This window comes from Sturnus vulgaris, chromosome 2 (genome assembly GCF_052056855.1).
Source record: "Sturnus vulgaris isolate bStuVul1 chromosome 2, bStuVul1.hap1, whole genome shotgun sequence".
Lineage (NCBI taxonomy): Eukaryota > Metazoa > Chordata > Aves > Passeriformes > Sturnidae > Sturnus > Sturnus vulgaris.
The window spans coordinates 58903191-58959822 of record NC_142244.1 but is presented as its reverse complement, the minus strand read 5'-3'; the positions used below and the strand labels follow the sequence as shown (position 1 = coordinate 58959822).

Below are 56632 nucleotides of genomic sequence, written 5' to 3'. Positions count from 1 at the left end.
AGCTCCAATTAATGAGGCACATTGTAGACTTGTTTATATTCAGCTGACTCTGTTCAAGCACCAAATTATCTGTATGTGATTATGAGGCCAAATTCACCCTGTAATTTTTCATTTAGCATTATTTTACTGCCTGGCCTGTTCTGCTGAGCTGAGATACTCATGGAGCAAAACCTCCCTGCCCTCACTCCCAAGCTTCAGGGGACTTTACAGGTGTTGCACAATATCACAGCCTCCTGTAAATAGCCACCATTTGGTAGTATCATCTTCCAGGCTCAGAGTTAGCAGGCAGAGGCTTGGGTCACCCTTCCAGCTTGATTTGCTTCTCTCTGGACTCCATAACCAGGAACTAAGAAGTGAGGATATTCTGGAGTCAGCTTGGATTGGTAAAATTAATTTTACCAATGAACCAGCTCCAGGCAGAATCTGGGCTTTGACAATTGGAGGGAAAGGGCCTGATTTGCTTTATGACCTGCCCCATGGCATTCATGATGCAGCACATTCCTGGTATGCCCAGGCCATCCAGGTGCCAGTGCTGTAAGTGAAACCACACCATGGAAAGAAGCAGAGGTTACATTTCACTCCTAACCTGGCAGTTTTGCTCCCAGCAACGAGTAGTGTTCCTAGTAAGAGAGACACAGGCAAATTTTTGTGTGCCCTTTGTGCAGCCACATGGGAGGAGCTCTGGGCAGAAGCTTGTCCAGTCTTGAGTATTTTGGGGCAATTCAGGCCTTGTGATGATGTTTCACTGCACTTTTTAGAACAGGCCATGTCACAGCCACTCATTGCCATGGGCACACCGGGATTTCTGTGCAAGCCATGATGAAGCCACATGCAAGCAAGGATGAAGAGAGACAGAATAGACCTGTATTGCAATTTCAAAGTAGGACAAATGTCTCCTGCCATTATATAGTGTCTTCACTTGTGCCACACAAGCAGCAGCAACCTCAAAGCATCAAGCTTCTCTTTTCCCTCCTCTAAGCTGCTGGAAGGCAGAGCCCAGCAGCAAAGCCATGCTCCATGAGAACACCAGCACCCAGTGCACACCACAGGACCCAAGCACAGGGACCCCTCACTTCCACAGTTACACCTGCACAGGCTGCATATTAACAGCCTCCCACAAATGCTCTGAAGAGGAAAAGATCACATAAAAGTGCCAACCACAGGCTGCACTGTGATTCCACTTGTTCATCCATGTGATTCCACTTGTTGCTCGGACACCTTTTATTTTTGGTGCCTGTCCTAGCAAGCAATCTTCCCCTATCCTATTTCTACCCCAACCCTTCAGGCACAAACTGTGAGGACAGAGTCAGGCCATCAGTACAAACAAGCCTGTACTTATAATCTGAGATGTGAGTGAGGCCAGGTCACTGGAGCAGGCTACACTTTCTGGAAAAACTGAAAGCTCCCTGGGACACTCAGGAATTGCCAGCACAGTCCTGCGGGGCTGGGTCTGCAGGTTTGCACCTCACAGAAGGGCTGGATGGGGAGACACATGGCCCCACTGCCACTGGGCACCCCTGTCCCCCTCCTCAGGCCAGCCTGGGCCTCTCAGCAGGGCTCAGCAGGGGACAGGCAACACTGAATTCAGGTCAGATCTCGAGCCTTTGCTGTTTTGTCTGGTTTGATTTTAGTAGAAATACCCCCATTTTGTTATACTGGTAAAATCATGTCAGATAACATTCATCATTGTTCCTTCCACAGGATTAAAGTATGGGTACTTTTTGTTGAAGATTTTTCCCTATATTACAATTTGAATAGTTTATCCATTTCTCTTCAGCAATAAAGTAAAACACAGGCAGACATTAGCAAGACATACTAGGAGCAAACTTACTCAGGAGCATTTCTGCAAGCAAAGCACACCCAAATGCCTCTTTTGTTCTTAAGTAAATGTATCTTAGAGACATTTTAATGTGTGGGAAAAATTCCACCTCTTAACCTCTTAGGTTCCACAGGTTCTGTCCATTTCTCACTTGGAGCCATAATCCTTTCCAGTGGCAACTAGCTGGGATGTTACAAATAAAGGATTATACCTTCAGGTGAGGAAGAGCTTCTTATGAGCTTACTGCTTGGCTATTATAGATCCTGTTCTCATGCAGAAATTACATGCACATAAGGACGTGTGCATTATTTAAGATGGAGCAGCAAGATTGCAGACGGATGGGTCTTCTAGCTCAGGAAATTCTAATTATTGTTCCTCCCATGTAGCCATCCAGTGCTGAGGTGGGGGAAATGATGCATAGGGCATTAGGTGGTCTCACAGACACGCTTCTAAAACACACTATTCAGCAGGGAAGCAGAAGTTATTATCAGGATATGTTTCTCATAGTCAAGTGACCAATTCTGGATTTAGGTTGATGTTTTGACAGGTTGCAGTTGTTAACCCCACAGTCAGGTTATTCCATTTGGATATTTCTGGCATGTTGCAAAATTTCAAGAAGAAAGTGCACTTACATTTTTAATGTGCATCCTGCTGACACACCACCTTCCCTGTGGGAGAAGCAGTGCTTGAGGAGGGAAGACTAAGAAAGAAGATAAGTAATTCCTCTCAGTTGGATAACTCATTGATTTCATGTGCACAAGGTTAAAAAAAATTGAAGTCACTGTTGTAATGTGTTTATTATTTCAGTGAGTAGCAAAATGTCATTCTAAAAATAATATCAATTTACCATGAGAAGCCACATCATTTTTATCACGATAATTGATAAATCAGACCTCTATCTAATGCTTCTCCTCACAGAAAACTACAGCCTTGGAGAAGGACATTTATTACAGAGAAAGAGTGTGCACTGAAGAGCTAACAGCCCAGGCTGGAGACAGAGATCAGTTTTCATGGACAAAACAATGTTTAACCAGCACTAAACTGATATGGACTGCATGAAAATCAAAGTAACAACATCTACAGGGCTCAATCTGCCCTACAACCCAAAGAGTTACAAGTTCTTGCCCTTTCACCACACTTAGCATTAAACATGTAGTATATATAAAAACACAAACTCAGAGAAAGTCGCCAATAATGCCTTGTTTTCCATCCTCTCTCCCCTGGATCAGAAGGATCTGTCACTCTGACACCAGACGAAGCCACTCCTGGCTCTTGTTTTCTTGCATCACCTGGGCAGAGCCACTGCGGCTGCTCTGCAACCGCTTCCGACGGCCGCGGCCACCGCTCCTGTTTTCCATTTCCTCCCTCCAAAAGGGAACACAGGCAGCTGTCTGGGGAGCCTTGAAAAAAAACTTGTGCAAGAATTTAAAAAGGAGATGGTGTGAGAGTGTGTGTGTGCATCCAGGTGCTGGCCTACCTCCAGCTGGCTGATGGTATGGGGCTGCCTTTCTTCTTTGTTTCCAAGATGCAACAATAACCATAAAAACCCCAAAACCTAAATAGTGCATTAATGGCTTGATTAATTTAACTTCTGTTCTTGTATTCCAGTACGTGTGCAGCCCCAGAGAGGTTTCACCGTGTAACTCTAGATAAAGGAGCTCTGTAACTGTGGAAGAGGACAGAAGCCTTGAGTGTGTTCACAAGAGCAAATAACACTCTGCTCTACACCTACAGCTTGAAAAAAAAAAAGGAAAAGAAAGAAAGAAAGAAAGAAAGAAAGAAAGAAAGAAAGAAAGAAAGAAAGAAAGAAAGAAAGAAAGAAAGAAAGAAAGAAAGAAAGAAAGAAAGAAAGAAAGAAAGAAAGAAAGAAAGAAAGAAAGAAAGAAAGAAAGAAAGAAAGAAAGAAAGAAAGAAAGAAAGAAAGAAAGAAAGAAAGAAAGAAAGAAAGAAAGAAAGAAAGAAAGAAAGAAAGAAAGAAAGAAAGAAAGAAAGAAAGAAAGAAAGAAAGAAAGAAAGAAAGAAAGAAAGAAAGAAAGAAAGAAAGAAAGAAAGAAAGAAAGATGGATGTCATTTCAGGGAGAATTAAGTGTTCTCTGAATTTTTTTCCTGAGTGCCTAAGAGCAAAATAAAATGCAAACAGGCTTTTCCAGGAATACCTGAGAAAATGTGCATCTGTTGACTTGGATTCCCAAGTACAATCATGTTTCTTCACGGCCCTGGATGCTGCACAGTAGAAGAAGAGATGGATTTGTACTGCTCCTTTTGATCGTAGGATGGTCATTCTGAAGGCCAGACAGCTTTTGAGAAACTATTTTCTTAAGAAAGCAAGTCCCAAGTAAGGCAGTAGGGAGTAGTTTTTGTTTTGCTCCATTGCTTAGCTGAATTCTGGTTAATATTTAAAAAGATCAATCCAGAATCACTCAAAATTAATGTCTCTGTTCAGCTCTTCATAAGGCAGCATGAATGTTGCATCTTGTCCTTGACCTGCTGCTTTGTAAATGCCCCATAAATTTACAAAACTAAACTAAATTTAATTCAGCTGAGGTCTTAGCTGTATGGCCAGCAGAACACATACAAGCATGCACACAGCATTTTCAGTCACACAAGAAGCCACTACCACGACTGTGAAAGGCATCACAGGCAAATATCTTTCAATGATGCTTTCATTTCTTCTGCTTGCAAATGATCGTTTCTCATGGTGCATTCCCCAAATCTTACTCATATCCTGTCACCAAGCTGCAAGAAGTCATCTGTCTTCTTTCAGAAGAACTCTGCAAAGAAAGACAGACAACCTAAATCCTGACTCTGGTCCTCCCACAGAGAGTGACTGTGTTAAAGAAGCGTGGTTTGACATAGCCTACCATCCAGCTGTATTTGGTGTTTTGCTGGCTTTATTGGTAGAGAAATGTCCGTGCAAAGCTAAAACACCCTCCCAAGCACATTATTAGCCTTGCTGTGACATTTTTATTCTGCAGAAGACCAAATGTAGAGCAATGCTAGATAAGCTACTCAGTCTTTCTCAAGGCATATTCCTAGGACTTTCAGAGTCCACAAGAGCAGGATGATGCCCTTGCTTTTTAATTAGCTAAAGCCAGAGGGAGCAAAGATCTGAGTTCTGGGGCTATACCAGAGAGAATGAGAGCTGAAGAGCTGAGGCAGTGCTGCTGCCACCTGCCATAGTCTCCCCCCACCCACAACACACACACCATCAAGTCCCCATCAGTGTGAAAATCAATGTGTTTGCTTCCCATCAGTGTGTGAAATCAGAACTCTCATGCAGTTTCTATCAACAACTACTTGATCATCCTATTTTTGTGCAGGTCTGATGATTGTAGTGCTGTCAGGGGACAGGTGAGAGGCTGGAAGGGATAAACCTCCTGCATAAAGAGAGAGTGCAACAGCTAGAAGATCTGCATTTTTGCAGAGCTTTTTTATTCACAGACTAAAATTGTTTCACATTAAACAAGCTAGGCTAATAGATGTGGCAAATTAAATGCTAAGTCAAGCCTGCCTTGACCCGCCACTGCAGCTGTGAATCTGATTTTTGCAGCCACCAGCTTGCTGGGCAGTAAGAACACAGTTTGCTGGATGCTCTCATGGCTGGTGGTGCAATGTAAGCACAACACTTGGAATACAATTCACCAGTGTCTCCACGCCAGATCCTAAAACCTACTTCCTAGGCCTGCTGCCAGTGTTGTGCTATGAGTCACGAAGAGAAACAAACACAAGGAATGTCAAATTAAATAGGACGCAATGCTTTCGCAGGATTTAAAAGCGGAGCAGTTGTGCTGTGGAGTACAAACCTCCCTGGACTCCTCTTGGACTGCTTCTCATCTTGGTAATAAGAAACATCCCTTTAATTAGTTCCACCTAATGAAATTCATAAGTCAGGGAGTGGGAGTTTTGCTCCTGGGTAGAAACCGAAAACTTCTCTTCTCTTGATCTGCCCATTTTCTGCAGCAGTCATTAGCAAATTTTATCAAATCTCTGCATTAAACAGTAACAACTATTGTTCACTAAGAACACAAGTCCATTTATGAGCTGCAATATGACACATCTTGGAAACCCCAGACTGAAAGGCACTTCTGAAAAAAGAAAATAGATTAGGACTGGCAAGAAAAAGTAGTTTCAAATTGTCAAGAAACAATAGAGAAACTTCTACCTGATCTTTCTGGCTGCTGAGATCAGAGAACTTCCTTTACCTTTCTGGGTTTGGGTAAAATATTTTACAAAATTTATTTGTCTTTCCTTACAATTAAGGGGTACCCATTACCTCTCCAGCTGAACCTCTGGGTGCTTAATTCTCCTTGCATTAAAGACAAGTAAAATGATACCAGGAAGTCTCAAGCTGTGCATTTGCTCCTATGGAAATATTGACCCACAAACATCTGTTTAAATTCATTTTGGTTATGTGTCTCTCAAGACAAAGCAATATCCATGGCAACAAACAATTTCACTGCAGAAGAGGGAGCATATCCACAGGGAGCATGTAATAGCTCTGTTTATTGATGACTAAAAGTCTAAAAGCACAAACTTTGGGATCTCAGGCACAACTCCAGTAATCTGCAGCAGACCCAGGCCTTTATCAGGACACTTTTGCAAATATCTGTCATAAAGGACAGAGAGGGACACTGAAGCCTTGCCTGCTGTTTTATTTTCCAGTCTTTTTTGCAAAAAAACATGGCTCATTGTGCAGTTGTTGCAATTGCACTTTGAGAAGTTTTACAGAGGAGATTGGGACAGAGGGAGATGATGGTCTCCTACATTTGGAGACAGCAAAAGTACAAATCACCACTAAGACAAATTGTTAGGACAGTCTGGATTTTGGTACAAACTGTTTACAGCACCTACGGGGGCCCCTTGGTGTATCTGCATGTTTCCCTCCGTGTTACTGCTGACCAATACATTCATCCTGTTACTCCACACTGGGCCCCGTAATTACAGAGCTGATTTGCAGGGCTGGTTATAGCTGCTATTATGGGAAGGTACAATGCTGGACACAACTGCAGTGCTGATGGGGGAAGGAAGGAAGAAGGTGGCACGTGGCAGCTCTTGCATGAGTGCTTGCTGCACTGGAAAGTGTAGGCAGAGGAAAAGGAGGAGGAAGCCACAGCCCTCTTAGGGTCCTCCCAAGAATCCTCCCCACTTATAAAGATATCTTTGATTTGGGTTGCATGGAGTAGTTTTCTAGTTTAACACTCAGGGGCAATAGCTTGAACCACTTCTGCTCTCAGGGCCCCCTAGAGAAAGGTGTTGGTGCAGAGTGCACCTTGCTGTGGCCCTGCAGGAGCTAAAGGACTCATTTGCAGGCTCAGTGCATTCTGAGCCAGGAGTGTCTTTTGCTGCCCTGAATCCCTTCCCCTCCAAACCTGGCTGCCTGATAGCATTTGCTCTGTTCTCCAGTCTCCAGTACCTTGAGACAAAAACTCCCACCAGCATTGATCAAGGCCTTCACGACAATTTCCTTAGCTTTTGGGATCCTGCTATCTGCAAGCCAGACCCAGCACCCAGTTTTAGCCTTAAACATCTGTGGAAGGTGATATGAGCTTGCCTGACACACTGCTGTGGAGGCACCCAGAAAGAGACCCAAGGATAGATTTTTCAGGCAATGTCTCAGTGCCATAACCAACGTAAACACTACACAGCCACTTGCAAATTATGTGATTGATTACAAATTACATCAACACCATCCCATCAGATCTTCTTGCCTACAGTGGTGCTGACAGAGCACTCACTAGCTTAATCTCTGAGGACATTTAAATGCAAGAGCTCTAAGGTCATTACACTCACAGGCAAAAGAAGGAACTCTTGTTTTGAGAGCCAAAGTAGCTCTTAGGAATTCAAGGTCAAGGTACTCAAAGGGGCACACACTGTCCCCTGAAGGTGTGTCCGAGTTGAGCATACCTCCTGCAGAAAACACAAAGTGTGACACTTGCTTTGTCATGGAGAAAGGAGCAGGCTAATGGACCAGGTTTCTTTCAGGGTGTTGGCTTCCTACACTGGGGTTTCCTGTCCCAAAGAGAAACAGATCCTACTTCTGGAGACCAAACCTCATCCATTGAGGGCAGCAAATTATTTGAAGCACAATACTGAATATAGTGTCTCCAGCTGAGATCAGGGATGATTTTAAGGATTAGCTTCACCTGAGTGAAAAAAATCAGAGGCACTGCCTCCCCCACCCATGCACTTACAAATACCTACAACTAACCCTCCCACATCATCCACCTTCCCCCACCACCATCACTGGGAGAGACCCTGTTACTGCAGGGGTTTCCATTTCAGCTGCAATAGAGGGTGGCCTCTCTCTGCAGCAGTGGTGATGTATTACCCACCCAGGAACTGACCAGGCTCCACACACCAGCTCATCTGCCAAGGTCGGCTTCCATGACCCTTTGTCCCTGCTCACCTGCTGAATTTATGCTCCTCCTCTGATGTACTGCTACATGTAGCTGAAGCAATGATGAAGGAGGTGCAGCATAAAACCACGGAGAAAAAAGCAAAACTGTCTCACTTTACCAAGATCAGGTGGGATGCAACCTTACTCTTTTTTGGAATGCAGCAAATATCAGTTGATCAAAATGGCTTCAGGTACAGCATTTTAAACACAAATTTGAAAAAGCTACAAAGAAGCATCCACACTGTCTCGAGAGGATGCTGGCTTGAATTTAAAGAGACCTCCAAGTGAAATGAACTCAACTACATAAGCCAGAGTGAAAATCTCTCCTTCAGTGACTCTCAGTGGAAACGTACAGTGCCAAGCTAGGGTTTTATTACAATTAACCCTTTTGATCCTTACTGCTGGAGTTATGGATTCAGATGCATATTTAGATGCTGCTGGTGTAAACAGCATCTTCTTGAGTTCAGAAACTGGTGGCTGGTCACACAACTGTCTCTCGGGTCTTTTCTCCCAAGATGTAATGAGTATTTATAAATCATTGCTTTCTCATTCACTTGACCTTAATAGGGCAACACATTCCCAAAGCCATCTATCAGAGCTGGGCTGGCTCTGAAGACTCTGCCATCTCCTTATCTTCCCTCCCCTCCTCTTCCACATCATGCTTCTCTTAGTGATGGCCAAGATGCTGCTGAAGGTGACCGAATTTCAGACTAGTCAGCAATCCCAGCTCCCAGGCGAGCACGAGACACAGGCTGGAGAAGCCTTTTCTGTCATTGCTCCCTGGAGCTGTTAACAGCCAAGGAGTGTTTCTGCTGGATCTCAGCTCCTCTCCAGTTACATCTCCACCACCCGTGACCCTAAGCAGAAATCCCAGGCTTATAAAATTAAACAGGCCTTTCCCATGAGTCACCCTGGGACTCCGTACTTGGATGGGATCAGGGAAAAAAGCAGAGACACGTCTGCTCTGGGAGCAGTGCAGAAAAAGCAGTGTACAAATACAGGCTCCAAGACTCCCTAGTCCCGGTTTTTCTCATAGCTGCAAGTCAAACCAGACACAGATATAGCACAGTAACCTATTGAACCAGATCTTATTAGCTAACTACAGAGAAGTCTAGCAGACCATTAAAATTAAACTAAATATAGACCCACATCAAAAAAAAACGGTGACTCTAAAGCTCTGTGTCTAATTCATCAGGGAGCAGAAAATCCCAACACATGGGATGTTCTTCAGACAGTGCAACTGCAGCTCTAGTGAGACAGGAAGCTTTAGCCAGATCTCCCCAGAAGCACAGGGAGGATGCTGTGCCTCTGCTTTGCTGCCAAGAGGACCCAGCTTCCTGCGTGCCTGGTTATTTTCCACACTCAGACATGTGCAAGTTCACACAGCATCCTAGGGATGTGCTACCCTTTCCAGCCTGTGGAGGCTCTTTCCTGCTTTCATGGCTGGCTTGGTAGCCCAAAGGACAGAAGAGTTCATTTCCCTTGAGACCAGGAGTGTTGGTGGCAGTCAGTGACGAGCAAGACAGGCAGCTGTGAAGAGCTGATGGCATGAGGACAGCCTCCTGGTCTAACCCTGTGAAACCACTGATGGCACTCCTCCTTTTGGCTCTCACTGAGGCTGTAAGGACACCTGGCTTACAGTGGAAAGAAGGCATCTTTTAACTGAGAAAGTGTTGTGCAGTGGTCTAAGCACAGGGCCTGGCAGCAAGATCTGTCCCCACCTACACCCTTCGGCTTTTATCAGGCTCTCGTGGGGGCAGAATGAAGGAAGGAGACTGAGGAGAGACTCTGCCAGAAATAAAACAGGACCTTCACAGCGGTCCCACGAGTTTAAATTAGTTTGTGTGTAGACTTTGGAATCACAAGTAATCTCCTGGTTCAAATCCCCAACATTATGTGAGATGCAATGCTTTGACAAGGGCTGAATTACTCCAGGAAACTTCAAAGCCATCAAAGAACTTGTGCTCGGTGACGTTTGTGTGCAGTGCTTTGGGGGAATTTTCTCTGCTTTCCCCAGTCACCCTGCAACAGTCAATTAAAAGTGCTGCTCTCTTTGTAGCCTTCACTGCAGCACCAGGTTTATTGTCCTATTTATCACCATTGAACTGCCTCGGGCTGAATTATTTATAGCACTGGAGAAGATGAATTAAGTGGTAAATTCAAAGTGGGTCAGAGGGATGTTGACTTGGCCTTGAGACACAGATGGGTCAGCGGGCTGATGTCTTGTCTTGCTTTGCTTAATGGCATGGAGCACTGTCATCTGCACTCCCACCAAAACATTGAGCTGCCTGCATGCAGCCAATGCTCCCAGCCCCTTGAACCAGAGGGGCAGGAGGCAGGTACCAGTAACCTGCATTTTCCTCCACAGGTGACTTGCTCCCACTTTTTTTATCTGTGCATGCTGTGGTACTTCAATTAAGAACACCATTGCAGCACCCTCATCAAGAAACTCCAATACAGAGCTGCATTTTTAGCACTTGATGTGGCACGTCACACTGCCATTGACATGTCATTGACCTGATGCAGGGTGAGCCAAAACACCCCAAAAACTCAGAAAGGAGCCCACTAGCCCAAGGTTTTTAGTTTTTAGTGTAGTAACAAAACAGCTACTCAAGCACAGGGCTTTTTAAAGGAAATTCTGCATGTATTTCCATTCCTAAATCCCAACAGAATCTTGTAATCCTCCACCAAGAACAGCCTGTGCTCCACATTGCCTCCAACTTTAATGATGACAATGAATCAGTTGTTTCCCAAAGAGGAGACTCACCTTTCACATTACTGATGTTTTTATGTCACATCCGACTGCATAGCAGAAGCTCCAGCAAGTTGCTTATGCCAGGGTTCCCCCAATATTTTCCATGATGGAAAGTGAGGGATAGTCCCACAGGCAAAGGGGGTGGGAGTTCCTGCCTGGCATGGCCCTGGAACCACCAATATGAGGATATTAATCCCACAATATTGCAAATTTACATTATTTTACCAATATCTATGTTCAAATACAATTCCCAAACACTATTTATAACCACTTTAAAATATAAATACATACAGGAAGCGAAATGCTGCTCCCTCCACTCACCCTTGTTCTTGGAGAGCACCAGATGTTGGTTCTGGTCATCTTGGTGTTTTCTCAGGGGGTGTCACAGAAGCTCAGACATCAGCTCTGAGCTCCTATGTGTGGATGGAAGTCACAGGCTCACAGACACCAGGTTCTCTGAAAAGGCCATCTGAAAATGAGATGGAAATTGTGCTCCTGGCCATGAAACCAAAGGGCAATATAGGAAGACTCTTTTTCCCTTATTGTTATTTTCTCTCCATGGTGCAAGGCCAGATTTCATTCTCTCTTGTGAGAAAATATCTATCAACAGTACCACCTAAAAACAAAATACCAGACAGGCACCAAAATTCAGAATTAATTTTAGAAGGGTGAGAAGAGCTCTACTTTTGGAAATCTGCAATAACATTTTGCTGCTATATGATGCAATCAGCTTCCCTCCAATGTTGCCTGGTACAATACTGACATCTTGCCCTTGAAAGTCAAAATTTCTTTGCTAAGGGACCAAAAGAAAATAAAGAGGGTTTAGATTTAAGCACAGCAGAATTAAGAGTTTTACAAACTGCAAACTTGCTGAGGAATGTGGTTTTAAGTAATCCCACTGCTATTTTCCCATTCAGGTTGGGTTTACTTAGTAGCTCCAGAAAATGAGAGAGAGCATGGACTACATTCTCCGTCCCTGGCAGAGGAGGAGCAGGAGGAGGAGGAGGTGAAGAAAGCAGGCAGACACCTTTGATTAACAAGAAAATTAACAAAAGTGCTTGCTTGGGAGAGGCCATCCCAATGACATGAAGCCTCCATGTGTCCCTGACCAGAAATACTCCAAGCACCACCTTGCCTCTCTCCAGCATCCTCTGGCTTTGTTTTTTTTAAATTCCAGCTTGCAGAGGTCTAGCCTCCTAGGTGAGAGATGCAGCCCCTCAACAAAGCAGCCTGGTTCTCTCTCCATCAGGGGACAAATATTCTGGGCCAAGTGGAGCCACGGAGAGGCTGGAGATGGGACCAGCCAGACCTGCGTGCTCCAAGGGGGCAGCTCCAAGCAGCCTTGTCTTGGGAGCCCGGGAGTGGGGAGTCACCTTCTTCCATGCTGAGGAGGATCTGCTCTGGTTTCCTCATTTCTGTTTTAACAGAAACGAAATACTTTTGTCCCAAGTGAAATGAAAGGTTTCGCAAAACTAAAACCAATGTTCCACAAATGTTATACTCCGGACAAACATAAGAAAGTAATCTCTTCTGAAATCATTACAAACAGGTGTACTTTGGCATGTTTCAGGCCGTTTCTGGATCTGAAAAAATGTCCTTTTTGCCCAGATTCATCCATAAGTCAATCCAGTGGGAAATGTAGTTATTTCATCCCATTTGCCGAGGAAACCGAGTTCAAAAGGCCCCCAGCTCTGAACAGATATTCACTAGTCAAGAGAGCATGGATCAATATAGACAAATATTGGTGCAGTTTTCCTTCAGCTTCCCTAAAGCCAATGATATACTTCCACCATTCAAACACATCAGCACATGTTCAGAAAGAAAGATGGTGAGACTAGAGCGGGGGAAGCAGGTTTAACAACTAAGTATGTGGTTTGCTGTGACAAATAGAAAACAAATTTGTTCTTTTCCTTCACTACTCATTGCACTTGTTCCAATTTCTTGTTTCTTTTTCCCCAACAAGTGTTTCCCCAACATATCAGTGTTTTCATTAAGACTTTAGCCAACCTGAAAGAAAATGAAATCCACACTGGATTTCCCCTCACCCAAAACAACTGCTTCTATGACCGCTTAGGGGTTTCTTTGTGTCAGATACTCCTCAGCACAAGTTTTATTTTATTGAGCTGGTATTGCTTTCATGCAAGAGCCCATGCTCATACACAGTCTATACAGCTTCCTTTATGTATACAAAAAAAGATGGAAAAATTATGCCCTGCCAAGAAAGCTGTCTTGCCAAACAAGAGCCACCCCCTGAAGAGTATATTTAGAAATCAGAGGACAATTTAGGAGGAGAGTCACACAACATAAGCCAGAAGAGTAATGAAAAGTAGGGAGAGTGGGAGTTTCTTTCAGGTATTGAGCACTCCCAGACTGTGCCAGTGAATACCCAGACCAACACGACTCTCTTTCACCTCACCAAGTAACAGCAAAACCCAACACTTACACAGCATTTTTCATTCATCCATCTCAAATTGCACTGCAAGGAGAGTTAAAGTGTTGGATTTAGCCTTCCTCTCTGGAAATTGATGCGCAGAGCTGAAGTTCAAGGTTGTGCAAGGGCAAACACTAGGGACAAATGTAGGCCATGGAGTCGTGTCCGCTGTCGTGAGCGCTGAGTTTGGACCTTCTCTTCAATACTAGACACAGTACATCAGCCTTGTGCAGGCAGGGCAGCCCGTGGGGTCTGTCTGCTCTGTCATTTCATTAGGGACAGTGCCTCCACAGCAAGTGTTTTGCACCAACAGGCAAATCTGAGCAGCACCTCCACTTCAGCCTGCAGAATGCCGGTGCAGCTGAGGCAGGTGAGCACCTCTGGAGATCATCCCTCCCAGCTCTCATTCACAGCAGCCTGCTCAGGGCTGTATTCTGTCAGGTTTTGAATGCCCAAGGATGGACATGCCACAACATCTCTGGGAAATCTGTGTCAATGTTTCACCTCTCTCACAGCAAAAATGTTTGTTCTGATATTTAAAAGAAATTACCTGCATTTCCATTAGGGGTGCTTTTCTCAAGTCTTGTCCATAGGCACTACTGAGGAAATCCTGGCTACACCTTTGCTTCCCCCATCAGGTGTCTATCCACATGGATAAAAGCCCCCTGAACCTTCTTTTCTCCAGTCACTCTCAGCTTCTCCCCATAAGGAAGATGCTCCATCACCTTTGTGGCCCTGCACTGGATTTGCAGTGTGCCCATGTCTCTCCTACACTGGGCAGCCCAGCACTGGACCTTGCACTCCAGATGGACATCACCAGTGCTGAACAGAGAGAAAGGATCACTTCTTTCAATCTGCTGCTGACTGATCACAACCCTTTGAGCCTGGCACTTCAGCAAGTGCTCAATCTACCTCATCACCCACCTACCCAGCCCATCCTTCACCAATAAAGATTTTATAGAACACAGCATCTAAAGCCTTGCCAAATCTACAATGAGCAATATCCACTGCCCTTTCCTCAGCCAATCAAGCAAGCAATTTCTCTTTAAAAGACTAGCCAATTGAGAAAGCATTCCTCCTCCATAAAACACTACTAACTAAACCCAAATGCGTGTATATATTCTTGTATATTAGATATTAGAAATTCTTTACTGTGAGGGTGGTGTGAAATAGAATCATTTACACAGAAGAGCTGTGGATGCTTCATCCTTGGAAATGCTCAAGGCCAGTTTGGATGGTGCTTTGAGAAACCTGGTCTAGTAGAAGGTGTCCCTGCCCATGGCAGGGGGTTGGAACCAGATAATCTTTAAGGCCCCTTCCAACCCAAACCATTCTGTGGTTCTATTACTGTCTTTTACTACGTCTGGACATAGTTGCTAGGCTCGTCTGTTCACATTCTGTGAGATCGAGCTGAAGCTGATGAGCCTGTAGGGCCTGAGATCCTCCTGAACTGGCACTGTTTTCTTTTCAGTTGTCCAGTTGCCCTCATAAACTTTCTCCAATTGTCTTGTGCTTTCACAGATAGTCAGAACGATGCAGTATGCTGGATAGACAGCTTGGGGAATGCAGCATTCCAGCGCAGACTTCTGCCTTTGGCAGAACAACCAGCCCAAAGAGCCTGTATTTATTCCTCAACATTTTTCAAACATATAAGATCTGCTAGGACTGCAGGACTGTCATTCTGAATAATGACTGCACCACATGACTTGGATTAGCAGTCACAGGAACAAGGGGAAACACGAGGGACACCCAGTTGTGACACAGAGGACCAGAGTGTTGGCAGCAGGGACAGCATCTCCCTTTGGTGCAGGGCTAATCAAACCACCCCCTCTCCTGTGCTTTCCGTGCAAGGACTGCAACATCCACGTGTAAAATCAGTTGCAAAAGCCCTCACTGACCAAGGGGTCACACAGATTAGAAATGCATACTACTTGTTTCCCTTACCTCCCAGGAGCAGCTGCGCTGTAGCACAAATGATTTTGTTCACAGACAAACCTGAATTGCCTAAGCTGCACCTCCACAAATAAGTAGTCTTGATTTTTTTCTTCCCTCTCTCAACTCTTCTAGCTCAGTAGGTGAGATGAGTTTAAAACAAACAAAAAACCAGCAAAGCCCAAGGGAACTGAATTTAAACTAGACGCCTACAACTACATTTTCAGCAGCTAAGTTATAAAAGAAGAAAGATAAAAAATAAAATTTCAGAAGTGTGAAGGTTGTCGCTGGAATATTTTTATCTAAAATGAGTCACAAAGACTGAGCAGTAGGATTCTTTTTTCTTAATAACACTGCAAAAAAAAGAAAATTTAAAAAAATTACCACCCCAAATCAAGACAATGAGAAAAAAAAGCTACACAAAGCTTACTAAAGGCACAGGCTCCAGCAGCATGCCAGAAACAACAGGCTCTTCTTACAGACACAGAGAGGTATTTTATTCCAGTGAACAAACCCACCTCTGCTAACCCAGAGCAGATAAACTGCAGGAACCAGAAAAGCCTGCAGGCACATTTGACAGTACCAGAGGTCATTATGGCACCTTTCCTATACAAAGGCTGAATCCAAAGTACTAAGAAAGCACATCCTTGATGAGCAGAAAGGGGTATGTGAAGTCTGAACTTGGTCTGGAAGAATAAGAAAAGTAGGCGAGAGGGACAGAGACCTCCTACCATTGACCAAGACTGCTATTCAGGGTTTGACATCACTGCAGTGTCTGGCTCCAAATGGCTGCTATATGAGTTAGCAGAAATGGCTTGTTATGAGCAAAATAGCAGTTCTGCATGTATGCAACAAATCCTAGGTTAAAACTTCTGGTTTATGTCATGTACAGCTCTCCCTATAAAGAAACCTACTTCTTTCTATCTATATAAAACAGACTTTTAAAAATAATTTTTTTTCTGACAAAGTTTTTGGTTTTGTGTGAAAGTTTAATATTCTTAAGTCATAATGACAACAGTATAAAGAATTAATGGTAAAGGTTCTGTCTTTTTAAACACAAGGTCAAAGAGTAGTCAAAGAAAGCTCTACCATCACCTTGACAGGACACAGGGTTGTTTAAAGTGCAATTTAATAACAAATTTAAGACATCCATTTCTTTTCCTGCAGCTGTTACTTATGCTTTCAACAGCACTGGTACCACTCCACTCTGAAACCAGGTTCTGCTGGAGTGCCAGATCTCCTTGGCTGAGTGCTCTTCATCGGTATTTTCATTGCAGTAAAACTGTAAGAGCCAGAGGCAAGTCAGTGAGATTGAGATGGCTCGTGAGATCATCATGGGAAGAATGAATCATCTGCCTTGGAAGTATAAATGTTTATGATCACTGCTTCTATTCTGCACATATATCCTTGAGACACACAACTTTTACAAGGGTGCTCGTATTTATATAATTCCATAAATTTAGACAGTGCATTACAAACACAATATGCAGTTGTAGTTATAAATAGCAGAGCAGCAGGACAGAATATTCAACTACTTCTTGCTTCCTATACTCCACAAATGAGATGTGTGGCAAAAGCTGAGGAACTAAAGAAAAGAAAATACAGCTATTAGGCAAGCAAAAAACCCCCATGTGAGTCTCCCTACTTCAGATGGTGGAATGGAAGGCCAGACTTTCTACCAAAGAAAAAGAAAATAAAGTCAGTCCCTGAGAGTTAACTGCAACATTTAACCATGACTACAAGACAAAGAGCAGATCCTGAAGCGGAGGTTTTGAGAATAGATTATTTTTGTGGCATGTTTTCAGTGTCAATGTGACAAACTAACACCTGCCCTTGACAAGAAGCATTCTGGCAAACAAATGCACAATATAACCGAAAGACTAGATTTGTTTCTAAACCTTGGCAGATGCTTCTTTTTTAGTGCTCACAAAACTATGGATGTACACATAAACCTATGAAAAAAAAACAACTGCTAGGTGCTGTAGGATACCAAGGCATTCTTCCAGAAGGCCAACTAATAAATTCCCAAAGTATATGCAAAAGGTAACTAGTAACTCTTGGTAGGCTTTCTAAACTTTGATAATGATACTGAGGGTTTGGATCAGGAGTTAATTTGTCAGGCAATAACTGTAACAGCAGTTAAAGCTCAAAATTGGGTACCTGAGGTCAATAAGCAACCCAGCACTGATGCAAGCAGTTATTGTATATTTATTTATTTATTTGTTAAATAAATAAAACTTGCACCCTCGTTTCCATTTCTCTGCTCAGTTAACAACTTAATTCAGGGTGGAAGAGGCTCCTGGTACAAGCAGTACTTTTTGAACCAGGTCAGTTATATCTTCCATATTTTACAGTGGACATACTATATTTATATTGGATATACCTTATAACAGCTGAAGTAAAAAAATGTGTGCTCTGAATTGCCATTTTGAAACTAGATTTAAATACTTCTGGACGCTCAAGATACTCCACACGCACACTGGACCATGACTCCACATAAGGAAGATCTATCCTACTTGACTCTGGGGATGGACTCCCACATGTTTCACAAGAAGGTAAGACGCTCAGAGCTCTGAAGCTCTAGAGCAGGGATCTGCACCTACTGCAGGTAAGGTCATACTCTGTTCCACTGCTGCCTTTGTGCCACGTGTAAATGGAATTACTCAACATGTTTTCCAAGGAAATGGCCACCTAGGGCAGAACAGATCAGCAAAGTGGTTTTAACAGCTCTCAGTATGCACTTTAATGATTTTTTTGTTACACTGATGTCTTTCAAAAAGCATCAGTTGGGTAGAAAATGTGAGCCTTTGCTTTACTGTCCATAACAGACATCCTCTATGGTGCTCCTTCACACTGAATTGATGGGGTTTCCCATGTGTCCTCATCTGCCAACTGAGCCATCTGTGAAGTCTGATCCACAGGTTCTTTCTCACCCTGGGCTATTAATAATGCATCTTCTTGTCCTCCTTCTAACTGAAGGTCAGAGCTACAAGAACAATTAGATTCATCGGGTTTGTCCATAGAAGGCTCTGCTGTAGGGGTAGAGGACTGTTCAGTTTCTGCTTCAGCCTGTGGTTCTGTTTTAAGATGAAGTCCAAACATGTTATTTCTGATGAGGTATCGAACACACTGCAAGATCACATTCCTTTCGTGTCGGATGTCCTGGGCCAGTAACTGGAAATTAAAAAAAAGAGAAGATGATGCACATTTCCCTCTATTGCTCTGTAGCTGATACTAGCATAGCAAGATATACTGATCTACTCAGTAATTTCCAGCATCTTTCGAGTTAAACAGTTGGCTCTGTCACACAGGTCCTGGACACATGGGGCTGGAGACTGCCATACCAGAGACAATGATGTTCTCATATCATGGACTGTAATACCAGGCCATGCATTCCAGTACCTCAGGGTAGCAGGTCCATTATAATTTTTCACACTTTCTGAGTTATACTGTATCTGCAATTTAATATCTCATGCATTTTTAATTTAAACCCCTTATGAGTAAAAGATAAATACAAGGAAAGGACATCTTTCATCAGGTACCACACCATGGGTATAAACAGCCCTAACTGGTTTGGGCTATAATACATACACCAACCTAATTCTAGTAGCTTAATCAAAGTGCTAGAGGCCTTCCTCATCCACTTTAATCTCACTGAAGTTCACTTTGGTAGTAGGAAAAAGAAAGGTATCAGCCAGAGAGCTGAATGAACCTTTTTCATTGCGAGTGTCAGCAGAACTAGCAGGATGAACAAACACAAAATCTGGGCCAAGTGGCTAAATCTGTAACTACCTGATCATTTGCAGGAGAGCTGTATTACACACTGCAGGAGATTTGGCTAAGTCTGGCTTGCAATGTCACTGATAAGCTTTTTTTCTTGTTACAAGTTTCAACGGTAGTTTAACCATCCACTTTTAAGTCTGAATATTTCTACTTAGATCAGTTGCTAAGAGGTGTTACAAGCAGCTGACATCTAAAATGAACCTTCAAGAACCTTCCATCTGAACAGATGTACTTCAGGGCAGACAAGAGACAGCACAGTGATGTTCTCTTTGTTTGACTGGGAGAAACTGGTGAATTCTCAAATAGCCAAATTACAGCCCAGTTGCACTGCAGCAGTCACCCTATCAGGAACTATATCTATTTAATTTTTTAATGCAGGGATGGGTATCAGTGAAGTGACAGTACACAAGCTTTTGATTTTGTCAGCATAGAGAATGACTAAATGCACATTAGTGTTTGCATGTCTACAATAAACATGTTTTAGTAGTGCCTGAGCTCACTGCTGAACGACTGCTGAGAGATACCTGCAGCTATTCTCCTTCCTCCCTGTCTTTTTTTAAAGAGCATCATTTCATTGATACCTTTTTTTAGCATTCTAATCCACTTTCTGGATCCATTTTGTAAAATTTCAACCTTGCTCCCTCTCAAGGTTTTCACACACTGACCATTTCTAATGACAGTGGAAATCTACCTGTAAACTCAAGCCCTCCTCTGTGATTCACGGCCACAGCACACATTCTTTAAAAACAACTCTTAGCAATTTGAAAAGGTGAAAACAACTCACTGAAATCCAATTTTAAAATGGACTACACTGGCAAGCTTCAACCCAGGTTTCCTATGTACTGCCAGCTTCTCTCAGCATGTGGGACTTCATCTGACTTTCTTCCAGAGTCGTCACTGCTTTGATCACCAACAACTTTGAAGAGCAAGTGATAAAGAGCATGCTTAGGGAGCTACACAAAGGACAAACACTCCCTTTTCAGTCACTAGAAACTTAAATTCTTGGCAGAAATGGTAGTATGTGCTAAAAAGACTGCTGAGGGATTTCTCCCACATCTGCAGTTTGAGATGTACCTTATCAGGTATCTCTTGCTGAAACATCCTGTGCTATTTCAAAGCTCTGATGTCAGTGGCACCCTGCTTTCTCCTGTGTTTTGCACACTGCAAGTTTTCCCTTGATGGAGAAGCTTTATGCTATTTATAGAATCACAAGGGTAATACTGCTTTTGAGTAACAAATCTAATAAAAGCTCCCAGGTTTTGTCGGAGCTTTCTAAAGGAAGCCAAATGGGCTGCTTTGCACTGCTACTGGGAAAACCTTGGACTCACCCTTACAAACCTCCTTCTACCTTTCTGAGACACCAACCTGCTGCTCTTCAAGGTGCTGTCCCTTCCTCAGACTGATCTAAATATGCCTACAGAAGAAACTTTTCTGCAAGCAGGTTGCAGCTCAACACCACTCTGTAGTTTAAGTCACCAACCCACTTCTCAACAAGATCTATTTGCATGTGTAAAAAGAACTGTGTGGTCCTCCAGCAGAGGAAGGTGGCTGAATAGCAAAGCTGGGAGCAAAAAGATCAGATCATGGCTGCTGGGATTACACACAAACAAAACCTACTGCATACTGCCACCGGGAAGACAGAGGAACAAAGGGTTTGTTCCTTGTGCAGCTCATTTCAGACACATGATTCAGTTGTCATCTCTTGCTTATGAAAGTCAGTCATTACCTGAATGCATGCCAGGGTATTTCCATTTGTCTATTAAAGCATCTTCACCTTCTCCAAGTGAAACGCTCACTTTACTGTTCTTAAGCCAGGTCCTGTGCTAACAGACTGCTCTAACTTCGCTCAGGGAAGAGGAGAAACACACACAAACAGTTCTACTCTTGCACAGGAGGCATTATTTTAGCCTCTTACCATTTCCAGCAGAGTTGGACGGCGCTTGGGAAGGCGAGGTAATGTTTTCCTGCCCCGCTTATCAGGCCTTCTGGGGGGATGTGCATTTGAATTCGAGCTCCTTAACGTCGTGCCTGCACATTCTGGGCGGTTTGGATTTGGTTTCTGACTCTGAGGAGCAGGAGTAGTTTGAGGCGTATTTCTGAGCACAGCCTGGTTTTTCTCAGCTTTTGTTGCAGTCTTGACAGGGAATTCTTAAAGAAAAAGAACACACTTTCATCTCAAACTTAAAAGCCTCTTCAACATGCTCATATCCCCATGCAATGGCAGTTCGTTAGTACTATTCTTGCTCAAACAACATGGTGTGAAGATGTTCAGGGTTTACTTGGAGGAAGGGAGGGGTCTCTTTTTAAATACAAAGAATAATCTCTAAACATTCACAGAAAGGAAAACAAGGTATTTCAATTCTACAGCACAAAAAGAAAAATAAAAGGAATAAGATCTGATTGAGATTTTCAAATCTCTGCCTTCTTATCACTTAAGAAGTACACTGCTTCACATTATAGCTTGCTGCAAATTTGGCTGCTGAGAAAATCATACAGTTAGGGCAGAGGATGCCCAAGTTCAATTCACTGTCTGCTAGATGCTAACTTTGGGTAGGCCACCCAGGGCAAGTAAGGCAGAGAAAATATTTGCAGCAATTCCTCACCACACACTGATGCAGACACTCAGAAAAACATAAAATCCAAGTAACAGAGAGTTCAAGTCCCACTGCAACACCCAGCAGCCTCCTATGGAAAAAGCCCTTAAGGATGTGGAAATTAGTTCACAATAACAGCTTTTTCCTGGCACTATTTGAACGTGATTAGAATCAAGACTGAAAACTGGTTCCTTATTTTCCCCCAACGAGGGGAGAAAAGGTTTGGGAAATTTGATGAAACACAACCTAATCAAAGACATTTTATGCCTCCTCTCTCAACCCAGGACATGCTGCTGAGAAAAGAACAGCAAAAAAAGCCACAGTCCTGCTTGCAGCCCCATCACTGCAGTGTGACACAGGGTAGAAGGGGAGAGGAGCAGAGCAGAGGTTGTTTCTACACACCTTCGGGCTCGCTGTCAGATGCACTGCCATAGTTGACCGACAGCGCGCTAAGGGCAGAGGTCACCTGCCTGGGGACAACTGTCATTCCCAGTCTCCCGTCTTCCTCAGCTGCCTCATCCTTGTCAGATTCTGCAGGGAAAGAAAAGGCAAGAGGGATTTTTCCCAACAATCCTGGCAATAGCCAGCCTTGCTGCTAAATGCCTGTTTCAGCACCACACACACCTGATGTCGGGCACCATTGCTCAGTGCTGTGGACTGACAGAAAGCCCTCCACACTTGTGTACCCTCTACAGATCACTGGTGGCAAACTGGTGCCTTCATTGCTTCATAATCCTGCCAGCAAAGCTGCTGAAACAAAAAGTGTCCTGAACACAAGCCTGAGCCTTCTGCTTCCTTCTTTGCATACCAAGTATAATTATAGGTTTTGTTATCAAGTGTAGGTAAAGAGAGAGAGAGGATTTCATAATATGTTTTGAAGTCTTGCTGGATTTAGTTCTGATATGGAAGAGAAGGCTTTAGAAGCCAATCAGGGGGAATTTAAAAAAAAGGAGAATCAAAAAGATGTGCCTATACAGTAAAATCATGGATTTGGGCTGTAATTTTTAAATTCTACCTAGTTGTATTGTGTTAATTATTATTTGTTCTGGCTATATTTCTCAATTGTATAAAAAGTTGCAACTAGCTTTAATAATGTGTAATAAGCAAGTACCACATTCCTTTTCTACCTACTGTAACAGAAGTCACTAGCTGCACTTTGGCATAATTAACCTTTTATCATTAAGTAAAATACAGATGCTGCAGGGAAATACAGATAATACTTAAGTTTCCCAACATACAAAGATTAATGGAATAAACAAATTGCATAGGGATGCTGAGTTCTTGTTCTCACTAATTGAAGATTATGTTTTCGAGAGGAAAAACTCAGCATCAGACATCTTTCCAGGGAATGCATTCTACCCTTGCTGCTAAAAATAGCTAGAGTATAAGTCAGCTTACATGCCATATTCTAGGAGTACTGCATCACTGCTGAATATATTATAAATAGTTAGATCTAAAGAATTTATATTGCTGCCAGCATGAGGAAACAAGACATGCTCACAAAAAAAAAAAAAACAAACAAAAAACCAAACCCAAAAAAACTTAAGCAGCAATACTTCAGAGAACGCACACATATGGAGAATATCAAGAGTAATAATATAGCAAAGAACCGAATTAAAAGTAAAATACTGACATTTTAACTAATTCACTTAACTCATACAAGGAAATCCATTTGTTTTCACTTTCTAAATACTGTTGTTTTCAAAACCACAAAGGGATATTTAACAGTCTTTGAAAATAATGTGGCTGTTAAAGTACTTCATTGTTCTTCCGGTTTTTTAAATATTTTATCTCACATGTTAATTTAGCAACCTAAGTTGGCGCTGCATGGCCTTTAGACTACTGTACAATATTTTCATCAGAACATGTAACTCTGCACACAGACGTAATGCAGACTTTCAAAAGGGTGACTAGGAAGCACAAAGTCTCAGCATCTAAACTTAAAACAACTATTTAAAATAATACTTCTCCAAGTTCATTCATCTTACCAACATCACCATTTGCCAGAAGACCAAGAGGGTCCACGTCTTTCTCATATGCTTGGTCTCCCAAAGCATTTTGCTTATCATGCTCCTTTTCACATGTGCTGTTTTCTGGTCCATTGGTTTCATTTTGAGTTATAGGTTCATGAAAATTGCTGCCATTTTTCCTAAATTTCTTCCAGAATGGGCGCCATTGTCTTTTTCTGTGTCTTCGTTGATGCCCAAGAGCCTCTCCATTTTCTGGAGGTTTCCACATCCCCTTCATTTTGCTGGAGAATAGAAACAGAAAGCTCATACAGATGATAAGCTATGAGAATAAAAACAACTGATGTAACCAAATGGCTCAGGCCCTTGTTTAAGGTTCAGCAACACAGAACGATGCCAGGACTTACACCAGCTCAGCTAACACGAGGTGACAGGCCATAAAATCAGTCACACCTCATCTCAGGCAGGGCAATGGGACAAAGCTGGAAACTGAATGAACAGTTTGAAGTTCATTACTTTTAGTTTTCAGTTTTCAACAAGGCCAAGGGCAGATGGGCTACGAAAGTTCCCTGATACAGCGTGCGGACATTTTCATTTCAAATAACAAAGTCAACAAATACCCTCTTCACTTAAGCATTAAAGTCATTCAAAACAGTAGCAACATGAAGTTAAAAGGAAAGCATCTACTGTAAACATTCTTTCACTGCTCAAGTCTCTTTTTTCTAGTTACAGCTCTGAGAAATATCTTGCACCAAATCCATTCAGCCATCTGACACCATCAGCTGCAATAACTACCCACTCCTTTCTCCAACTAACATGCTATTCATCTTTTTCATTCCAAGGAAAAGGAATAAAAGTAATGTCCATCAGGATAGTAAATTTTTTAAAACCTGAAACAAAACAGCAAGTCCTGAAATACAGGAAGAGCACAGTATGCTGGTTCCACTTATCTTTCATGGTTCCATTATCTTCCAGGTTATCCTATAAACACATGTTAATAGGAAGATACCTGGAAAGCTTAACAAAATCTAGTCGAATTCTATAGATACAAGAATAAATGCGAGCAAGAGAGAAAAGCAAATACAAAAGGGACAACCAAAGCTTCCTGAAAATATTTATTTCCAAGCAACATAAACTGAATTCAGCAAAACAAGACTGTAACTAACCATCACTGCATTACAAGAGCAAAAACTACACAAGATCTCCTGTCCTGAATGAGCCCCATTGTGGGTTCTGATCAGTCCTCCCTGCCTCAGCCTCACCTACAGCATAGCTGAGGTCCTATTATCCCTAGGCAACCACATGCCTCATCATGTGGGATGCTGTGCTCATGTGTGGCATCCTTCAAATCTTGCAGCAAGGAGTTAATATTTTTGATAAAGGACTTCTTTTTTGTTTGTCTTCATTCTGAGGTCTAAACAAACCATTTAGTACCCCATCCTTCTTGAGTTACAAGAAACAGTGTATATTCATTTTATTCACCTCTTCTACCTATGCCATTTTTCTAGGCCTCAATCATACAGCCTTTTCAAGCCACCTACTACTTCGCTTTTTCAGAAATGCTCCCATTACTAGCATTCCTCTCTTCCATGTTTTTCTGGCCTTACCAAGTCCTTCTTGAGAAGAGAACAAGGCCTGTCATAGCACTCAAAATGACTTTATATCACAACAAAACCTATTTAATTTCATTCTTCAGTCATTTCACTACAGTGTCTAATACTGATTGCTCATCCCTGATGGCATCACCCACCACACTGCTCTTGTGGCACAAGTGGCAAACCACTGCCTTCCTGTACATCAGTCCCTAACCCACAAAAGAAGGCTAATACTATCTCCTATGATTCAACTCCAACAAGTGGAAACTGGTTAAAAAGGTTAAAAACAACTTTCTAAATTCTCTGGGTCCTCAAACACCCCGAAAGCAACCTCAAGGTCAAAAACATGTCCCTGCAAACATCAGCCTGGCATCTGCCTTCCGCCATTCCCTCGTGGATGACATCCTGCTCTTCACTCTCCATTTAGAGGTCATGGAGAGCTGTGCACTATTACTTAGATATCCTGAGACACCAGACAAGCTTCCAAAGTGGTCCTTCTGCATCTCTGATCTCACACGCAGGGATACTGAGACTTACAACTTGCAAAGCATTTCAGAGAACCACAAATGGAAAGCACTGTGGAAGTGTTAAGCATCTAATCCTTTCTAAATCTCACTGAGCTATTTGCTTTAATAGTACAGCTTGCAAGGAACAAGCTGTATCCTATTTTTTCCTCACACATCAGTAAATTTGCCAGATAAGCACCAATTCCAGAATCCTTACTGCTGATATACAAAGCAGAAATGACAGCTTATGGACACTTCACTCACTTCTAGAGTGCTACTAGCTCAGGGGAGGGAGAGGAGAAAAAGAAGAGATTTGTAGAATCAACGAGAATAAAAAGTTGCTATGCAGAAGTAAACAACCTGCAATTTTGAGGGCTTTCTTTTTCCAGACAGTTTTCCAGATATAAAGCTACTAACAAATGTAACAGCATGGAATTGCTGATGGACATTTAAAATTACTTGATGCATCTGACTCGTGGCCACAAAAGTTAGCAAATAAAACCTGTAGACATCAAACAGTTTATTAATGTGACAAAAAAAATCCACCTTTGCTCCTAACAATCTCCAAACATAATATCATATATGTTTGCAGCTTTAGTTTCAATGCCCAGGTTTGGTTCCTGGGGAACAAAGCACTCCTGCAACTTTATATCCTTTGAAGGAACCTTTACTTCAGTCTTCTATAAACTTTTCATTTCAGTCATGAAAGGCAACTGGTTGGATGGGGGCAGGTAAGTCCTGGGTCTTCTGAAGCACATGCTGCAACTAGGTAATTTGCACTGTCCACATTTAATAAATTACACTAATTTCTTATTCTGCACTAGCTCAACCATTTTACCACAGTGCAAGTTTTGTTTTGTTTGCTGTCATCCCCTATACAAAAAGCTAGGCAAACCCCAGCTTCACTTCCATGTAGCAGAAAATGGCATTTAACAAGAGTCCCTTAGGACTGAGTCTGCTCCTGTCTTCCAGCTCAGTCATTCTAGTTTAAACAAGTGGTATTTTAGGAGTGTGGCTCATTATAACATTTTTAAAAAAAACAATCTTCCCACAGGTCCTAAAGCAGAGCCAATGAAGTTAGCAGGTTCCACCTAACAATGAAACTGAGAGAGAAGAACAAAACCATGCTGGAAAATAATTTATAAGGCAGAGAAGAGATAAAAATCCAAGATGTGTAAGTACTAGCTCAGTGCAATGGTAGCAGATAGAAGCAGCACTACTTAAGTTATAATGAAAACTATATAAAAATAAAGTTAAATCTTTCTCCTACCCTCCATCACCTTTATTTTTTTCCCCGTCTTCACTGGACTATTGATTCATCATCAGAAAGGAGAGAGAGTAAGAATAAAATCTCTGTTGGCCATTTTCAGGCAATAAAGGCTTAATCCATGTGGAATCATTATGTTGCATGACTTCTGTCCCTGTTACTACTTTTTCAGAGACCAAGGTTATGCTGATCTAACGAATGGTCACCAGAAAGTGGGTTTCTCAAACAAGTCAGAATACCATATTTTTAATGTAGTTACTGTTTCATTTAACTGAAATGGACTTTGGAGCAATATGAAGTAAACAAAAGAATATTACATCAGCAGTTTGTCAAATGGCCTGTCTTCCCTTAAAGGACAGCCAGATTCTGTATACAGTAGGAACAGTAAGTGCTGGGAGACAACAGTAAAAGAGCATACTTTTGAACTCAGTGGGAGGAAAGCAACAAGTTTGGTTCAAAACACTTACCCAAACTGCTGGGTAGTCAGCACTTCTCCCCTTTCCTCCTTCTGCGTCTGGATTTCCTTCTTCTTTTCAATGTTTGCCAACGTAGGAAAATTTCTAGAAGAAAAAAAATAGTTTCACTGGCTCTTAAAGGATTCACTGTAGTTTCTCAATTATCCCTTTATTAAGCCAGCTTCCTCTATAAACATTACAGATTTTTTTAAAATTTCAAGGAAGTTTAACACTGTTTCTTTCTTAAAAAGGCATTAGTGAGAAAAAGAAACCTGAGTGCATTTATGCTTACATATCCAGACACAACGAACAAGAACAAACAAAAAAAACCCCAAAAACAAAACAAAACAAAAAAAACAAAAAAAAACCAAAAAACCCAACAAAACAAAAAACAAACCAACAAAAAAATCTATCACATTAGCATTCTTAGATTTACCAAACCATCAAGCAAGGTACAGACAAACAGTTTGGTTATAGTCATGGACCCTCTCCTTGCTCCAACATATAACAGTATGATTTAGTCCTCCTATTTTATTCCTATGGAGCTTCAGCTGGATTATTTGAATGACATGCCTTTAGCAAGCTAACTGCTGAGCTCTTGTAAACTTTAAAAAAAAAAGTCATGTGAACAGCTTCTGGGTGCACAAGATTCCTTTAATGTGACAGGGAAAAGCATACAAGTTCCTTCTCAAGCAATATTCAGCATTGTGCCTGCACACTGACCTCAAGTTCACCAGAATTACTGCCCCATTTTAATTCTAGGTTCAAGAAAAATTGCCAAATCATGCAAATGAAAAGAAATCTACTGTTACAACCATCTCCCAAACCACCCTGTCTCTTCCATTCCCCAGCTGCCTTAACATCCATCCTTCCCTCCAGACAAATGCCTCGCTGGTTCTAACACGCAGAGCCTGGGCAGCAGGCTTTTTACCATCAAAGCCCAAAAACAGCTACACTACTTGCTCTGCAAACATTAGTTAGCTAAATGCCAGTGCTTTGAGATAAAGGTGGTAAATGAGAAACACATGCACACGCTTCCCCAGCTTCTGCATAGAAACACAAATTATAAATATTTGATGTCTATTAAAACGGAGTAAAGAGAAACGTAGAACAGCTTCTCACTAAAAATAGCTATCAAAAAAGACATGTATCTTTCTTTAAATATTTAATCTTATCATATGCATTTCCCCCTTATTACAGCATGAATGCCAAGTGTCACATTGATTCAAGACAGCTTCAACCATATACCAAGGGAAAAAGAGAAGCATTTTCTACAAGACAAACCTAAACACACTACAGAACTTGTCTCCTTTAAGAGGATTTGAACATGAGCTGTCAACATCTATTTTCTTTGGATTTCTCCCAGAAATCTGCCATACAGCTCCAGAGAGCACAGGGATGTGATGTTTTACCTCCACTCTTCCCTGTTAGTTAGATTCGTTCATCCATGTTACAACACTCCCAGCACACTGCAAATGTGCAGTGAACTCTTTAATCACAAAAGCTTCGCACTGACAAAGACCCCTGCGCTCCACAGTTTTAGGAGAAGGTGCTTTCCTTCAAACACAAAGGCTCCCAGGAGGATAGCAAGCTATCAAACAAGTAGTTATGCTCAAAAAATCCCCAAGCTTATTGTAGAGATTGCGGGGGGTGTGGGGTGTGTTTTAAATATAAAGGAAGACCCTAAATACTAGAGCAAAGGAGTCTTCAAATGCTCCGGCACTTATGCTGATTAAAGACATATTCAGACATGCTCTCACAATACGATTTGAGACATGAATGCCTCCCACTTTCATTCCTGTGAGTTACCACTCCCTCCACGAGCCACCGTAATGGACTGCACCAACGCTTCCAGTTCCATTTACTGCCAAGACTGACAGATTTCTCCTAAACCAGAGTTCCAGCTGACACAGGCAGTAACTGACAGCTGGCGAGAGCTCAAGTCACAAGTCCCAGTATGCCTGCAGAAGCACATCTGAAGGCATCTGTAGTGGCTGTGTTTATTTTCTCCACCTCTTCTCAAATGTTAAATGGCATTTTACTCATTGCCTTTACCTCATGCCTTTACTGACTGAGTCTCTCCACATAAAAGCCCATATGCTTAAATCTCAAGAGCTGACTTGGGTTTGCACCCTGCCAAGCCCTCCTCCTCTCCTAAGAAAATGATGTTCCTAAAATGTTACCTACAAACACAACTGGAAGTAGAAGTACCCCAGCACTTAGGCCTTGCAAACAACTTGACAGAGCTTGAATACAAACAGCTTCATCAGTCCTCACAGGGCTTTACAAACCTAAGCAATTTATTGTAAAAGGGAGTTAAACCAGGATGTGATGGTCTGGCACAGCAGATTTCATAAAGCCAGTACAGCCTGAGAAGGCAGCCCTCTTTCATAGCAGCTGCAGTTCCCAACTGTACACACTTCTACAACCCAAAGTTTTTCAAAATAAATTGCTAATACCAGGAAATAGCTTTTCAGGCTAAGAGGAGTATATTAAATATATCCCAACAAAGTGAGACATGCAGGTAAAGGACACCGTAAAGCCTCAAGAGACAGGGAGCTGTGACACTGAGCTTAATCAACAACACGTGTGTCTTACCAAATAGATTTTTTTCCAATAAATGAGCACACAAGCCAGAGCCATGCATTTTTTTTATAGGCCAGTATACTTTATCTTGCTCTCATAAATATTGAAGTAAAGCAGCTCTTAGTGAGCAGTGAAGAAACAGAGCTTTGCCAACATCTAACAGAAAAAAGACCTGTTTCTATAGCAGTTTACACAATGAATTCCTGAGTCAAGAGCTATACAAGTTCATAATTTTTATAGGAACAGCACTGTGAGCAAAATGCCTCAATAATTTCTTGAGCTGGTCTTAATTGCATATGCACAGCCAACAGCAAAGGAGACATGGACGGCCCAAAGGGAACAAAAATGACCCAAGAGAGCTGCTAAAATATTGGCTTAACTTTCCCACATCTGATTTAACCATATGTTAGATGAGGCAGTTTTATTGCTAATCTATCCCAGCAGATCAGAGTAAACTTCATTGTATCTATGTTTACCTTGATCTACTGACACATCCCTTCTACTTTGCTTTGTCTTCTCTACTTTCACCAAGTTATAAAAAATTATCTTCCATATTACACACTTCACTACTATGAACGCAACACCAGGGAGGATTCCAAACTACTCTAGGATTATCATTATGCAACTAAAAAACCACCAATTAATTAAAAGTGATGTGGTTAACAGTACTAGACTTCAAGCACTAAGCACATGCTCAGTCTGTGAGATACATTGCAAGGAAATACAACAGACAATTCCTATCTGAACAAACCAATGCCAAGAGATTAAAGAAAGCAGGGCAGAAAGGGGAGAATTTACAAGTAACACACAAGCTCAAGAAAATTCCCCAGTGTTATATTAGGAGCTAAGCAAAAGTAAGTTTAACGATTCACTTTAACACTAGAGTGGCCCTGCCACATTCTTACTAATAACCATTGCTCAAGAAATGTTGGTGAGAAACAGATGGGCTGGCAGGACCCAGATCTCACTTGTGGAGTAGGGAAGACAGCAATACCTCATTCTGACACATTAAGGAAATGCATTGCAGATAATTCTCTTTAAGATCATGTTAAAGAAAAAATATGCTGAAGACAGCACATTTCTCAACACTTGGAAGGGACAGGACAAATCAAAACAAGGAAAGTTGATGTCAGACTTCACAACCATCTGTCTGCAAAACACAGGGAAACCCTGAGATCCCACGGAACTTCATCTCTATTGCTCTTTGCTTAATTAGATTTCTTGGCTCAGCAGGTTCAACAGGAAAACAGCATTCCGACCCAGCATGCTTCATCCAGAGATACTCTTTATCAGCTCTCCTCCTCCTCTTTCCTCTCTGAGAGTGAGGCTGTACTTTAAACACAAGCTCTTTCTTGAAGATTTTAAGCAGGATACACAATTGAGCAACACAGCAGCTAATTAAGAAGAAAAATCTCAACTCTGCAAGTAATTATTTATAACGGCTGAAGGAACAAGCAAGACAGGATGCAGCATGGAAACACATATATTAAATCACTGCAACCTAATTAGAAACAAACTATTAATGACCTAAAAAGATTCATTCTCAGCTTTGACTGGAGCTTCTAGAAAGAAAAAGGTTTTTTCCTGTCACCATAAACCAAAACTGCTTAATAGCTCAGACTCCCTCTGGTGTCCCTTTTTTCTGTACAATGCAATGTGTACTGTGAGTCAACAACAGAACTTCAGTACTAAACTGATGCTTTGCTGGTGACCCAATTAATGCTGCACAAAAGTTCCAGCTGGCTTTCTCTCCCTGCCTGCTTCCCACCCCCTCTACTTTTTTTTTTTGTAATTAAAAAAAGAAGGATGCTCATAGAGCTTCCTTGCTGTACAAAGAGTAACAAAAGCCACCCAGGTAGTCATTCTACACCCGTCCATCACGGCTAAATAGGATGCCCACAGAAGGCCTGAAGCACCAAGATGAGGCACTACTCCATCTAGTGGCCTTGGCTCAGACAGTCCTAATCCCATTTTGCCTTTTCTGCTTGGTGGCCGTGACCATGAGACTTTATTTCCTTTGATTTTACTGTGCTGCAGCGAGCTTTCAGCAATGCTGTATCACAACCAAATTATATTCATCTGTAAAACCAACATGAGATCCTTCAAAAGCTCAGCAAAACCATCTCAGGCAGATCATCACCCTTACAACTAAGTGTAGTTAAAGTCTGCTGTGATTTGCAGCACCCACTCCCCACACAAACAATATCTTATCCATAATACTACATTCAATTCCCACTACCCTAATATTCTAGTAGAGCACATCCTGACATATACACCTTAAACATCACTTCAACCCTTAAACCTCAGCATCAGCTGCTAGACAGGAACTCTCCTGAACACTTCCCAAAACAGAGAAATATATGAAAAGTTGAAAATGAATAGCAAAGCCTCTCAGAGACTGCATACGAGTATGGGTCATCTTCCTTGGAGCTACCTAATTTTAGAAAATCAAGTCACCAAAAAAACACAACAGCAATATGTAGACTGAAAACAAATAAAAACCAAGCCCTCAAGCACCTCTTGAATAAAAGGAAACCTTGGAAGGAAAACTAACCTAGCACCAAAACTTGCCTAATCTAACAACAAACTTACATTTGCACAGATCACAACCAATTTTTGTCTAGTTAACGATGGTATTTAAAAAATGGGAGAAAATCATCTCTTGTTTCTGTATCAAAAAAGCTTTTTTTTTTTAAGAACCTATGGATTATTTTAATTTGTAAAAAATGAACAGCAGGTGCAACAGTTGACTGCTGTGATGTGCTGACATAGTGGTAAGACTTCCCTTTGCCTTTCTGAAATTTGCAGAAAAAGCTGAAACCATGTCAAAATAAAAATTAAAACCTCCAAGAATGAAATTATATGGGGAGAAATTTTCCTTCTCCATACAGGAAAAAATGGATGGGAGGCAATTAAAAAATTCTACAATGAATTCCATCCATTTTTCTTTTTCAACAAAAACAGTGCAAAAACATATTAAAGGAAGTGAAGTCCAAAGCAAGAACACAAACATTGCCTTTTGACATGGATGCAAGGTGGATACATCAGTAAGATTCCATCAGACCACTGGGTTTATTTTCACAAAAAAAAACCCCATGTGACTGCCCTAACGTATCATCACTGATCTCAAAATTAAATTTATATCATTCCCCATTCTGCATATAGGACTTCTTCTTGCTCATGGAAACAAAACTCATGATTTAATCACTTGCAAGACTATATTCTAAATTATGAATAGATGTGAGGAAAGCCTGCAGCATCTTTCTCCTGCTAGGAAAGTCTAAATTTTAATCCATTGAATTCTGAAGGAAAAAAATAAATTTGGGAGATAAATACTTCAACCCCGTCAACATAAAAAACTTACACCCTGTTACATTACAGGATAAGAAACAGTGAAAAATACTTCTTATTGGAGAATTTTACCTTGCACCCTGCATACAATGTAAGTTAGACTGCCTGAGAACGTATCATTCATGGTTTCTGTTCTCTTTCACTAGAAGAGCATCACGGAAAAGCAACACAGAAAGCTCTTAAGAAATTAAGAAAACTCCCTGGTGTGGTCTACTGGGACAACTTAAACTAGGGAAATCTGCACATAGTATTACAATTATAGTCAGTAAAATAGTTCCAGGTTTTTTAAGCTATTAAAAACCACCACACAAACACCTCTGACCTAAAATGTGATCAGGCTAAAAAGAATGAGATGTTCACCTAACCTGGGGTACCACATCAAGCACCTGGGAAAGCTGTTCCCTTTCTCAGCTGATACTTTGCCTGCTATTACAATCTTCTAAATTATTATAGTCTCTGCAGCTCACATTCTCCTGGCTCAGTGACCTGACAGAAATTACTGCTGCAGGAGTTTTGCAGCATCAATGGAAGAGCAGAAACAAGTCAAGTGCTGCTCCTGACCTTCAGCTAATGCCATCTAACGCTCCCAACAGGAAAAATACAGTAAAACATATCCATAGGCCACAAGTCTTACCTTTTTCTTTCTTCTCTCCATCTAGCAATCTCTTCTGGACTATCTAATTTTATTCTTTTAGCACCAGGTGCATGTGCCTAAGGAAAAAGTATTTCACAGGTGTTTAAAAGAGGAAGGAAAAAACCCACTAGTTAAAAAAAGACAACATCATTATGTCAGGTATTGTGGTATCACACTCTTTTCATCTCCAAAACTGGTGAGACAGCACACAGAGATGATAAAATGAATCCATTAAGAAAACTCCATAGTATTTAACGTATTTTCATCCACAATATTGTCTTGATACATTTTCTTTCCAGGTGAATGAAAGGAAACCACTGAAGAATGAGAAAAGGGGCTATTGTAAAGACATCACAGACTCTTATTTTGGGCCCAGGGGGTTACCTACATTCTTCCAGTGTATCTGAACGATCTTCTCATGGGCACTGAAATTGCAACCTTCTTCTGAGCACTGCAAGAGAAGAGGGTAAATTTAAAACATACCAATTTACACAATTATACAAGCTTCTGAGCACACTTCAAATAAACTCAGTGCCAGTTGCCTGTACAGTTTGTTGCTCAGACTGCATAAGCTACCCAGTTTGCTACCAAAGGTGATTGTACAAACAGCAAGCAGGGATAATGTACTTTTAAATTTCATCTGGTTTTAGACCAACCAGTGTAGGCACTATATCTGATACCCAAAGAGAAAGTGAATTTTACCTAAGATAAAAATTTGCAAGACTCTTCAATTTCAAATTTTGATACTTGCAAATTTTGATAATTTTCAATAAAGGAAATTTTTTAAATGTTTCCACACAAAAATAGTACGTGCTATAGTGATGTCAATGAATAATTCCTATGACTTAGCAATACCTTGCAAGAAAAACAGTTTAACAGGCTTCAGTAATAAAACCAAAAATACAACTAAAGCCTCCCCTACATAGGGCATTCAGGAAAAAAATCCCTCACTAATATTTGACATAGCTCTGGAATCTCTTTGCTATGTCCTCTGTTCAAAGAGTGACTATAACTAAGTGCTTGTCAGGCAAAAAGGAAAAAATTCAAGTGTGAATAAAAGAAGCCAAACTCATTAACCTGTTTATGCTGTGAAATGTGTTCATCATACTTCTCCTGGTTTTTATAGCCACGGTCACAGGTATCACAGTAATGAGAGAAAACAGGCTCTTTTTTCTTTTTGGTCTGAAAAAAAGAAAAAAAAAAGAAGAAATAATCTCATGATTGCAGTTACAAGATATTCCTGTATTTAGTTAGTCATGAAACACTATTAGTATTTTTGTTAGTAAAGCAATTATGTGTTTCAAAAGCTTCAGAGATAAGCTAACATAATACGGAAGTTAAGTTCAATTTACTCATCTTCTAAACAAAGTGCCCTGCACTCAGCTCTTCACACTACCACCTTTCAAACAATTATTGCTTCTGCAAATACACCCGTCTGCTGGCACGCACTTCCCGAGAGCTGTGAGATTTAGGCTAAAGCCCTATGTCTCTTCCCTCCCAAGACAGACCATGGCTCCTGTGACATGTACAAGCTCAGAGGGCAGCACAGACCCTTCCTTCTCCCCCTACAAACATCAGTGTCATCTGGCTAGCTGACCTTGACCATGTGACAGAGCACTAATGCAATTTAGGTAGTTGAGCATCACTCAACTGAGATGTGAAGTGACAAAAACCTGTGTAAGGATTTGGTTGACATGTATCTTTCAAGAGTTATGGACTGTCACATGTTTGCTCTCTTCTAAGAGCAAGCATGTTAGACAGGAGAATTGGATAGTGCCTTGGGCCAAGTCATGTAACACTGAACACCATCACAGAATGGTTTGGGTGGGAAGGGACCTTCCAAGATCATCTGGTTCCAACCCCCCCCACCACAGGTAGGGACAATCTATGACTAGATCAGGCTGCTCAAAGCCCCATTCAATCTGGCCTTCAACACTTCCAGGGATGGGCCAGTCACAGCTTCTCTGGGCTATCTGTGCCAGTATCTCATCCCCTTCATAGTAAAAAAAGTCTTCCTTATGTACAATATAAATCTACTCTGCTTCAATCTAAAACCATCACTCCTTGTTCTATCACTACAGGCCATACTATAAAGTCTGTCCCCATCTTTCTCCTAAGTTCCCTCGAAGTGTTGAAAGGATGCTGCACGGGTCTACCTGAAGCCTTCTCCAGGCTGAACAACCCCAGCTCTCTCAGCCCTCCCAGGAGAGGTGCTCTCCCGCCCCGATAATTTTCGTGGCCTTTCCCTGGACCCACTCCAACACGTACACATCTCTCTTGCACTGGGGACCCCACTCCATACCTTTGGCTTGTTATTTTCTTCTGGGCAATGTTTACTAAACGCAGGCGCTTGCTTGCCCTGCCATTTCTGGGAGAAATTACCATTTCCACCTTCAGAACAGAGGAAAAAAAAAAAGATGAGCCATTCACAGATACAGCTGGTAAAACACCTCCCCCTTCCCACCTCGGTAGGCAACAGAGAAGGATCTAGGGCAGAGAAAAGAGCGGGCTGCGTGACCAACATGCTTGGAGGAGAGTCCTGCAACCCCAAGGGTTCGGGACAGCCCCGGGGCCCGTGCCTGCGTGGCACGGGAAGGAGCCCACGGGCCCAAGAGAGGCTTCTCCCCCGCCCCTGGCCCTCACCAGCGTGCGGGCCCTGCGGGCGCGCTCCGTAGGCCGGCGGGAACCAGGCGGCCGGCGGCGTGTAGCTCTGAGGGGGAAGGAAGCTCTCGGGCTGCGGGTAGCTCTGAGCCGGCGGGTAGCCCTCGGCGGGCTGGGGGTAGCCCTCGGGCTGCGAGTAGTTCTGGGCAGGCTGGGGATAGCTCTCGGCAGGCTGGGAGTAGCTCTCGGCGGGAGGGATGCTCTGGGCGGGATCCGAGTAGCTCTCAGCGGGCTGGTAGCTGTCGGCGGGTTGCGAGTAGGACTCGGCGGGCTGGGAGTAGTTCTTGGGCTGCGAGTAGGACTCGGCGGACGCGTAGGTGCTGTCGGGCGGAGGGTAGCGGCCGGGCGGGGGGAAGGGCACGGGGGCAGCCCAGAAGCTCGCGTCCCAGGAGGGCGGCGGGCAAAAGAAGGGCGGCGGGATGCCCGGTGGGGGCAGCCCTGGCGGAGGCGGCGGGTACCAGGCGAAGGGGTTCATGTCGGGCCCGGAGAGGCCGCTCGGGTACGGACCCCGCTCCGCGCTGCGCTCGCACCACCACGTGGGGCCCTCCGGCGGCGGCCGCTGAAGGCGTCACGTCCGGTCTGAGGAAGGGGAACCCTCCCTCCTTCCTTCCCGGCGGGCGCGGCGTCATCCGGGAGCGCCGCAGGGGCGGGAGCAGGGAAGCGGAGCGGGACGGGGATAGCGGCCGGGCTGCCCCCGGAGCCCGCCTCGCCATGGCCCGCCAGCTCATCGGCCCCGCGCTGCCGCCCGGCTTCCCGCGCCGCGCCGAGGCCGAGCCGGGCGAGGACTTCAGCCAGGGTGAGAGCACAGGGTGGGATAGCGGGGATCTGCGGCCCGTGTTCCACAGCGCGGGATGGAAGGTCTGTCTCCGTGGATGGGAGAGTGGGGCTCCGCAGCCCGGTGTGTCACAGCGCGGGGTGTGCACCGCCAGTGCGGCACCTGGCTGCAGCTAAACTTCCCGAGAGGGTTATTACAGTGACTTTTCCCGGAAAATAAAACAAAACGCTACATGCGATGGAATGCTGCAGTTTCATAACTCTAAAATTCTTTTTAGAAAAATACTGCTTTGAGTCACTTATTTTTGTTTCGCTCAAGTGTCGTGTGCGCTTTGATGCCCGTGCTCTTCAGCAGCTCCAAGTGTGAGATTAGTGGGTAAAAAAGGAGAGGCTGGGCCTGTGCAGCGTGCTTTCCTTGGCCAAGCCAAACCACTTCATCGGCTGTGGTTTTCCAGGCAGTGTAGCTCAGAATGTGGAGCAGCCTGCCGGTCAGTGGGGCTGTGATGCCTCGCCTGCCAGGGTCTCTCATGTTGAGAGCTGTCACATCAGAAGTGGGATCCCCCGAGACCAGGTGACTGCCAGGCTAGCTCTCTTGCAGTGGAGCTCAGTTCCCCCACTAAAATTCTTGCATGTTCTCTGTCAGTAATATCTCTGGAAGCAGCACTTTGAGCGTTTGCACTCCTTGCCTTTAATCCAGGTTCAAGGCACTAGTGCATATATTCAGTTTCTAGCAGTGTGGCACTGACAGTTCAGTTACTCCAAAGAAAACAGCTCTGATGGGAAAGGTTTGTGCTTGTCTGCTCTCTAATTTTTTAATCCAGAAGAGGGAGCAATAGCAAGAGATACAAAGCTGCTGCATTAGCTGACACCATGGTAACATCAAGCTCTGGGTCCATATCTCGGCTTTGTGAGGAAGCCCTGACTACACGAGCCGGTGCTGCCTTTTCTGGCCATATCTGTGTTAGTGACTTATTTATTCACTTTCCATCAACACACTGATGCATGCTGCAAGTATCTGTATCGTGTATGAACAAAACAAGTTAAACTTATCCCTAGTCTGTGCGTTTGTGATATCAGGTGTTTTGGCAGTGTCTAGTCTAAGTTACTCAGCTGAGTTTGTCCCCTCTTTGTCCCAGTGTAAATCAGTTCCATGCTATTACAGTTGCACTGGCAACTGATCCAAGATCTGCTTGGAGGTTTCTGTGTGAAGTGGGTGAAAGAATTTATTTGCCTTTGAAAACAAACAAACAATAACCCCAAACTCTAGCTACTGGCAGGTTGTTTGTTTTTTGTAATTTTCACAAACTTTTCCTGACTTTGACTTACAGCAGCGAAGAGTCCCTGCTCACCCCATGAGGCAGACTACTGCAGTGCAGAGGAAAAAAGGAGAGCAAGGACTTTGGCATAACATACTTTGCTGTACAGAAGTACAGCTCCATCTGGAGCCCTGCACCTGGAGTGACAAAAATCACATGGTGGGGCTGTCACCAGCACCTTCTGTGCTGCAACACTTGCTGGGTCTTGAGTCAAATGGGCCTAGAATTTGTTCTGTAACAATTTCCCCTGTGTTTTCTAACTATTTTAAGAGATGCTTCACCTTTTAAAGCTGAACAGCTTTTCCAATTTTTTCCTGTTGTGGTAGTCTCACTGATATTTGAGCTGCTCATTGCTTTTCTTGAAGAGCACTTGTTTTTTGAGTCTACTTTCATAGTTTCTGTCTCCCAGCTCCAGTAAAGTAGGACTTTAAGCAGCCTGTGGCAGAGAAAACTCTCAAGCACAAGAGAAGGCTCTCAGACAGACACAAGAAATAGGAGGGTGATTAAATATAATTGTGATTAGATTTATTGCTAGTACATTCCTTCTGGAGTCAATCCAACTTTGGGAGGCTAGTTGGCTCAGTTGCCAGCAGCATTTTATACCCTTGTGCAGGCTGATGTGCATAACAGTCAGTAGCAAATATCTCAGCCCCCTTGAGCCCCACTCCTACCACCCTTCTGGATTCAAGCATCCAGACACTTTCTCCCACAATACCCACTGGTGTTGTTACCGTGGGAAAAACCACATTCCCCATGGACTACCTCTGGTGTCAGAGAATTAATGCTAATAATATTTCTGTGACCCTTAATTGGGAACAGGATGGAAGCAAATGGTAGCTGGACAGACCCAAAAGCCCATTCCTGGTAAATCCTTTACCTTCTTCAGCTTGTCCAACCCGTGAGACACACACATTTCCTGATTCTTCACTTCATAACTGTGCTTTGAAGCTGGAGTAACTGTGCTCCTGCTGGAGGAATCATACTTCTTTGGCCCATTTGTTCCTGCCTCTTGGCTGTCCTTGTACCAGCAGGAGAGAAGTGCTGGGGAATAGCTAAAAATAACCAGAGGTGCAGAAGGGAGTTTTGTTTGTTTCAACATTGAGGCCAAATTTGTTACAATAGGGGTGTGTTGGTATGTCTGGGTTGATCTGCCGCTGTGCTGGAGCTGAAAGGCCTTGTCTGTCCTTGAGAGCTTCCCAGTAAGTGTCTGATGGTGTGGTAGATTGCTTAGAATCCCCAAATACCGCAGAAATAACCCTAGCAAAACAAAAAAGTAGCTTTTAATTTGGTTTCTGAATTGAATTGACTTAATTTTCAGGCAGATAGTCACAAGATCAAACTCATTAGTAGGATGATCACTTCTAGTAGCTGTGAAACATTCACTTCAGTCTCACTGCTTCTCTCCTCACTATCCCCCACATTTTCTTCTCATTCTTTTTTATCCCATTGTCCTGCTCTGAATTGTTCTGAGCTTTGTTACTTTGTCACTTTTCTGTTGCTCTGCCATTGCTACATTTATTTATCCTTCTCACCTCGTTAAGTTTAGTTTCCTGACTCCTCCGTTGCTCCTTTTGTCTGTATTTTTCCACTTTTCTGTGGCTTTTGGGGAATTTCACAGATTTCTGATTAGATCTTGACCTCCTTCCTCATCCTTTTCTTTCTTTGCTCCCAGAATTTACGTTTAGCAATTTCCATTCCTATCTTTCTGCTCTTTCTTGTGGCTCCTCAAACCATCTGATCCCTAGCTGTATCTTTGCCTGTGCTGATTGTTAGTCAGTACCATGATCATATTAATTTTTAATCCCAAGTCTCTTTCCTCTAATTTCTTTTCACCATATCCAATGACTTTTTCTTCCTCAAGCTTTAAATGCCATTTTCCCTTCATTAGTCAGTCTCTGTTTAATTTTTGGTTTTCCTGCTTAGGCTGCAGTTCCACAAACAAACAGTTCTTTCAGGAGAGTGCTGTGGTTTGCAGTGTTTTTTTAATGCCTTTTAAGTTCTCTGATCCAACTTATTGCATAGCCTATACAAACAGTTTTGCCAACATAACGGAGAGGAATTGGGATGAAAGTATATGTGTTAGTCCTGGTGTTGAACATGCCAGTGAAGCCAGTCTCCTTTAAATAGGTTTGGTCTTATGAGTTGTGCAGCTCACAAAACTACGCCTAATTTCTCTCTTCCTCTCTAGTATCAGACTCATCAAATTGTATCTGAGTTTGTTCCTTCCACTCCAAGCCTTTTCTTTTGCATTTAGAGCAAATAATGTCTGTTGGCATGATGTCAGGGTACCAGGTGGCTGGAGAAAGCAGTTGTCTTTATCTGGGTTTTGAGTGTTTTAATTCAAGTAGTGCTTTTCGTAGTGAAAGAGGAGACTTCTTGATAGCAGTTTTTATTCCTACTTATCATTCATCTGTTTGTTTCCTTTAATCTTGAACTTATTTTACCTTTACAGGCTAGGGTGTTGTGTTTGTGTTTTTCTGAGAGAAGTGGTTTGTTGGTTGGGTTTTTTCCTTCCTAATGCCGAAATGGATTTGTATGTCCCAGTTAAAGCCTTTTCCATTAAAACAGGAAACAATGAAGGCAGATCTGCCTGAATGCTTTGTAACTAGTGGACTGTCCTTGTGTCTTGTGCTAACGATGATTAAAAGCTTTGTGAAGCTCACTCAAAGGACTTGATTTCTGCCTAGCCTTTGTCAGCTAACAATGGAACCATAATATTGTACTATCAAAAAGTTGTAGATCTTCAGTAGGAGATCTAATTTCCTGGTACCATTTATCTTTTCATCTGACCCTTGACTGTTCATAAAGGGAACAATGTCTCTTCCTCACCAAAACACCTCGCTGTTCTGCAAGTCTTGTACTCAGTGCTTGAGATATTAAGAGGAGGAATGAGTCTGTGTGTCAGGCTGCTAAATCATCAGTAGAATCAAATATCCATTACATGGGAATGTGAGCTGTTTGTAGTGTGTGTAAATGGGTGCCTTGCCCTGGTTTGGGAAAGCCTCTTACCTTGGGACATTGCTGTTTTTTTTCTTGCTCTAGCTGACTCCTTGTTGATCAGCCTGTGAGGGTATCTGTGTTACGGGTCTTGTTTGGAGGGCGTTTGATGATAGGATCAATGGCTGAGCTGCTTCTGGACCCATTGCACATGGTACTGTATCCAAATAAATCTCTAAAGATCAGTGTCTGCTGGTGGACACAGTGCCAGAAACAGTTCAGGCCTGATAGCAGTGTTAGTGTCTGAATTTTACTTTTGCTGAGATATTACCCCAGAGGATGAGGGTTTTACTGGAGCATGAGAGCTCCATCCGCTGCCCTGGCCTTCTGACAGCAATAATTCTTTGAATTCATTCTCTGAATGCCTAAATCATACCCTTTTCAGCAGAGTACTTAAATCTGTCCCTGTTGTTCACATTTAGCTGAACTGGGAATAACCTTAATCATTAAACCATTCCTAAATCAGGCTGGCAATTAATTTAATACTTTATGGTCACAAATGCTCACATTTAATAATTTATGTTCTCCCACTCTGGATATGTACAGATGATGTGTTTCTTCACTAGTAAGCTTCAGATGCTTTATTAAAGTGTTTCTTTTAAATATACTAGTTTATGCCACATCCATTTTACATTAGTTATTATATAAAACAGGGCTTTCTAGTCCTGTTCCAGAGGATGCTCGTGTAGTAAAGAATTAGTAATGTCCTAAGTCAGAACAGTTCAAGGCAGGTTGTTGGAAATGGAAATAGGGTGCTGAAGGAAGTAACTTCTATAAGTTTGTTTAGATATCTTCTCTAAATGCTAGGGAGAGCAGTGATTGAGTAAACTTAATTCCAAGTAAATATGTGTTTTGGAAATGCCACGATAGATCATACTCATTTGAAAGGTTTAGTAGGGATCCTTATTAAACCTGGTCTAGTAGAAGGTTCTCTGCCCATGGCAGAGAGATTGGAACTAGGTAATCTTTAAGATCCCTTCTAACCCAAACCATTCTGTGATTTTATGATCCCAAATAACTCTGGATGTTCAGTTGCAGGACCAGCACTGCCTCCAGACTATAAAAGCAGTTGTAGCTCAGAAACTCCAGAGAGTGATGACGACTCAGAATCTCTTCCTCTACCCAGAGACACAAACAGAGATTCTGAAGAGGAGACAGAAGGAGATCCAGCAGCCAAGTGAGTATATTTTTGGTTTATTTTTGTATTTACAAATTTAATTGCAAATGTAATGTGTCTGTCTAACTTATGAGAAAGGGACAATGTTGTATAAAAAAGGTAAACTCTGTACTCGTGTAAAAAACTTTTGATTATGTGTTCTCCATGTTCTTCATGGCCAAGAATGTTCAGCTGACCTGTTTGACACTCTATGGTGGAATTAAGTTATTTGGGCAAATCAGATCTCTGCATTTATATGTTTTAATTTAGTTCTGCAAATTTCCATGTTTATGCTAAAGACACACACCACTTACCATGTACATAAGTATTCAGTACTTGAATTTTGCCCTGGTTTTGGTGTACTAGCTGTCTTTGAGAGGCCGTAGGACCTGTTCATGGACGTGAATTTATGCATTCATAAAGTCAACGCTAATGAAAAAAAAACTGAATTGTTTAGCAAGTAACAGGAGTCTGCAGATACCCTCATTTCTTGGGTTGATTACTCACAATTGCTGTAATAAGAATTTGTGTGTGTTTGCTCTAAGCCTTGTATAAGAGACTTGAAGGCCATTATGCCATCTTAGTGAGTGCTAGAGTAATTATTATTCATTTTTTTTCTTGTTTTCTTAGCCAATAGTTTTTCACCTAATTAGAATTGAGCAGGAAAATTACTACTCAAAATGCAGACAGTGTATAAAAATGGAGAAAGAAGTGTACTGAATTTTAGATTACTTTGTGACTAGAAAATGGTATTTCAATATTATACTAAACTTCTTTCTACAGCAAAAGCATTCTTAGTGGGTTTTTTAAATTTTTCTTTTCTTTTTTTAAATGTCAGAATGTTTTTTAAGTAAATCTTCTAGTCCCCATTTTTTAATTGCTTCAAATCATTTTGCATCCTTTTGCACTGTTTCCTTGGTAACAGCAGGATTTTTAGTACAGAAGACCCTATGAAATAATTTTATGTGGTTTTTTTCCTTTTTAAAATGCAGATAATTGCTATGCATGTCAAGGTAATAATTAAGTGAAATCTGTATTTGCAGAAAGCCAAAAAGAATTCATGAAGACGATGATGATGATGATGGCTTTTTTGGGCCAGCTCTTCCTCCTGGATTTAAAAAACAGGATGATTCTCCAGAGAGGTAATTAAAATGGAATTATATTCAGATTCTTTTCCTTAAAACACAATTATTTTAGATTAAATATTTTGTGTCACTATTACAGAACATTTCAGTTGTGCACTTGAGACTGAGATGATTAGAGCTAATGCTTCCTCCATTTTCTGAGGACAAGAAACAGCATTCCCTTGAAACAGAGCACACAGCCCTCCTAGACCAGGTTGGAAGGAGAGTAAGAGAACTAATGTAAATTTTCTGAGAAGTATTTTGCATGTCAAATTTCCTCCATTTCTTTTGATAGGTCTCAGATCAGTGGAGAAAAAAACAAATTACAGATACAAGGACCCGTAGTTCATTCTGGTCTGTGAGGGACTGGGGCAATTACCTTGTGTGTGGTGCAAGATACATCATTTGCTAATGCATCAAGGATTATTGTTTACATGTCTCCAGGTACAGAATTACTCTGAGCACTGTAGGTTTTTAGAAAAGAGGCTGTCAGGTCTACACAAATAAGCTTTATTTATGGTTTCTATCAGGAAGCTTTCCATTTGATTGTTTACAGTTGTAAAATACTTCCCCCCAAAAAAATATTATTATGGATTGTCTATACAGGACTCAACCGTGTCTCACAGCCTTTTAGTCCTTACATCAATCTGTGTTCTTCCTTCTATAGTTTGAAATTATAGTCTAGAGTGGAATTGGTGCTTCCAAGGGGATACTTCCTGATGAGAAGTACAAGAGTGCCTTGATCACTTTTATCTTCCTCAGAGCAATAGGGAGCTGGTAGATTAAATAATACTTCTCTGTCAGGTATGTGTTTTCAGTTCCAGGAAAATGACTCAGTTTACTGTTGAATTGTGTGTGTAATACATCATCCCAAAAGAAATTTCAAAGTTAATCTTTTTTTTTTCAGTTTGCATGAATTTTTATGATGCTTGGCAGCATAAAGTTTATGTAACTAAGTAAAAATGTATATAACTAAGGTTATTTGGAAGTATCTTTCTTGTGTACATTTGGTTACACTGTGCTGTAATCAAAAAACTCCTGTAGTTGTGGAATTGTTTGGTGCTTTGATGGTCCCACAAGTAACTTATTTTGTTTTCCTTTTTCTTGTGTTCTGTATGCACAAAGTATTATTTTAACTATAAAATTTAGCAGGTCATTAAAAATAATGTATTGTCTATTAAAAAAAAATAAATGCTTGTAGCTTCTAATATCAGCAGAGGTAGCCTTGCTTTCTTGATTTTTGACATGAATACTCATGGTAAAATGGAAGAGGAAGGGGCCATTCATTCAAGAGTTGGACTTGATGATCCTTGTGGTTCCCTTCCAACTCCGAATATTGTGTGATTCTGTGGCATTGAGGCAAGAGTCTGCTCTGTGTCTGTGATGATAGATTAAAGCAGTAGAAGGCACTTGGCACTCTGTGTATTGTTTTTTCCTACCTCACCATACAATTTCTCCTAGCACGCTCTGAGAAAGCAGATTGAGGAGAGCTGTTTTGCACCCAGCCTGATTGCCTGAATAGGTGGGAACGGTGTGATGTGTGGGAAGAGCCTTGTCTGTCTTCCACCCACACACACCTGGGAGTCTGGGAGGCGGGTAAGCTGTGCAGGGCTCAGACACAATGCTGCTGTCTGCCTGCTGCATTGCCCTTAGCCTTGAGCAGATTGCCAGCTGCCAAGTGAGCCATGAATAATTGAAACAAATGCAGGTCGTTTGTTTCAGTGTATGGACAGGCTGTTTATCAGTTCTGTGTGACATAGTCGTTCTTTTAGAAAAGCTTTTATTCTCTTAAATCTTTTCCAGACATGTCAGAGCAACATGGTCACGATTAGGGGCAGCTCATGTGGCAGTCTGCAGCTTGTTGAAAATGGTTTGAATGATTCCAGTGTAAAATATGTATGTGAAAAGATTTCCTTCAGTTATATTATATTACTGTTTATCAATATTAGACAGAAGTGCAGCATTCATAAATACTTCTGAAGTGTTCACACATCAAGCAACGATGTAAAGAGCAAAGGTGATCTTAAAAAAATTTACGTTACACATCAGAAGAATGCTGAAATACTCACCTCAAAATATGCATTAGCAAGGACTTCCAAGCCCAACAACTGGAGAACAGTCTTTGCCATATATGAAATCCAATATTCCTTAAATTAACGCTTAGTCCGTAAGTTTGGGGGATATTTTTGACATGTATAAGTACTGAAACTGCCTACAGCAGTAAAATGTGTTTACCAGTTACTTATTAGTAGTTAATATATTATTAGAGTGAATATATTATAAGAGTTAAAATATTACTAGTATTTACGTTTTATTAGTATTAATATTATTAGTATTTTATTAGTATTAATATTATTAGTATTTAGGTTTAATTCACCTGTTCAGAGACTCTTTGGACATCCAGGAAACTGTCAAGGATCATGTTACCTGTGTACTGCTGAGGAAAGACCAAAGAGATGTTCATGTGGGGGAAAAGAAAAAGCATAAGAAGTGGAAAGCATGGGAAGAATGAATATGAGAACGACTTTTATGTTCCCTAAAGAGCCTTTGAGCTGTGACAGAATCGAGGCAGAGCATTTCAAATTCGTTCTTTTTCACAGGCTGCATAGATACAGCCCACAACAGACATGTTCGTATATATTTCAGTAGAGACCTTTTTTTATAGTTTGGTTTATCTGTCTCTCCATGCAGAATAAAGGTACTTGTATACTAAAAGAAAAGATTTTTTTTGCTATATCTGTGTAAGTCTAAACTCAATCTCTTTAAATTACGTTAGGAATTTAAAACAAGGTCTTAACAAGAAAGTAGTCAGGAAGGAAGGAAGATAAAACTGCAGCAGCTAGGTGGGGGTGGAACTTCAGAATTATCCCAGATTTCTTGCCTGGGTTTAAAATCACACCAGTGCCCTTGTACTGGTCTGAGTTCATATTTGTTGCTCATGTCTGTATATCTCTGGTTGGTTCTTCAGTGAGAATTTGTGTCTTTTATTTCCCCTCTTTAAACCCTGACAATAATATCAGTACAGCAGAGCTGTACTGATTAGATGACCTGGGATTGAGTAAAGGCCATAATAAGCAAATTCAATTCAGGTGTTGTTACTTTTGATAACCTAAAGCTCAGAACTGAAGGTCTTGATAAACAAAGTCTGCTGTTACGTTGGGAGGATACTGTCACTTGGTTATGTCTTCAGATGACAGCTGTTTGGGTTTTTAATTAATTTTTATTAGCTTTAAAGAATATTATGCTGGATTATTAAGAGGAACCCGCATTCAAAAGACTTTCAATACAGCAAGGACAGTTTCTTTGAGCACAGTTTGTAGTATTCTTTTCACCACTGAGAAACGATTCTCACCTTTCTGTGTTTGTGGAGACAACTGAGTCAACATTGCTTGCAGAGCTGCTATTTAAAAATAAATCAGTGAAGTTACCCGGACTCACAAAACTTTGCTTCTCTCTTTCCCACTCCAAGGTGAAATAAAATCAGAGCAGTTCACTGTTTCTGCTTATTAAAGGACAATGAAAGGAGGTGTGAGACAAGAAGAACAAAATTTGGTTTGTTAATTGCAAAGGAGGAGAGTGTATTTGTCTTGTCACCTTTCATTGCTCCTAAATCTGGTGAAGGAACCTAGGGAAGAAAATAGTGGATTTCCTTGACTATATGCTGCAACTTTCCTGGGTTTTTTTACATCAAAACTGTTTGCACAGGTCTTCCTGGAAAATGGAGACACTCTTATTCTGTTATTTCTACAGTATTTGTGCACAGGGTCACAGTTGGCACAGGGAGGAAGGAAAGTCGTCTTCTCATCAATGTTTGATTTGTATTTTTATATTGATCTGTTATATTTTTCCCCTCAACTGAAAAATCAAGGGTTTTTTTCCCCCTTTTTTTTTTCCCACTGTCAAGGCCCATTATAGGTCCTGCATTACCACCTGGCTTTAAGAAACCTTCAGAGGACACCAGGAGTAGCAGATGTTTCATAGGACCGTCTGTTTCATCAGAATCCCGTCCCCAGGTTTGTGAAAAGACAAGCCTTTTGTTTTAGTACAAGCTATCTGAAATGGTTAAAAAAGTTGCAGCCTGAAAGAGACTACCAGACCTACTTCTCAGGATGACAGTTTAATTTTGGACCAGAAAGCATCTGGCATATTTTTGCTGGAGTCAAATACTGGAGCATAAATAAGCCTTTAAAAAAAGAGAAACCGAAAAGACTGGTCTGGTTTGCTGTGTTTTTGCTGTTAAATAGATGGTGCACTCACTGAACACAAGCAATCTTGGCATGCCAAACTGCAGGCAGAAAACACATCTTCCCCTCCTTAAAGATGTTTACTAGTGACTACAACCTTTAAATAAGTTTATCCAAAAGAATACAATCAAGAATGGTATTGCAGTGTCACTAAACTGTTCTTTGCAATTGCAGGATGATACCTGTAAGTGGGAGTGAGGTGGTGCAGGACACTGACACACCTTTTTGGTTCATGCTTTTTGGCTTTTCTGGTTATGTTAGGTAAAAACTAGGTAGAAGTTCTGTAGTCTGCCATCCCTGCTTGCAAAATAATGCATGTGCTACTAAAGAACATTCGGGAACAAGACGTGTGATAAAATACAGCTGTGGGCAAGATTGAGCTCCCTAAACGTGGGCTTCCAGTACCATTCTGAGGGATCCAGATTGCCTATGGGAGGGCCTGGCAGGTAGAGAATAAGAGAGTAACACTTTTAGAGAGGGTTGTGCCCTTCTTGAGCAGCACATCTTAACCAGGCAGGAGACCTAAGACACCAAAAATAGTGCTGGATACCAGTACTTAGGGAAGTGAATCTCTCTCATGCTATGATAAACTGAATATGTTAATTTCTTGGGAGAATGACAGTTATTCTATTGATTTTTAAAATACTTACATTTTTACATTTAACTCCCAGACACTATGGAAGATGCTAGACACGCTAGGAAGGAATGATGCAAAGGCTGCTCTGAAACTTCACTTTTTTTGGTTAGTAGTTGCAAAGCATGTAATTCTCCAGCCTCCTGCATTGAGTAGTGTTGTAATTCATCGTGCAGAATGATTATCTGACATTTCGGAGGTACTCATCGTCTTATAACTCCAAATAATGATTAAGCAATTTATCATAGTTACAAATCTCTTGAGGCAAAGATGTCAAAACCAGTCTGTTTTTGTATTTTGCAAACAAAGAAGTCTATTTTCTCATAAATACATCTTCTAGCATCAGCTTTTTTACTGGTATTAAAGAACTTACCTTTTTTCTTTTCCTAATAATTATCTTTTTATTACCTCCTCCTAATAATACTATTTTTCTTATTTTTGAATATGAGTAATTTCTTGTTGTCTTTTAAAAAAAATATTTAATTATTTTGTATTCAAGTACGTCTTTAGAAGCATGCTGACTCTTCACTTTGCTTTAGTGAATGTAATGACTCACCACCTTGTGTATTCTCAAGTAATGCTTTGTGCTTCCTGGCTACACAGCCTTGTCATCCTACTCCCATTGCCTTATCACGCACAGTCAGACTGTAGCAAAATCATGGCACTTTTGTGGATATTGGGAACCTTAGCTTTGCTCCCACAGTGGTGTGGCATCACCATTTTCTGCCTAGTTTTTCTTACATCCACATCTGTAGTGTTTGAATTTGGAGGAAGGCACCAGTGAGCTTTCTGTACAACCCCTGGCAACTAGGAAGATTTTTATTGACATCTAGTCCCTAACAAACTTATTTTTTAGCCCTCCTCCAAAAGATTGCTTAGAATGTTATGTCAGAATCATGGAATCATTAAGTTGGAAAAGACTTCCTGGATCGTTGAGTCCAACCTTTGACCCATCTCCACCTTGTCAACTAGACCATGGCACTAAGGGCCACATCCAGTCATTTTCTGAACACTTCCAGGAATGGTGACTCCACCACCTCCTTGGCAGCCTGTTCCAATGCTTGATAATCCTTGCAGTGAAGAAGTTCTTCCTGAAGGGATCCATGAGGAATCGAAGAAGTAAATGACAGAGCCAAGGAATTAGTTGGAGATGCTGTACACACACGGGCATAGTACTATGTGTGCCACTGGTACCCTACCTTGCACTTCAATCTGTCTGGCATCCTTACAGATCTGAGATCAAGACAGTTTTTGCATTGTGAAATTGTGATCCTTATTAGGGAAACGCATCCAAATGTTGCTAGTGATGGTAAAGCCCAAAATATGGAAGTTGTATGCTTGTGTGTTCCAGATTTACCCAGGGCCACAGAGGCTGCATGGATGCATGCAGAACAATAAGAAGTAGCAGGGCTTTGTGTGCTGCCACTGCCTTTACCAGCAGTCTTGCCTCAGACAAGAGATGCTGCTTTTGGCAAAATGGAGATGAAGTATCCGTGTTCAAGTGCTAGAACAGGTCTAATCTGGAGTTCTAATCCAGGTTTTTGTCTGGGAAATGTGTTGTGTTAGGTTTATATGCTCTTCTAGACAAAGTCTTTCCAATTCTATAAAGCTCAAGTGATTCTTGATGCTCTTAACACTGTTTGAAATAAATGTTTTCTTTTTGGAAGCTGACAGATAGTAGCGAGGATGAAGACAATTTTATAGGCCCAATGCCTGCAAAAGGACCAGTGGAGTCTGATGTGGCTGAAGAGTTTGAACGCAGAGCTCAGAGAATGAAGGAAAAGCTTACTTCAGCAGACAGCGTAAGTTGGATTTCTTAATTTCTTGTATTTTGTTGCTGGAATGTATTTGTCTTTCTCTTTGCCTGTTTCTGTGTAAACCTGGCTGCAGTTCTGCTTGGCATGCTACATTAATGCATGTATTAACACAAAGAAAAAAAGTCTATGATTTCTGCTGGAACCCAAGAGATTCAGGCAGTAATTTTTGATTATGCTTTTTTCACTCTTCCCTCCACCCCTGCTACTTTTGCAAAGGATGAACCCAAACAAGTTACCAGGGAATCGTGGATGACAGAGCTTCCACCTGAGTTGAAAAGCTTTGGATTTGGCCCAAGAACATTCAAGAGACGAGCTGATGACAAATCAGGTGATAGATCTATTTGGACAGATACTCCAGCTGACAGAGAGAGAAAAGCCAAGGTGAGCATTTATTTATTCATTCATATACACCTGCAGGCAGTAGGTGTTACTGATGTTCTGTGAAAACAAAGTAAAGATACTGGGGGTTGTTCACTGAAATTTTCTTTCCCAGATTTTTCTTTGTTATCGAAATTTACTAATTCAGGCTTAAAGATAAAGGCAATGAAGTAACAACATTAAATATCATTGATATGCATTTATTTCTGCCCCCTTTTGCAGGAGTCAGATACTCTGTATCAGCTCATTGACTTTCCAATTAGCATGTCCAATTTCGTCTATCAAGCTGAGCAGAAAATATTTGGTGGCCTCTATCATGGACTTTACCCTCCAGATTTAATTAAAGTAGATATAGATTTGCTTGCTTTTTACTTCAGACATTCTGATTACTGTAACATGTGGTTTTCTTCTACTCATCAGGAAAGAGAAGAGGCAAAAAAGTCAAGCAGTAAGGATAATGAAGAAATGGTATTATCTGGGAGGGACAAGAGGCTTATTGAGCAGGTGACTTCGTACAACGTAAGTGTAATCACAAAATACTTCTTCTATATCCTTTAGTTCTTCACTCTCCTTCTGGTTCTCATTTCTAGTGCTGCTGGTTTCCATGGTGATGCCACTACAGTTTTCCCTTTTAGTGCCCAAACCTACTGCTGTTTTAAGACATTAGAACACTTGGCATTAATGTCAACAAGAGCAGGATTGGGACCTCTCCAAAGTGACAGAATTTGGGTTTGTGTATATTGCCTCAGTTTTAGATGGTGTTTTCCTTCAATCATCCTCATGTCAGGACATGGTTGCTGGGACCTTAATTCAAATATTAGCTTGCTTCACCCAATTACTGACATCCCAAGAATAAAACAATAGTGCTGGTTTAACTTTTAGGCCAACGTAATGCACTAACCTAAAAGAGGCTTGATGGGCTAAGCAGGTCACTGCATTAATTACCCTCTGTCATTAATTACATTCAGTACTCATTACAATAACTTCATTACATGTAGTTTTTTTCAATCTCTACAGGAGCAGATAATGTTAACAGAGAGATGTTGATTACTAGAAATCTGAACTCCATGTCAAATTCCCTCTCACTTTTCTGTATGTCAGCCCTGTCCCTTAGAGTGTGTAGACCACTGCCTGCCTTACAGCTCTTACTTCCAGTTCTTCCCTGATGTATGGCCTGAACTCCTATAGAAGGCAGTTTTGTCTTTTGAGAGGACAATTAACTTGAGAATCACATCTTTGACCTATTTTACAGGTTTATCTGGCACTTCTGATAATTTATTTCTAGTTCGTTAAATCATATATTTCTCTTGACTTAGAGACTTGCAAATCCAGAGCTATTAGCATTCTGTCTTAAGGTTCTTCTTTAGCATCTGTTTCTACTGTCACTATGAATATAATAGAATAATTCTCATGTAAAACTATGGGTTTTGCTCGGTGCCATTGGTGGAATAAAGCATACACAGGCCTTTGCTGTTTCTAATATTCATGGAGTTGTCTCAAAGTTCAAGAACAATGTTTCTTGGGTTGTTGTTTTGTTTGTTTTTTCTTTTTTGTTAAATCAGTTCTTTTCTGATTTTCAGGTGGTTGTTTTGGGTATTTTTCTTTTAATGTTTTTTCCTCTATTCTTTCCTATTTCTTTCTCCACTGACATTTACCAAGGATACTTCACTAGAACATATTTCATTCTTAAAGTAGTTTCTTCTTTCCATGCTGATGTAACATACATTCTCTGGTGCAATTTTGTCAACACTAACACAGTTACATCATGAATAAGTATTGTATATTTTCCATGAGAATCTTTTCTTAACACATGCATAAGCTGTTATTTGCATGTGATGTAGTGAGTGTTTGCTCAGGAAGTGAAGGAAAATCATGAGAAAACAGAGCTGCTCAACTTTTGCACTTTTTGATGAGAGAGTTGGTTTAGATACACAAATGCACTGTATCTGAGTAAATGAGGGGCCTCATGGTCTTGTGAGAGCTAATCCTGCTCCTTTGTGAAATCAGCAGAAGTTTTATGTTGTGTTTGAGCTGGATCATGCTCTCTAAGAAGTGCAGCTAAAGCCCTTGAGTTGGCAAAACACATGCTCCAGCTCAAGCCTGTGACTTTGTCCTGTGGGCTTTCAGCAGATGATTGAAAATTGGGAGCACACATTTAAAAACCCACTTTTGTGCATGAAAGATTAAAAGGATGTCTAGCTTGTTCCTGCCCCTAGCAGTGACCAAATCCAGGTGCTTAGGGAATGTGTATAGGAAACTTGGCCTGTACTTTGAGATATTTCTTTTGACATGGTGTCTTCATTCTGCCAGTAATGTCAGAACAACTTTTATATTTCTTTTGCATTAAGTTCATCATTTATCTGCATTGTCTGCTGAGATTCAACAATATCATGGCTATCTACAATGTTATGGCCATCTACATCAGTGAATTATTAGTATTTTATTCTAGACAAAATTGCTCACACTTTCTACTCCATGTATGCTAAATTTATCATTTTATATCCAGTTACTAAGCTATCTTCTTCTGGAATTTTTAGCCTTCCTGACTTTAATATTTCCATTTGGATTTTCTGTATGTTGTTGTTATTCTTTAATACTTTACTTCCTCTTCCTCCTCATTTTTTCCAGGAGTCAAAGAGGTCAGAGTCTCTCATGGACATCCACCAGAAGAAGCTGAAGAGCAAAGCATCTGAAGAAAAGAGCAAACCTCAGGAAAGAAGGCCATTTGACCGAGAGCAGGATCTCAAAGTCAATCGCTTTGATGAAGCACAGAAGAAAGCTCTCATAAGAAAATCCAGAGATCTGAATAGCAAATTTGAGCACAGTAAAGGCAACATGTTTTTATAAGATGAAAGCATTAAGCTTTTTTGAAGTGAAGTCAATTAAAATTTGAATACTTAATTTTTGTAAGTATTTTTCTGTAAATATTTGTATGCAAAATAAATATCCTGATGTTTAATTATTTTTCCTTGTCCGTAAATACTGTCTTAGGGAGGATCATCTGTACTATAACTAAGCTAGTAAAGGAAAGTCCTGGTATAAATAAAAATAAATTTGCTATCCTAAAATTTTGATACCTATATTTTTTCTTGTTAGTATAAAAATAATTAAAATAGGTGGGTTTTTGAGGAACTCTAGATTTAATCTTGCAATGGAGTTGGCAGTTTTCCCTTTTCTCCTGCCATGCTTAAGATACTCTTTCTGAGCCTGACCTGAAGGCCATGGAAGAATCCTCTTTACATTTGTGTGCAGAACATTGCTTGACTGGAGTTCTTAATGGGGAGTATAAACTCAAATGGCAGCTTTTACATTTGCCCAGTGCTTTTATTTCTGTGATTCTGTGTCTGTACATAAATACAGGTTTATATATATGCAGCATAGTTTCTGTACTATAGCAGGAAGAGCCAGGGGTAGCAGGAGTAGTAAAACCTCAAGGTTTTCAGAGTTAGTTGTAAAATGGTAGTATATGAGGAGAGAAAATCTAATTTGAGTTTCAATTTGTAAGGATTGTCATCAGAAATCCATCTTTTTTTAAGCACATACAATGTGAAAATCAAAATAAGGCTTATTTTGTCCATTAATTTGCCAACCAGAACAGCTCTTCTGTAAGGAAGGAAATGAATCTGACATTTTCAAAAGTCTACATTCATGTTTGGAATTCTCTACCTCTTCTGTGGGTTAGCAGCAGAAAGGGTTGTTAAACCTTGCAATGGGCTGCCCAGGGAGGTGGTGGAGTCAGCATCCCTGAAGGTGTTCAAGAAACAGCTGGATATGGCACTTGCTGCTTTGGTCTACAACATGGTCATCAGTCAAAGGTTAGACTTAATGATTTAGGAGTCTTTTCCAACCTAAATTATTCTTTACTAATTATTTTAAATTAGACCTGTGCTTTCACCCTTTGTCTCAAATGTTTAGGATCCTTCTTAAGCAGTTACTGAAAGCAGCTATATATGAAAACAATTTTATATATGAGAGGCTGGTAATTTGTTTTGGAAGTATAAATACTGTGGGGTTTGCTGTAATCTGAAAAAAAATCCTGTAATTTGGAAAAAGGCTACCCTGCGAGATGGTATCTGGATTATTTCATATTTAATGGAGCAGTGACCTAACAAGCTCTAGAAATGAATAGTTAAAAACTTGGTCTTATTTTATTGCATTTGTGTGTGAGCTGGAGACACGGGCTTCATGTGCTGAGAAGCCCTGGAGAGTTTCCAATGCTGCAAATGAGTGCTTACGTGGAATGTATTTAGATACCACCTTTTTTTTTTGTTTGTTTGTTTGTTTTTTTGTTTTTTTGTTGTTTTTTTTTTGTTTAATAGACAATTTATTTTGCCAGCTGAACAATCTTCTACCTTCAGGAGAAAGAGACTGATTTTGTATTGTGTTTGGTTTTTTTCAGTTTCTGAACCTTCTGTTTTGAGGTGAGAGGAGGGTTTAAATAAGGGCTATTTATTTTTCTTCCCCTAATACAGACTTCTCTTACCTCATGCTTTTTTAACTCAGCAAGCAAGGCCTCGTTAAGATTCTACTTTCTGAGCAAATGTTGATTTCTTTATTGGAAAAGCAGTATTAGAAGTGTCTGGGATTTTTTTTTAGGCAATTAAAGTGATGACAGGGTGAGCATGGCATGACTAGCTAAATCTTCACAGCTAAGAAAAAATTACTTGATGAGCACATCATGCAGTCCTTGCTCATTCAAAGTCTGGAGAAAGAATGAGGGCGGCTTGTATAAAATATTTGTTGTTGTAGTTCTGTGCTCTGTTTTGATTTTTGCTCTTTGGCTCCTCGGCCCCTCCTCCTCCAAACTGAGGACCTGTCATCAGATTCACAGATGGTCAGATCCAGTTGGCTCCCTGCTGTTTGCTCTCTGCCCTGCCTGGCTCCATCACAGTCTCCTGCCCTGTCCAAGGCCGTGTTTGAGAAGAGGCTCTGCAGTGTTGCTCGAGAGGAGAGCTCTCATAAGGGGTGTGCAGCAGCCCCTTTGCCATCCTGCATTACTCATGTGTCTGTGGGACACACGGTTCCAATTAATGACGCCTTGGTGTGAGCTGGTGACTCTTCTTTTATCCCCCCCCTCTCTCTGCAGCAGCTTCTTAAAGACTTGATGATATCAGTGTTATGAACTTGAGGTGGAGGAAAGTGGAGCTGTTGAGAGTTCAAGTTAAGCTTTTCATTACCTTGTATAAATTGTATGAACCTTTGAACTGAATTAATACACATAGTCATCTCTTACTCCATGCCAAGCCATTCCCTCAAATAGTCGTTAGAACAAGCAGTAACTCAGTAAATTACAAGCTCTGTAAACTTTTATGGGAAAAGATGAGACATCTACAGTTTGGACAAGTTGTAAAGTATTTCTGCTGAAATGTTAGGAGGTGTTTTTTTCAGAATCTCATTTGAAAAACCAGAATCTATTTCACAGAGAATCTTCACCATAATTACTATGCAGTGTTTCTGGT

At 41.4% G+C, this 56632-nt stretch overlaps 2 protein-coding genes across 2 annotated transcripts; one reads left to right on the top strand and one right to left on the bottom strand.

Annotated features, from left to right (window-relative positions):
- Positions 1-18048: 18048 nt before the first annotated feature.
- On the bottom strand, positions 18049-37314 carry NUFIP1 (nuclear FMR1 interacting protein 1). The gene is made up of 10 exons (XM_014895364.2): positions 36716-37314; positions 36375-36463; positions 35150-35254; positions 34461-34523; positions 34073-34149; positions 27514-27606; positions 23700-23962; positions 22114-22242; positions 21033-21265; positions 18049-18508 (listed from the first exon to the last, which is right to left on the bottom strand). The coding sequence occupies exons 1-10, from the start codon at positions 37206-37208 to the stop codon at positions 18170-18172; spliced, it is 1884 nt and encodes a 627-aa protein (XP_014750850.2). The 5' UTR covers positions 37209-37314; the 3' UTR covers positions 18049-18169.
- A 51-nt stretch (positions 37315-37365) lies between these two features.
- On the top strand, positions 37366-54241 carry GPALPP1 (GPALPP motifs containing 1). Its single transcript, XM_014895404.2, has 8 exons — positions 37366-37529; positions 42853-42997; positions 44020-44118; positions 48005-48113; positions 50646-50780; positions 51012-51176; positions 51594-51692; positions 53802-54241. Exons 1-8 carry the CDS (start codon positions 37445-37447, stop codon positions 54018-54020), a joined length of 1056 nt encoding a protein of 351 aa, XP_014750890.2. The 5' UTR covers positions 37366-37444; the 3' UTR covers positions 54021-54241.
- The last annotated feature ends 2391 nt before the right edge of the window (positions 54242-56632 follow it).

Bases quoted from the DNA above. Each gene is read 5' to 3' on its own strand.
- NUFIP1 (XM_014895364.2), bottom strand. From the start codon at position 37,208: ATGAACCCCTTCGCCTGGTACCCGCCGCCTCCGCCAGGGCTGCCCCCA. The intron at 36,464-36,715 runs GTGAGGGCCAGG...TCTGTTCTGAAG, and splicing joins CCCGCAGGGCCCGCACGCTG to GTGGAAATGGTAATTTCTCC. The intron at 34,524-35,149 runs GTTAATGAGTTT...CTTCTCTTGCAG, and splicing joins ACATTTCACAGCATAAACAG to TGCTCAGAAGAAGGTTGCAA.
- GPALPP1 (XM_014895404.2), top strand. From the start codon at position 37,445: ATGGCCCGCCAGCTCATCGGCCCCGCGCTGCCGCCCGGCTTCCCGCGC. The intron at 42,998-44,019 runs GTGAGTATATTT...CTGTATTTGCAG, and splicing joins GAAGGAGATCCAGCAGCCAA to AAAGCCAAAAAGAATTCATG. The intron at 50,781-51,011 runs GTAAGTTGGATT...ACTTTTGCAAAG, and splicing joins AGCTTACTTCAGCAGACAGC to GATGAACCCAAACAAGTTAC.